At 41.0% G+C, this 72,089-nt stretch overlaps 2 protein-coding genes across 2 annotated transcripts; both read left to right on the top strand.

Moving 5' to 3' along the window:
- Nucleotides 1-19,161: 19,161 nt before the first annotated feature.
- Nucleotides 19,162-19,986, top strand: LOC125487604 (probable G-protein coupled receptor 139). Its single transcript, XM_048619452.1, has one exon. It carries the CDS (start codon nucleotides 19,162-19,164, stop codon nucleotides 19,984-19,986), a length of 825 nt encoding a protein of 274 aa, XP_048475409.1.
- A 21,412-nt stretch (nucleotides 19,987-41,398) lies between these two features.
- LOC125487605 (G-protein coupled receptor 52-like) lies at nucleotides 41,399-42,118 on the top strand. Its single transcript, XM_048619453.1, has one exon. The coding sequence runs from the start codon at nucleotides 41,399-41,401 to the stop codon at nucleotides 42,116-42,118; it is 720 nt and encodes a 239-aa protein (XP_048475410.1).
- The last annotated feature ends 29,971 nt before the right edge of the window (nucleotides 42,119-72,089 follow it).

The raw sequence follows: 72,089 nt of genomic DNA, 5'->3' as shown, positions 1-72,089 counted from the left end.
GCTCCCTCCGCTCCAATCCCAACCTCACCATAAAACCCGCGGACAAGGGAGGCACGGTTGTAGTATGGCTCACTGACCTCTACATCGCCGAGGCCAGACGCCAACTCTCCGACACCTCCTCCTACCGCCCCCTTGATCATGACCCCACCCCTGAACACCAAACCATCATCTCCCAAACCATCCACAGCCTCATCACCTCAGGTGACCTCCCACCCACGGCCTCCAACATCAACGTTCACCAACCCCGCACTGCCTGCTTCTATCTCCTTCCCAAAATCCACAAACCTGACTACCCTGGTCGACCCATTGTCTCCGCCTGCTCCTGCCCCACTGAACTGATCTCCAACTATCTGGACTCCATTTTCTCCCCCTTGGTCCAGGAACTCCCTACCTATGTCCGTGACACCATCCATGCCCTCCACCTCCTCCAGAACTTCCAATTCCCTGGTCCCCAACACCTCATTTTTACCATGGACGTCCAGTCCCTCTACACCTGCATTCCCCATGCAGATGGCCTAAAGGCCCTCCACTTCTTCCTGTCCTGCAGGCCCGACCAGTCCCCCTCCACTGACACCCTAATCCGCTTAGCCGAACTCGCCCTCACCCTCAACAACTTCTCTTTCAATTCCTCCCACTTCCTACAGACAAAGGGGTTGGCCATGGGTATCCGCATGGGCCCAAGCTACGCCTGCCTCTTTGTAGGTTACGTGGAACAATCCCTCTTCCGTAGCTACACTAGCCCTAAACCCCACCTCTTCCTCCGTTACATTGATGACTGTATCGGCGCCGCCTCGTGCTCCCACGAGGAGCTCGAACAGTTCATCCATTTCACCAACACCTTCCACCCCAACCTTAAGTTTACCTGGACCACCTCTAATACCTCTCTCCCCTTCCTGGACCTCTCTGTCTCCATATCGGGCAACCACCTAGAAACCGATATTCATTTCAAGCCCACTGACTCCCACAGCTACCTAGAATACTCCTCCTCCCACCCACCTTCCTGCAAAAATGCTATCCCCTATTCCCAATTCCTTCGCCTCCGCCGCATGTGCTCCCAGGGTGAGGCATTCCACTCCCGTGCATCTCAGTTGTCCTCGTTTTTCAAGGACTGTAACGTCCCCCCCTCAGTGGTCGAGAACGCCCTCAATCGTGTCTCCCACATCTCCCGCAACTCATCCCTCACACCCCGTCCACGCAGCAAGAACCAAAAAAGAATCCCCCTCATCCTCATGTACCACCCCACCAACGTCCGGATCCAACGCGTCATCCTCCGACACTTCCGCCATCTGCAATCCGACCCCACCACCAAAGACATCTTTCCCTCCCCATCCTTATCTGCTTTCCGGAGGGACCACTCTCTCCGTGACTCCCTTGTCTGCTCCACACTCCCCTCCAGCCCCACCACACCCGGCACTTTTCCCTGCAACTGCAGGAAGTGCTACACCTGCCCCCATACCTCCTCCCTCACCTCCATCCCAGGCCCCAAGAAGAATTTCCACATCAAGCAGATGTTCACCTGCACATCTGCCAATGTGGTATACTACATCCGCTGTACCTGGTGTGGCTTCCTCTACATCGGGGAAACCAAGCGGAGGCTCGGGGACCGCTTTGCAGGACACCTACGCTCGGTTCACAATAAACAACTGCACCTCCCAGTCGTGAACCATTTCAACTTCCCCTCCCATTCCTCAGACGACATGTCCATCCTGGGCCTCCTGCAGTGCCACAACGATGCCACCCGAAGGTTGCAGGAACAGCAACTCATATTCCGCTTGGGAACCCTGCAGCCCAATGGTATCAATGTGGATTTCACAAGCTTCAAAATCTCCCCTCCCCCTACCGCATCCCAAAACCAGTCCAGCTCGTCCCCGCCTCCCTAACCTGTTCTTCCTCCCACCTATCCCCTCCGCCCACCTCAAGCTGCACCCCCATCTCCTAATGACTAACCTCATCCCGCCCCCTTGACCTGTCCGTCCTCCCTGGACTGACCTATCTTCTCCCTAACTCCCCACCTACACTCACCTTTACTGGCTCCATCCCCGCTTCTTCGACCTGTTTGTTTCCTCTCCACCTATCCTCTCCTCTATCCCTCTTCTATCCGCCTCCCATTCTCTCCCTATTTTTTTCAGAACCCCCTTCCTCTCCCCCTTTTCTGATGAAGGGTCTAGGCCCGAAACGTCAGCCTTTCTGCTCCTATGATGCTGCTTGGCCTGCTGTGTTCATCCAGCACTGCACCTTGTTGTCTCAAACCTATGCTGTCGTGTTTTGGACTTCCGGACTCTTAGACAGAGATCTGGGCTATTCACGTTATCCATGTCCCTCATGATTTTATAAACCCCTACAAGATCACCTGTCATCCTCTGATGCTCCAGAGAAAAAAGTTCCAGCCTATCCAGCGTCTCCTCATTACTTAAAACCTCCAGTTCTGGCAACGTCTTTGTAAATGTTTTCTGCACTTTTTGTAGTTTAACAACATCATTCCTATAGCAGAGCGACCAGGATTACACACAGTATTGTAAAAGTGGCCTCACCAATGTCCTGTACAGCCACAGCATGGCGTCCCAAGTCCTATACTCAATGCTGTGACCAATGAACACAAGCATGCCAAACATCGCCTTCATCACCCCACGATGCCATTTTCAAGAAATTATGAACTTGCAGCCCTCGGCCCCTCTGTTCAACAATACTCCCCTGGGCTCTACCATTAACTGTATATATCCTGCCCTGGTTTGCTGTGCCAAAATGCTAGATGCAGAAATTAAAGAAAAGCAGTTTCTGACAGTTGTTTTTTTTTCACTCAATCAGAAACAGTAAAGAGATAGCTTGGAGCTAACATCATTACCAGAAACACCAGAGGTGCTAATTATACAATTACTTGTTAGGAATTGAAAAGCACAGTCACAAGTACTGTTGAAAACACAGTGCATTCACTTTCAGAGTGAATGCTTAAAATAGGAAGATGTGCAGCAATACAGGGAAAGAAAAGGCGAGTAAAATGAACTACATTGTTGGTGCACGTACACTATGTTAAGTTGTTTTTTTGGGGCGTTGTTACTTCCCATGATTCTATGATGCCGTGAATTTCAGTGAAAAAACAACTCGTCTGGAGTTATGTTGGTGCCATTTTAAATACATGGCAGATACATCATAATGTTGAAAAAGAAAAGCACCAAGGTTATTTGCAATTGTTGTCACTAGTTGGTCTGTCTCATCTTTAAAGGATTTAACAGTATTTAACTATGGCCCGCACCATCAGAAGAGTCAATTTAATCTTCAGTCTGTTCTATATAATCTTGTATTTCAACTTCTCATCATTGCTTTCCATTCTTCATGTCACAAACCACTTTAAAACCTGTCATAATGAAGATGACTTCCTTGTCGATTGTAAACAGAAAGTGTTCATCAGAGCATGCAGTGTCTGTGGAGTGAGAATGAAAGGTATCTTTACAGCCACATGGAAGTTCTTCGACATTAAAAAAATATATACAGAGGAGAAGTTAAGGTGCAAAGGAACAGAGGGAAAGAGTTGTGGCAACTTACTAGGCAAGGGAGATAACTTGATAACAGCATTAATGGTGCAAAGAAACATGAGTATTGTGATGAAATTGCTTTTTCTGCCTGATGGTTCCACTGGAACCAATACGGGCCAACAACAACTTACTCCTTCAACAAACTGTGATTAACATGAAACCCAATAAGTTCATATCACTGTTCATTTCTAAATGTGGAAGCCTCACCACCATTCAATAATCTTACAGTTAACTACAATGCAAGCACATTCTGCGTTGTGTGCAGCTCTTTTGAAGTTACAATATTGTGCACATTTTCTTTTTGTGACATTTCCTTTTCAGTTCCAACACAGGACTGGAAAACTGACTTTCTGAATGATCATTTCCGTACTGCCAAATGTTAAATATATATGTGGTGTCAGAACAATCCACCAGCTTATTATGTATCTCCACATAAAATATCTTTCATTTATCATATTCCAGTGGACGTTGGCATTTCTTCCAATGCAAGCATTTCTGGTTCCTCTTTAATTAGCCCAGAGAAACATGTATTTTTGAACGATTGCACTTCATGTGATGTCAGAACACAGAGGTACTGTGAGGGAAGGAGATATATTACATTGAACAAGGGAGTTGAAAAGAGCAAGAATACATTTTAAAGTTTGGCGTGTGATTGATCTGAAGCAAAATGGAATCAAGGGTGGGTGTAATCGGAAAGTTTTTGTCTTTTATGTTGAGTCTACAAGATTGTGACATACTAAAGCATAACACGAAATTCTTCAGCTTCTTTTGAAATGGATTGGTGCAGAAAAGAGGACTAGATTAGAAGTGTCAAAATGAGAATTGAGCAGATAATTACAATGGCAAATGACAAGAAGATCAGGGTCATCATTCTGAAATATGAAATTAATATGATAATAAATATTTAGAAAGGATGGCAAATTAAGCACAGTGAAAATTAATTTACCAATATGTAGTCATGAGCACCAACCTTGTTGGTATTTTTTGAGGATATTGGGTCGAGCATAGACAAAGGAAATCCAGTGCATGCAATGAATTTAGATTTTCTTAAGCCTTTTGAAATGATCTCACGCTATATTTTTTCCAAGCATAATTAGCGTGCATGTGATTGGGAAATACCTACCACTGGGAATTGATTAATAGGCAAAAGGAGGACAGAAGGGAAGAAAAAGAGATCATTCTCAGGATGCCTGATTGCTACTAGTGATGTACCACAACATTTCGTGCTTGGTCCACAAGTGTTCATGATCTATATAGATGATTTCCATGTGCTGACAAATTGTAATAATCGAAAACTTGCTGGTGACGCCTTATAAGTGGGAGATAGCTTTTAAGAGAGTGTAAGAAAGATTCAAGAAGACTTGGACACGCTAGTTCAGTGGGAAGAGCATGGTGGATAGAACATAATGTGAATAAGACCACAAAATGGTGGACACCTTGCATTGACCAAGAATGCAGAATACAGTTTGATGCATATGGCAGGGATGATTGAGGCTTTGGACAGAGAGAAAGTGGGGGGTAAAGTTACAGCTGATGATTTTCATCATTCGATTGGTAAAGTGCCCTGCAAATCAAAGAAATTATTGGTGTGATTGATGAGCAGACCTAAGTGGGTTGGGGAATCATTCACTTCTGAATATTAAAAGGTAAGAATCAGGGCTTTTGTTTGGTGATCGAATCACATTGGTAAATACAGAGGATGTTTTGTTCTTTGTGGAAAATAGTATGTGGGTAGCAGGAAGTTACACTACTATATGTGAAACTAATTCAGAGTCCAGAAAGGCAAAACTGGTGAAAGCTTATGTCTGTGAAAAAGGACAGGCAGAATAATATGCTTAATTATCAAGAGAACAGTTGCACTTGCAGATGGATAAATGTGAAGAATGGATTGAGAGGTCCTACAAGCATTGGGATGCGAGGAAGAGTAGTCCAGGTAGCCTTTGGAGTTAAGGGGCTTATGGTGAATAATGGCTGAAAACCTTGGCGTCATTCAATTATAAAAGTACTTTAAAAACAAGTGAAGGTTTAGGTCTGGGAAGGACTTGAAAAAAGAACGTCCCAACTCCCTAAAAATGAGGCATACCTGTCTCCGTGCAATACTCATGTAAATAGAATAAATCACATTAATGAAGTGGAGTTAAAGGATGAATTTTTCAATGTATGAACACTAAAATAAGGTTGAGGAGAATTGTGACGGGTGGGGGAATGGTTCAGCTTTCCTTCATGATTGAAATGGAGAGCCCTCAGACTATCCTAATTATTATCGAGATTGGATATTTATTGCAAAAATGTGCAGGATACTGGTAGCAGACTAGGAGCTCTCAAAGTGACAGAGGACATTAGAAGTAACAACTGTGGAGTTTGGAAGAAAATAAATGGGAGTGTTCACAAAACATGGAAGAGTGCTGACGAGAACTAGTCTAAAAGTGTTCCATTATCAGAAACTTCTCCTCTGTGAACTAAATATAATGTTGCTTATCCAGCCATTTGCACACTCCATGAAAACATGCTCAAACATTTCTTTACACACTAAATATGAAAGTTAGTGCATTGAATATTTGAAATATGAAAGAAAGCACCATGCCAAAAATGCCTGGAAAGGTTTTTTGTCTATTATGTCTGCAAATAGTTGCAGACACACTGAAGTACTCCCATTGTTTGTATCAGAGATAGAAGGAACCGCAGATGCTGGAGAATCTGAGATAACAAGGTGTAGAGCTGGATGAACACAACAGGCCAAGCAGCATCAGAGGAGCAGGAAGGCTGACGTTTCAGGCTGAGACCCTTCTTCAGAAATGATTTCTGAAGAAGGGTCTAGGCCCGAAATGTCAGCCTTCCTGCTCTTCTGATGCTGCTTGGCCTGCTGTGTTCATCCAGCTCTACACTTTGTTATCCCATTGTTTGTATGTTTATTTCAGTGTAATTGTAACTTCACTGAGGTTAAACTGTTTATTCTGACAGTGGGTGTTTCAGCTGAGTGCATTGTAGGTAATCATGCTGAACAGAATCATATCAACAAGGAATGTTGAAGTATATCACAGTAGACAGAATGTAACTGTGCTGAATTAAAACTCTGAAAGTGGAGTGTAACCCATATTGAACTTGGCTTGACAAAACCTAATCCAACCAAGCTGAATGAGACCATATGCACTGAGTATACTGAACTATAGGTCTTGTCAACATTCAGTGTAAATGTGTAGAACTAAGGCAACAAATTGTGTCAACCAAAAGCATAACCTGACAGCCCTCAACAATTTTGTTCTGCCTGTAAAATTGCTGAAACAGATTAGTACATTCTGGAACAAAAACAGAAGTTACTGGAAAAGCTCAGCAGGTCTGGCAGCATCTCTGAAGAAAAAACATCAGAGTTAACATTCCAGGTCTGGTGACCTTTCCTCAGAACTGTTCAATGTGTTTCTTTTGTATTATCTTGGATAGATTATCACATTGTTACAACTCAGCTTTATAATTGTTGTGTCATTGACGCTGTGGTTGAATTATCAAACTTTTGTTAGCCCATCATTTCAGTTCTACTTCAGCAAGACACTAAACCTCTTGGTGAATTTTCACATTTTTCACCAGGTAACTCAGATGTGTTGTGATATTGGCATCTACATTTACAGCACATTCCTACAAATGAACAATAGATTGGGAATATTGAAATATTGACTAATTTCCTGCAGAATTCAATTAATGAAGTTATTGGATGGTGCATATTCCTTGCAAAAGATGAGCAAATTTTATGGCAGTTTTATGAAAGATTTGCATTTTCTCTAAACACACAGAATATTGTATTTGTGTGTTCAGTCTCAAGTGGTCTCTACTTCACTACAATTCATCTCCTCCAGTTTGTTTCCTGCAAAAGGCTGTACCATGGCCATTCTTAGTCTAGTCATTTGTCTGTTCCTTGCAGCAATCCCTGATGCCAAAATATTTTCTCCACATTGAATGAGGCTACATAAGTTATGTCTTCTCTCGCAACTCAGGCACAACAATTGTACTGAAATACCCATTTTTTGACAGACACAGTTATTTATGTTTACAGTGCAGTGAATTGTTGAATTGGTAGCAGGAGTTTTCTGTGACTTAAACTGTAGCATTTTCCAAGTCAGATTGACACTGAAGCTCAAGATATTAACAGAAGATGCACCCATAGTTGTTACTGCAAAGTCACCAGTGTAGCATCCATAAAGACAGAAGAAGCTGTCATTTGTTTGCTCCTCTTTTTTCGAGGATCTCTTTGAGTAAGATGACTACCATATCTTTCACTACTGAATAATGCAAGAGTGTGTAGTCTCACACTATTGTATAATGAGAGGGGATTAATTAGCAATCTTGTGGAATGACGTCCTTTGGGGAAGAGTGACCATTATATGGTAGAATTCTTCATTAAAATGGAGAGTGGCACTGTTAAATCTGAGACTAGGATGCTGAACTTAAAGAGAGCTAACTTTGATAGTATAAAGTATTTACTGGCTAGGATAAGCTGGCCAAGGATACTTAAGGGGTTGATGGTGGATACACAATGGCAGAGCACATGGATGAAGTTCAAAAGAATTGTACATCCCTGTCTGGCATAAGAGTTAAACAGGGAAAATGGCTCAACCATGCCTAACAAAGGAAACCAGGGGTAGTGTTAAAGCCAAGGAGGAGGCATATAAATTGATCAGAAAAAAAAAATCCCAGCAAAGCTGAGTACTGGAGAAATTTAGCAGAGAGGGGTAATGATTTTAATTTGGGAGGGGAAAATAGAATACAAAATTAAGCTTGTGGAAAACATTTTAAAAAGGAGCTTCTGGAGATATGTGAAGAGAAAAAGACTATTGAAGACAAATGTAGGCCCCTTACAGTCAGAATCAAGTGAATTCATAATGGACAATGAAGAGATGGCAGACCAGTTGAACAAATACATTTGACCTGTTTTCACCAAGGAGGACACAAAGAAACCTTTGGGAAATGCTAGGGGACAGAGGGTCAAGTATGAAGGAGAAACTGAAGGAAATCCTTATGAGTCAGGAAATGGCATTGGGAAATTAATGTCATTAAAACCCAATAAGTTCCCAGGGTCTGATGCTCTGTATGCAGAATACTTAAGGAAGTGGCCCTAGAAACAGTGGATGCATTGGTGATCATTTGACAACATTCTATAGACACTAGAAAAGTCCCAATGGACTGGAGGGTAGGTAATGTGACCATGCCTTAAACAAAGCGAGGGAGAGAGAAAACGGGGAATTGTAGGCTAATTAGCCTGACATCGGTGGTGAGGTTAATGCTGGAATCAATTATTAAGGATGTAATAGCTGAGCATTTCAAAAACAATGACAGGGTTGGTCCATGTCAGCAGGGATTCACTAGAGGAAAATCATGCCTGACAAATCTTCTTGAATTATCTGAGGACGTGACAAGTAGCGTGAGCAACAGTGTATCAGTGAATGTTGTGTATATGGACTTTCAGAGGGCTTTTGGCAAGGACCTACACAAGAGACTGGTAAGCAATTTTAAAGCTCATGATATAAGAGGGAATATATTGAAGTGGATAGAGAACTGGCTGGCAGACAGGAAGCAGAGAGTTGGAATAAACGTGTCCTTTTCAGAATGGCAGGAAATAACAAGCAGGGTTCAGTGCTAGGACCTCAGCAGTTCACAACAGACATTTAAAATTTGCATGAAGGAATTAAATGCAATATCTCCAAATTTGTGGATGGCACTAGGCTGGGTGGCAATGCTTGCTGTGAGGAGGATGCTAAGACACTGCTGGGTGATGTGAACAGGCTGGCTGAATGGGCAAATACTTGGCAAATGATAAATGTGAGGTTATCCACATAGGTTTCAAAAGCAGGAAGGTGGATTACTTTTGAATGGTGGCAGTTTAGGAAATGGTGAGGTGCAACAAAAGCTGGCTGTCATGGTGGAACAGTCGCTGAAGGTTGGCACGCAGGTGCAGCAAGTGGTGAGGAAAGCTAATGACATGATGGCCCATGTATCAACAGGGGATTTGAGTGTAGGAGTAGGGATGTCGTGTTGCGGTTATACAGGGCCTTTTTGAGGCCACGTCTTGAGTATTGTGTTCAATTTTGGTCTCCCAGCATGTAGAAGGACAATCTTGCTATTGAGGGAATCCAGCAAAGGTTCACTAGGCTGATTCCCAGATCTGACATATGAAGAAAGAATGGATTGTCTAGTCTTGTGCTCACTGGAATTTAGAAGAAGGAGGTGGTTGGTGGAGGGAATCTCATAAAACATATAAAATCCCGATGGGACTGGATAGATTCAATGCGGGAAGAATGTTCCCAGTGTTGGGGAAGTCCATAACTAGGGGTCACAGTCCAAGAATAAGGGGTAAGCCATTCAGGACTGAGGTGAGGAAGAATTTCTTTACTTAGAAAGTTGTGAAGCTGTGGAATTCTGTGGAAACCACAGAAAGCTGTTGGGCCAGTTCATTAGATATATTCAAGAGCTAAACGTGGCTCTTGCAGCCAAAGGGATCAAGGGGTATAGAGAGAAAGTGGGAGGGATGTTGAAATTGCATGATCAGCCATGATCCTATTGAATGGTGGTGCAGGCTCAAAGGGCCAGCTGGCCTACTCCTTCACTTATTTTCTCTGTTTCTAAAATGGTGTTGACTCCCAATGGGATACAACCGATTTTATTGTTAGTTTTTACTGTTGCTAGTTTAATTCTTTTCTACCTGGAATATTTACTGTAATAATTTGTTGTTGTTTATTTGTTATTTATAGTATTTTACTTGCCAATGTATTTCTGCTGTCCATTTGGGTGTTACTGCAACATTCAACATTCAAATAGCATTAACTTGTACTAATTTGGATGATTTCTTGAAGCACAGAAACAAGTGCTGAAATGTCATTTGAAACACTGAATTAAAGATGTAAACAAGAGACTGTGTCAGGAGTCAGTCTACTAACAATCATCTATTGCCTCTTTCTTTAATTTGTACTCTCATTCATTTATCACACACTGTCTCAGTCCCTCGCTCTTTCCATCTCTCTTTTCCAGCTAACATGACTATGATTGTCATCTTATCACAAGGAATGTGTGGTCTATCAAAATACGTCAAATAATATTTGATACCCAAGGCTGTGACAGATATTTTACTTAATGCATTTACAGTGATATTGACTGCAGATGCTGGAATTTATTTCCCTTTAAGTTTTCTGTCCAATATACCATTGTGCATTGGATCCATTTATTCAGCCTCTCTGCTTCCTGCCTGCCAACTAGTTCTCTAACTATATCAATACATTACCTCCAATACCATGAACGTTAATTTTACTTGTTATTCCAGTGTGTAAAAAGCCTTTTGAAAGTCCAGATATGAAACATCCCTGATATATGCTGCGCTAGACTGTTCTGCCAGATTGACAGTCACTTGCAGTTTTGACAGATATGTCACCATTTGTTGTCAAAATTTAAAACGATTTATTGCACCCTCAATACTATTCCAACTGTCATTGGAACTGTTGTTATGTGGTGTTGTCTAAAAATATCTTTGTGTATTCTACTTACAAAACTTTTGGTATAATTATCAATGTAACCTGGTTCTGCAGCATTAAATTAATGTACTATACATCACCTGCATGGACTGCACATGACTCGATTCTGGTCAACGCACATGCTTTCTTTCCTATTCATTCTGATTTTACCGCTTAATGCTCCAACAGTCAGACATACCCTCATGACCTGAGCCTGCAGAAGACTGCCAACACTGAGCAATGGAGAGAATCGGGGTGATCCAGAGATGGAGGAAAGGAAAACGTCAGTCTTTGCAATTTCAGGCCGTTTAATCTTGTTATGTTTAGTATTCTTTGCAATGATCCTGTATGAACAAATTACGAATCTTAAATATTTTGCAGGTTTGGATTTCAATGATTCAATATTTAATCTGAAGCAAAAGGAATATATGTTTCAGTTTTTGAGTTCCTGCATCGACCTGTTTATTCATGCCAGGGCACAATGTAAATTCAGAGAAGAGGTCAAAAATGCGGTAAAATAGCCTCTGGTTGTAATTACTAGACAACTTAAATGATGAAAGTCTTATAAAAGAAAGTGAATTGTACATTATATTGCATCATTTACGATTCCCCATGTTACCCAGGGACTCCACTAATATGGACTTATTAGCAATAAGCAACATGGTTTTGAGCAGGGAAGGTCATGTCTCCAAAACTTGATTGAGTTTTTTTTTTGAGGAAGTGACAAAGGTGATTGATGATGGCAGGACAATGAATGTTGACTACAGAAACTTTAGCAAGGCCTTTGACAAGTTCTCTCATGACAAACTAATTATTAGTTATTTAATTTTGCTGATGTGAGAGAGAGGTTGTTCTCGGAGTACCACGTCACCAACTCCTCCATCTCCCTTCTGTATTTTGTTTCATCCTTGTTAGATATCAGTCCTACTACGGTGATGTCATCAGCAAACTTTTCGAAGACGTGAGTTCAAAATTTAGAATGGGTGTGCAGGAATTACAGTTGAGGATGTATCCTTGGTGGGCTCCAGTGTTAAGTGTTATCGTAGAGATGGTGCAGTTGTCTGTCTTCACTGATTGTGGATCAGGAAGCTGAGGATCGATTTGCAGAGGGTACAGCCGAGACAATTTTCGATGAGGCAGTGGGGAAGAATTTTATTTGTTCAAATTTGTTCTGGGAAAGGAAAATGATTGACTGCAAAATTCGGCTTCAGATCGGGGGAAGGCAGATTTTATTAATATAAGGCAGGATCTGGCCAGAGTAGACTGGGAACAGCACCTTGCGGGTAAGTCTACAGCAGAGCAATAGGGGTATTCAAACAGGAATAGGGGACAGCACAGGTACAACATGTGCCCTTTTGGAGGGAAATGTAGGAGCAATGAGTTCAGAGAACCCTGGACCTCTAGGACAATTCAGGACTGGATAAGGAAGAAGAGTAGGGGTTTTAGCAAGTCCAAGGGAACAATTCATCTGCGGCCCTAGAGGACTACAGGAAGTGCAGGAGAGAAGAAAGCAATTAGAAGAGCAAAAAGGTAACATGATAAAGGACTTGTAAACAGGATAATGAAGAATCCTAAGATACTTTATAAAGAGAAAGAGTAGGGCCTATTAGGGAACAAGGGGGGATCTGTGTATGAAGCGGAAGGATATTGGAAGTGTGTTGAATGAATACTTCTCTTTGGTTTTCACTCTGAGAAAGGACAACATAGGTATGTTCAGGTTGACATAAGAAATGCAGTGGTATTGGAGGCTCTGTTGTGCTTAAAAGCAAAGAGCAGTGTTTCTAACCTTTGTGCGTGCTTTTGTTTAAGCATTTGATATCTTCTAAATCTCATAATGTTAAAAGTATACCAGGAACAATCAAAAGGCCTACAGTAAAAGTCCAGAGTCATAAGTTCAAATTCTACCATGATAGCTGTGGAAAAAATACATCATTTACTAACGGATCTGAGTAAAAATGTTAGCATAAAGCATAGTAATCATGGACTGGAAAAAAATTTGGAGCATCTCACAGATTTCAATATTATCGTCCAGATGAGATTGTTTGTGATAACTACCTCGTCTAGCCTACCTTTTCCACATTACGAGTGTTATCTCTACACTGGCCTTAAACGTGGATAATAAGCCATCTGTTGTTTTAAAATTTCTTCAAAAAGTCAAGCATTAATTTGTCTAGCCAGACAGCAGATTTTCGAAATGGTAGTTGATCAGCACATTATTGGTGTATTCAAGTGAAGTAGATTTTGTCAGAGATGGTCACAATCCAACCAACAATGCACAAAGTGAAAACTTATGTGTATTTTGGCAATCTGAAACAAAACAGAATAGGAATGCTGGAAATACTCAGCAGGCCAGGACGAATATCCAGAGAGACAATCAGATGCAGTTTTGAATCACTGGCTTAATTAAAGATCTTCCATGAAAATACTCTCAGCAGCAGAATACATCCCCACGTATTCTAATCCAATATTTATTAAAGAACAAGTGTTCTAGTTTATGGTTTTAGCAAAGATTTGTAGCTCAGGGTGTGGGTGAGGTTGTTGAATTACTCCACAAGCTGACTTGTTTCCATTCAGACGTTTCGTCACCATATTAGGTAATATCAACAGTGAGGCCTTCGATGAAGCAATGTTGTTCTCCTCCACTTAGAATTTCTACTGTCCTGTCTGTTATGGTGTGCAGTGTCATTTCCGGTTTTATTCTGTATGGGTTTGTATATGGGGCCCAATTCTATATACTTGTTGATTGCTTTGTGTGTTGGGAACCATGCCTCTATGATTTCCCGTGCATGTGTATGTTTGGCTTGGGCTACTATGGTTACATTTTCCCAGTTAAACTGATGGCCTTCATTGTTTGTGTGTACTGGTAGTAATGAACGTTTGTCGTGTCGTTTTGCTGCTAGTTAATGTTCATGTATTCTGATGGCTAGTTTCCTTTCTGTCTGTCCAATGCAATGCTTGTGGCAGTCCGTTGCATGGTATTTTGTAAACTACGTTGTTTCTGCATGTTGTGTGAAAGTCGTCTTTAATCCTTGTGAAAAGTTGCTGTGGGCTAGTGTGCTACCATGATTCCTAGTGGTCGTAGGAGTCTCATTGTCAGATCTGATATGTTCTTGATGTAGGGCAGTGTGGCCAGTGTGTTAGGGCGTACTATGTCTTCTTGTTGTTGGCACCTGTGGATTAAGTTGTGGGATATCTGTTCATAGCGGAGATTTTGTATAGGTGCTCTTCTTCTTTTCTGTGTAGTTCTGGACTGTTGCAAAGAGTGGTGGCCTATTTAGATAATGTCTTAATACAGCTTTGTTTGTGGACATTGGGGTCGTTGCTGTGGAAGTAGAGGATTTGTCAGTGTGCGTTGCTTTTCTGTATACTGAGTTTTGGGAGACCTGTCAGTCATATCTTCAACTCTGATGTCCAGAAACAGAAGCTGATTATTGTTTTCTTCTTCAATGGTGAATTTGATGAGGTGGTGGGTCTCTTTTAGTTTGGTGAGTTTAATAATGACATTTGACAGCATTATTCACGTCAATTGACATCCCAGTAGCCAAAGAAACACTGGCCATATTACTAGAGGTAGCAGGAACGTAGACCAGCAGCTCCATCATCAATGACAATGGCACACCCAATAGGTCAACGTAACTGTAGTAGCCCAAGCCAAATATAGACATGCATGGAAATTCCTTGAGGCATGGTTCTCAACCTACAATGCAATCAACAAATGTATAGAATTGGGCCCCATATACAAATCCATACAGAACAAAACCAGAAATGGCACTACTTACCATAACAGACCAGGCATTTTAAACTCCCAGCGGAGTAAAACAATATCGCTTCATCCGAGGTTGCACTGATGATGTTACCTAGCATGGTGATGAAATGTCTGAACGAAAACAAGCCAGCTTGGCAAGTAAGTCAACAACCTCAAGTGTTCTACCTCATTACCTTCTACTGATGGTCCCACCTTTTAGAATGCAATTATTTGAAAATGGACTCGGCTAATTATCAGTATGTTAATGTTAGCATTTGAGCAAAATAAGTTTATCCTGGTAATGTATTATTGTTCATGACTTTTAAGAGGATTTTGCCAGTGTTCAGTGTGGCCATCATGAGAACTTTAATATGAGAATTTATAGGCCTCTTGGATCACCTTAAAGGCAATGTGGATTATTCTTTCTCAAACTTGAATATTTTAGAGCCCCTCAATGAATCAAATATGATTTCAAGTTGAAGTCTGGTTTTCTTCAAATTTAATACAGGATGCCACCCTACCAGTCTCTCTCTCTCTGTCTGTCTCTTTCTCTGTTTATTATGTAGCTATCTGAAGAACATTCTCTCTAAGCCAATTTCACAGTCAAACACAATCATCAAACTACAAGTATTGGAAGACAATCAAATCCATTTGAGATGAAGTGCCTTTATATGATCAACTCTTCAAAAAATTGAACTTACGGACTGTTATGTTTTTACCACCAGTGTCATAAGTGAAGTTAGAAGCTGCTGTTATGGGTTTATTATTTTGGCTTTGATGTCTATTGTAATGTCTAGTCATTGCAATGGTTGTTTCTGCCCAAAGGCGTCCTCACGATTGCAATAACAGTGCAACAGAACATTTAAGTCAAAACAATCCCGCCCCTCAAATCCATCCATCTCCACATCTATCCATCTACCTATTTGTATACACATCTACCTGTCTATCGACTGATCTGTCCATCTACCTGGACAATAATTGTGCTTATTTAAGAAAAAAAAATGCATTTACTGCCCTCTGCTTCTGAAAGACTTTCAACTTGAAGCAATATTTTTCTTTCTTCCATGGTTGTTGCTACCTGTTGAAGATTTCCAGCATATGTATTTCTGCCACAGCACCAAGGGTGCACGTCACTCACAAATAGACTCACTGACAGTGCCAGGGCATCAAATGATAATATTAAGAATGCTAGCTTTGCCGTTGCCCAAACAAAGCAGAGGGCTGCTCTCTAATTGGCAGGAGACTACAGGTGGTGGCTTAAACTGAAGGTCACCACAGCTCAAGAGAGGAGGCAGGGTAAGATGGAATGCCTTTTATGGCAAATTCAGCTGATGCAGGAATCGCACCCAAGCTGTTCGTGTTAACATAATGAACCAACTCCCTAGTAAACTGCGCTACCTGACCTCAGTTTGCTTTTACATTATCAAGACAACCCTTTTCAGCAAAGATTATCAACACAGTTCAGGCTGATGAAGGGTCTAGGCCCAAAACGTCAGCCTTCCTGCTCCTATGATGCTGCTTGGCCTGCTGTGTTCATCCAGCTCTGCACCCTGTTGTCACAGTTCAGGCTATCCTTTTTTAGATATATGTGCTATGTAGTCAAAAGTAAGTTTTTGCATCCAGTGCATCTATTGTCTCTGTATGTCTTGTTTGTGGTGATTCAATGAATAATGCATTATCAAGAAATAAAGTAAATGCAATTCTCAACGTCCAAAGTGGAGAAATTGTTGCAATATTTCATTTACAGAATCATCTGTGGTGGGGAAAAATAAGTTTATAAAGCTTTTAAGAAGAAAGTCATCACCCAATATGGCATTTGCAGAAATGACCTTTTAGTTATGTTTAGCGTAAGGCATCAATCAACCAACACGCACTCTGCTGAAACACGTTGTCACATGTGAAACAACACATCAAGCCTGGTGAAGATTTTAATATCCATATCAATGGCTACTAATAGCAAAATTTTGTAAAAAGAGCCTAAGTTTTTTTTTGTACAGTAACTGCACCTAACAGTAATGGTAACAGAAACAAATCTATTTGTTCAATGACTGTAACTAATTGTGAAGTCATCTAATTGTGACCCTGGTGTGTTATAATCAAATATAATTATGGACATTTTTAAAAATGATATAAAGAGATTGCATGTAAAATCATAAACAGACATCACTGTCTCTGAGAGAAATGCATGTACCGCCAAGAGGTCTCGCTTATGCTATTTTTTACACAGTGCTTGCAGCTATTGCGGTCCCAGGTAAAGTACTGTAGATTATATTACAGAGATTTAGAGGTTATGCTATGCTCGTACAATTTGGTGGTTAGACTCCATCTGTAAGATTTCCTTTAGCTGTAGATGCCATGTCTCAGAAAGATAAACAATAAAGATGTTCAAAATGGTTGAAAAAATGATTGCATGACTTATTGATTTCACCTGATACAGGGATATAAATGCGCGTCATTTTTAAATTGCATTTTAGAAATTCATGAATTTGAGTGCCACTCAATAGAGTCCAATTTATTACTCTTTCTAAATGGCCTTGGAGGAGGTGTTTGTGAACTGCAATATTTAGCTCTTCCTATCACTTAGATACATCCAAAGTGATGTTCAGGAGTGTCTTCCAGGAATATGGCCACACACTCGCATAGTTTCAAGTCAGGATTCTCTGTGGTTAGAGAGGGATCTTGCAGTTAATGGGTTCCCATTCACCTGGTGCATTTGCTCTCCTTGTTGACTGTATTTTCAGGTATGGAACGAGCTAAGGAGACTTAGTGAGTTGCTGCAGTGAAGCTTGTGGAGGGTAGACATTTCTAAAATTAAGCATATTTTGTAGTAAGACTGACGATTGTTTCATTGCATACTAATTAATTTGTTTGTTTTGAGAGTCCTAGATTCATTTGTTAACATCTTTCCAGAGAAACTGATCATTCAGATTTATGACTAGATCTGTCAGTGCATTTTTTTCTAATATATTGAGATCATTCCCATTGTTTCATAGCAGCACACGTTTTCAAACTTATCTTAAATTGTGTGTGGAATAATCAATGATTTACTGAATTCATTGTGAATTCATTAATTGTTTCAAATCATTTGGGATGTTTCTGCAATAAGAACAAAGAACAAAAAACAAAGAAAATTACAGCACAGGAACAGGCCCTTCAGCCCTCCAAGCCTGCGCCGATCCAGATTCTCTATCTAAACCTGTCGCCTATTTTCCAAGGATCTGTATCCCTCTGCTCCCTGCCCATTCATGTATCTGTCTAGATACATCTTAAATGACGCTATCGTCCCGCCTCTACCACTGGCAACGTGTACCAGGCAGCCACCACCCTCTGCATAAAGAACTTTCCACGCATATCTCCCTTAACCTTTTCCTCTCTCACCTTGAAATCGTGACCCCTAGTAATTGAGTCCCCCACTCTGGGAAAAAAAGCTTCTTGCTATCCACCCTGTCTATACCTCTCATGATTTTGTAGATCTCAATCACATCTCCCCTCAACCTCCGTCTTTCTAATGTAAATAATCCTAATCTACTCAACCTCTCTTCATAGCTAGCACCCTCCATACCAGGCAACATCCTGGAGAACCTACCCTGCACCCTCTCCAAAGCATCCACATTCTTTTGGTAATGTGGCGACCAGAACTGTACGCAGTTTTCCAAATGTGGTTTAACCAAGTCCTATACAACTGTAACATGACCTGCCAACTCTTGTACTCAATACCCCGTCCGATGAATGAAAGCATGCCGTATGCCTTCTTGACCACTCTATCGACCTGCGTTGTCACCTTCAGGGTACAATGGACCTGAACACCCAGGTCTCTCTGTGTATCCATTTTCCCCAGAGCTTTTCCATTTACCGTATAGTTCGCACTTGAATTGGATCTTCCAAAATGCATCACCTCGCATTTGCCTGGATTGAACTCCATCTGCCATTTCTCCGCCCAACTCTCCAATCTATCTATATTCTGCTGCATTCTCCGACAGTCCCCTTCACTATCTGCTATTCCACCAATCTTAGTGTCATCTGCAAACTTGTTAATCAGACCATCTATACCTTCTAATAAGGCGTTTTCTTGTCTGTACGGAGTTAATTTTATTTTTATTTGTCCGTAGTATTTAGTCTATTCCAATTTCAACTTAGTTATTTGTATATTTCCTAATGCTACAAGCATAAAAGCTGTGATATCGTTGTGTAAGATTAGGATTATTTTTAATGTCCAGTGAATGAGACTATTTAAAATGTCTATAAAGTTTATATAATGCAGATCACGCATAACACATCTCGAAATCTATTCTTAGCTATTTGTCTCTTTTATCTTACAGTTAATTTAGTGGCAATTGTGATCCTCTCGAGAGGAAGGTGTGGTCTCTCTAAATGTATAACACGGTACCTGGTATCTATGGCAATTACAGATCTTCTGGTCATTATCACTGCTGTGATATTAAACCGCATTCCTGGTATTTATTTTCCAGGCAGCTTTCTGTCCATTACTCCCATGTGTAGCATGAGCACAACATTGATTTATGCCTCTAGAGACAGTTCTGTGTGGCTAACAGTCGCTTTCAGTTTTGATCGGTTTGTAGCAATTTGTTGTCTTAAGCTGAAAATAAAATATTGCACTGAGAAAATATCAACTTTCGTGATAGTAATGGTGTGTGTCCTGGGTTGTTTGAAAAATATCCCATGGTATTTTCTTCATGAACCCATCTACACAATTTCCAATGTCCCATGGTATTGTAGAATAAAAGGTATACGTTACACTTCAGTTGCATGGAGAGTATTTGATTGGTGTGACCGTATTTTAACTCCATGTCTGCCGTTTCTTCTGATTCTTCTATTCAATGTTTTCACTGTCAGGCACATTCTTGCAGTCAATAGATCCCGAAAAAGACTCATGGTCCGCAAAAAGGAATGCAGTCAACATGATCCCGAAATGGAGAGCAGGAGAAAGTCCATTGTTTTACTCTTTGCCATCTCTGGCACTTTCATCTTGTTGTGGATGACATACATTATACGCTTTATATATGACCGATTTGCAACTGTCAATAAAATCAATGGTTTTCATGACCCCAAATTCATTTTTCGTGAATGTGCAAATATGCTTCAGCTTTTGAGCTGTTGTACAAACACTTTTATTTATGCCGTGACTCAGACTAAATTCAGGAAGCAATTAATTAATATGTTGCGATGTCCACTGAATCTAATGAGTAACTTTCTTAAGTAATGAAATGAAAAACATTCAACAATATCTCGCTGAGTATCCTTTTTTGGCGTTAGATGTTGGAAACCAAAGGTTTTGTTCTTTTTTTGTTTTGTTTTCAATTGATTGCTCGTGTGTGCTCGTGCAACAGAATTTATGAAATATTCTTGTACTGGAAACAATATATAAAAAGAATGTTTGCTGTCACATGAACTGCCTCTGCCTGAGAAAGAAACATTGCAATTTCCTGAAGGATGACGTTCTGTCGCAATGACCTGATTGTTACATTTTCCAACAAACTCCTGTCCCAAAAGCGGTAGCATGTGATTTACTGTCGATGAGGCAGCCAAATTTCAGTATCTAATTACGACCGTTGCAAGGGTTGGATAGAGTTGCTCTTCGACAGTCTAGAATTTTTCGAAGATCTTGATTCCAAAGTCCAACAGCTGTTTCATCCTGCGACAATTCAAGCTGTCTTTACTTTACAATTGTACAATTTGAAATAACTTGTTTGTTGATTCTGGAATAAAGATGTCTTCACACTAGAATCGGTTTAATGGGTGTTTCATGAGCAATAAACATTTGCAAGGCACTGTTCAGAATGGAAAGAAACTTCTTTTTTCTGAAAAAATGCCTTAATCCATTAACAGTAGCTCACAGTTTGGGTTTAGTCTTCAGTTCTTCATGCGACGTATTTAACATTCCATTCTTTTTATTCAGAGAAGATAACATGCCTGGCAGCTTTCATGAAAGTACGCCTGGGTCATAGAATCCTCCAGTGTGGAAGCAGGCCATTCGGCCCATTAAGGCCACACTGATCCTCCGAAGAGCATTTCACCCAGATACACTCCCACTGCCCTATCCCTAACCCTGCATTTCCCATGGGTAATCTATCTAACTTATACACAATGGACAATTTCTCATGGTCAGTCCATCTAACCTGCGCATCTTTGGAATGTGGGAGGAAACTGGAGCACCCAAAGGAAATGGACGCATACAAAAGGAGAATGTTGAAACTCCATTCAGACAGTTGCCCGATGGTGGAATTGAACCCGGGTTCCTGAAATTGTAAGATACTAGTGCTAACCACTGAGCCACTGTGCCCACCCCCACCCACCAGCAGGTCATGCATAGCACAGACAATATTGCACCATGCAATCACTAACTGATTGCTTTTCTCATGTTACACGACCATTTTCATAATCTTGATTCAGCAGCTTTGATATTTTTTATACACTATCATTAATTATGGACATAATAGGTAATTTCACGGTGTCCTATCAGACAGAAGAATAGCGAATAATGCCATTAAGGATGTTACATACAATTATCACCAGGAAACCAAAATAAAAATGCAATGAGTACCAATATTCTGAGTCAGTAGCATACATAAAGCATGGAGAATGAATTAATGGTTTAGGGACAACTTGGAAGTTCCGCTTTGTATATGCTAAGGACAGAAATCTAAAAATCATTTCCTACATTGCGGACACTATCACATCTTAGTGATTTTTGTAACCTAGGGTCAATTTTTTTAAAAATTCGGTTAACAAGAGGTAAGATTTAACAGATTAAGTATTGGGTTCTTAAAGAGCATTAGTTAAATTGTGACACTGTGTAACACAATATCATGTACCCTCACTGAAAGAGAGCCTGGTTAACATGTCATAACAAATGCAGAAGTCTGTGGAGAAAGTGGGCAGCGTGACATGGAGACCTTTGTGTACGTGCAATGGGGATAAAACTCAAAACCGTACTGAGAGATACAATCTGTCTGTTTCTTTTTGGCACCCAAATTTTGGATGTGTCCTGGGCACATAAAAATAATTAATTGCCAGTTTTAAGTAGAGTTGGGTAGTTAAGCTGCAGTATCATTTCGTATCAATCCACGTAGCAGTGGAGAGAGACAACTACCAATGAAACGAGGAGATCGAGGCCTATTACAGATCTGCTGAATCTCCTCCTTTCTTATTCAATTGGAAAAGAAAAGACATTCACAGGATTGAGGTCCCAGATTATCGAAGATCCAATGATATGACGTAAAAGAAGACTAGCTGAGATGCAGCCTGAAGAATTCCCATCCACCACTATCCTCCTCCACTTGCCCAAACTCGCCCTCACTTTTAACAACTTCTCCATTAACGCCTCTCACTTTTTTCAGCTCAAAGGGCAGCAAGGTAACTCAATGTTTAGCACTGCTACCACATAGCGCCAAGGACCCGCGTTCAATTCTACCCTCAGGAGATTGTCTGTGTGGAGTTGCACATTCTCCCGGTATCTGCATGGGTTTCCTCCGGGTGCTCCGGTTTCCTCCCACAGTCTAAAGATGCAGAGGCTAGATAGGTTGGCAGTGATTAATTGCCCATAGTGTCCAGGGATGTTTAGGTCAGGTGGGTTAGCCATAGGGGAATGAGTCAGTGTGGGATGCTCTTCGGAGCGCGGTGCGGACCTGCTGAGCCTAATGGCCTGTTTCCACACTGCAGGGATTCTATGAAAAGTATGGCCATGGGAACCAGTATAGCCTAAGTTATAGTTGACTCTTTGTAGAGTATGTAGCCTATCGCACTCCTACTCAGAACCCTCCCCACAAAGGTTTCTCAGATAAATTGAATACATCGTTCGTGCCACTTCCTTCTCTTGCCCGGAATTGGAAAGCCAATTATCAATTTTGTTTCAAATTTCCACCTGTTCTCACCTTCATCTGGTCCAACTCTGTTTTCCCTCTCCCCTTCCTTGACATCTCTATTTCAATTTCTGGGGATTGGCTGGCCACCGACAAGCACTACAGACCCACTGATTCCCACAGTTAACTGGACTATACATCCTAACACGCTGCTTCCTACAATGTCTCCATTCCATTCTACCGGTTTCTCAGCCTCGATAGCATCTATTCAATGAGGCCAGCTTCAAAAACGAGGCCTCTGAAATTTCCACCATGTTTTTCGCTATGGACTAGACCAGACCCACAGCCCCGCCCACACCTCCAAGAATAAATATACATTAAGAAGTTAGCCTAGGCCCATTTTTAAATATTTATTTAAAGACAAGTGTAAGGCGTGTTGCAGATGTAAATGGATTGAATAAAGTTACTAGATTTCAAACAAAGCAGACTTTATTCTTACAATGTGGTTAAAATACAAATGGAAAGAAGAACGGGTATAATTTTAACTTTATTGAAATACTTACCAAGATAATATATGAGTTATTCACTCATCATCAACTGTTCTAATACAGGCAATATGGTGCAAACTCATCTTGGCATTTTAAGGAAAAGCTTTATTCTCGGTTGTTGTCTTTCTCCAGTCCAGCCGAAGAAAAGACTAGAAAAAAAAGCAGACTGCCTGTTTTATTTCTAAGAGACAAAACTTCCTAAGTCTTCACTAGCAGCAGAAAGAGAGAGAGAGCTCTGTCTATTTTTTTCAGCAATTAGTTAACGCAAATCAAACTGAAAGCAAAACCCAATGTCCCTTGGTTCTCTATGAGCCAAATCATCCATAATCTGCTGCCTGTCTGTTCACTCACAAGTCCAGATCCCCTGTCACCCCTATGGTCACTGACCAACACTGGCTTCGGTCAAGCAAGTCTAAGTCAAAAGTTGTCATTCTTATTTTCAAATCATTCCCTGTCCTTGCCCGTTATCAGAGACAATTGGATCAGGAGCAATGGAGAGATTTCAAAACAAACCAGGAAGGGCTTTTTCCTGATAATCTGGCGATTACATAGTTCGATCGATTTCTCGATAACGTTCCAGCCAGATTCTCTGTCGGCAATAACAAGATATTACAATGTGGGCTCTTTCCACGGTTTACTGGTTATCACGTTTGAGTCACAGCCGTGATATACTCGGTTTAAAGTGCGCAACTGCATAGAGAAGCACATTTAAACTTAAGAGTGAGGAAATATTCAATCAGTAACTTTTGTTAAATATTAACTGAATACAGCGTCAGACAGCCGGGTGGTACTTTCTTTTCTGCTCAACAGTTCTGTCCACAATCAAACCCAAATGAATCCGCTCCAATTAGCTCTATTTCCCAGCTCTGACGGTTCAGAAAGCTAATCTCAAAGGTCACATTACGGCTAAATACTGCTAATTGGGGAATATGATTAAAGGTTCCAGTAATGTCACCTCCCTTAATGAAATAGGGAGTAAACCACGTTTCAGGCGGGGAAACAACCTTATCACTGATTCTCTCTTACCGGTCCCATGCTCATTGAGACAGGGACAAGCAGCAGGATTGTACCCCGCAACCATTAATTCCTCACTGCCAGCCGAAAACAACCACTGCAGCTCAAATCAGTAGCTTTCTGCTCACCCTGGAATGCAAGATCCTCCAACCCGGACCAGACTTCCCAGGAAAAACAAGGAAATTATATCCTGCTCAGTAAACTTCCGTGCATCTTTGATACAATCTCCAAGTGAGTGAAACTTTATCTGAGCTTCAATCGTGAATCCTCTACTAATCGGACTTGTGGAAACTTGCTCTACATGAACGTTTCTTCTCACGAGGAAGTAGGGAATATACTTTTAATGTTGGTAGCGGATGCAGCAGATTCTTTCTGTCCTTAGAAGGTTTTTAACCAAATTGTGAAAATGTGGTCAGCAAAATATCAAACAGCTAAATTTGCTGACGCACAAAACAAAGAAAGTTCTTAAAGTATTGAAGGTGACTGGACAGAGAAATGAACATATCTTTCAGTCCCGTAGCAGAAAAATGAATGAATTTATTAAGCAGATTCCCAGTATGTTCACCCTTTCGGAGAGAGTGGAATGGTCTCTTGTGGCACAATGGTAGTGTCCCTACTCCGGACTTTGAGGTCTGGGCTCACGTCCCACCTGCTCCAGAAGTGTGTAATAACATCTCTGAACATGTTGATAGCAAAGCAATAAGTCAGAGTGACTATGGATTATATGGGATACTTAAAGATGAGGATAGTAATATTAGAATATCATTTTTAAACATTAAATCCTGGAACATGTGCTGAAAATGGATTGCAATTTTCTGGAAAATTTACAGCCGAGAAGTGGAAGATGTGCATGGTATTACTGATGATTGAATCAAAGCATTGGAACATGGCGATTCAGATCCAGCTGAGTCTCATTGTACAAACTAGCATTTTCCTCATTGTAAAGTGGGCTACGAAGGCACACTTGCACGTGTCTGTTTACTCGGTTGGTAAAGCATGAAACTCTCAAACGGTGATGAGTTCAAGTCCTACGCTGAGCACATCTGCCTGTTAACAACACATTCCTTAGTGGGGACCTGCTCTGTCTTTTGCCTGGCTGTCACCGTGTTCACACTGATTCCTTGCCCTGCCTCATTTGTGAATATCCCAGCTTACTGAAAACTGCTTCCATTTCAGTACAATCGGACGAGACAAATCTCTGGGCCTAACGTACACTGTGTAATACTACGTTCAAAGGACAAGGTACTCTCAAGGCCCAGGACAAACAAAACTGCTCTGAGCGACAGAATGTGAATTGATTCTTCCTGGGAATCTAATGTGGTGTGAGCACGTTGAACACAAGCCAGACCTAATCAACTGGTTCAGAAGATTGGAGAAGATAAATTAAGGAAATTTCCCTTAATATTATCCCAGTCACAATCAATATTCCCCTTCCTCTGTGATCTGTGGGAGTTTCATCGATGAAATGTTTATTCCCTGTAGTGGACAGGTACGGTCGTGAATTTTCAGTGTAAGACAGAAGTGATCTGAATAAACCGGGAAGTAAAACATTCCAAGAGCAGAGAGAGCTGATTGCTCCAGAATGGTTTCCACATCTTCTGTTTCCTTACTTGCTCCATTCAAATCTCCTACTGTATCTCACCATCTTGTCTTTTGTTATTTAATGCTGACTCCCTTTACCAGTTTCTGGATGCTTCAAAATAGTTCCATCTTTCACTCTTTCCACTACTGATGGAAGATCATCGAACTGAACTGTTTTTTTTTCTTTCTTTTTCTCTCTCCACGGATGCTGCCTGAGCCGCTGAGTAGTTGTGGCATTTTCTGATTCTAAAGTCAGGAATCATTCTGTAACAAGTGCAATAAAGAAGGTCTGTGATAGGCTGCAAGGCAAGAGGGATTAACCAACCCAAGTAAAGTCGCTATTCAAATATATCAACCACCCACAACAATCATCTCAGGAGTCCTGGGATCTGGAAATAAGTACTACGGTGAGGACACATATAAGCCATGACTTTGTTGTAGATAAGTTGAAAATGTCAAACAGTCTCCTTCTGGTCATTGTTTTATTGTGTTTTTTATTCAGTATCATTACCATTCAAGGCAATGAGTAAAGTGAATTGGCCTGGCTAAGTGGTTTGATGCGAGTCATTACTGTTTCAGTCGCTGTGAAAATGTGGATTGAAGTCCCACTACACTAAACCTTTCAGGTTAATTGCTAACCAGGCACTCTCAACGTCATCTTTACGATTCTCAAGCAGCAGCTGCAGCTTGTGGAGTTCCCTCTTGGCAGAATGAACGAGATCACGTATTTTACATTGCAGGGTGACTGGGAAAAGATGGGTACCGACAGGACTAACCGAGATGCTGTTGTCTCTGCAGAGGCCATTCCCGGATTTAAAATAAAAATCCGAAAACACCAGTGTAAATGGAAGACTGGCGTCCATTGGAGAACACTTCCTACCTCGCAGCCCAGTTTTCCGATTCACAGGATTCTCATGGTGCAGATGGAAGACATTCGGCCCAACATGCACTCTCTCTGAGCGTATTTACTTATTGCCAGTCTCCAGCCTTTTCCTCGTAAATCTGTTTCTGTAAAAAGAATTGTCCAATGCCCTCTTGAATGCCTCAATTGTGCCTTTGTCAGATCCATAGCGTGGCTTCATGTTAAAATGTTGCATGGGAACATGAATCAGGCTGAAAGGTAAAAAGATTTTACAGGCGCAACAAGGTACAAAGAGTTTTTATTCGTTCAGTGCATGTTCTGCAAGGACAAATCATAATGATTTTGCGGTTCTTTTCCTTGTGAAACAATCCAAGACTGTTTCTCATGGGCATTATATAACACTGTGCGAAACCAAGGCACACATTCGGGAAGGTGAGGAAAATCTCGGGCAAAGAGCTGCAGGAATTGTCCGAACAGTGGAAAATAGGTACCTCTTATTCAATCTCCAGGCTGAATTTCACTTGCCACTTCTCCGCCCACACATCCAAACCATTGCTGTCTTCCTGAATTCGACAGCCCTCCTCTTCATTATCAACTGCCTAGCCAATTTTTGGGTGATTTGCAAATGTCCTAATCGTGCCTCCCATATTTTGTCTAAATTATTTACGAATTCAGTAAACAACTAGAGAGCCAAAACAGCCCTGTCAAATACCAATACATTAATTCTATGCAGTCAATCATTGGTAATCCGGAATTCAAATCACCTTGTGTTTTCCTATTTCCATTCAGCGACCGCCGTTCATTGCATTTTCATTGGCAAATGGCGAACAAACCCACAAAACAAAAACTCAAGAAGCCACGGATATGTATATGCAAAGAAAGAAATTCTCATCTTTGTACGGTGCCTTTACCACCATTGGAATTGGAAAAAAAATTAGATGATTAATACTTTTGAAGTGGATTCGCCGTTATAATTTAGCGAAATCTGCATACTCTCGTAACCAATACTGTAATAAATGCTATATCATCAGTTCCCGTGATGGAGTAGGACACGGACACTTCTTTATTCAAACAGTGACATCAATTAGCAAATTCAGCCCCTTCTAAGCCTCTTGCTCCGTGTGAGTCCCAGTCAATATTGGGCAAGTTAAAGTCACCCACTATGACAGCCCTGCTGGTATTGCATATTTCTATAATCTGCCTACGTATTTGTTCCTCAATGTCTCAATGGCTGTTGGGAGACCTCTGGTATAATCCTATCAGAGTGATTGCACCCATTGTATTTTTGAACTCGACCCATATTGCCTCAGTGAATGAAGCCTCCAGTATGGCTTCTCTGAGTGCAGATGTGACATTCTCCCTGATTAGTAATGCAACTCCTCCACATCTTTTACCTTCTTCTCTATCTCTTCTAAAACATCGAAATCCTGGAACGTTGAGCAGCCATTCCTGTCCTTGTCTCAACCACGTCTCTGTAATGGCTACAACATAATAGTCCATGATCCAGGCTCTTAGCTCATCGGCATTATCTATGATACTCCTTACGTTGAAATAAACACACTTCAGCTCATTAGTATCATTATGTTCATTTACCTGTCACTGTATTTCCTTCCTTCCTGATTTATTGGTCCGAACACCTACGTTCTCTTCAATCTCTCCACTTGCTGACCTGCTGTTCTGCCTCACTGGTACGTGGCACTGGTAGAAAGCCAGAGATTACTACCCTCGAGGTTCTGTTTTTCAGCCTCTTTCCTAACTTCCTATACTCACTCTGCAGGACCTCATCCTTGTTTCCACCTGTGTCATTGGTACCAACGTGTGCAGCAGCATCTGGCTGCTCACCCTGCCACTTTAGAATTTCATGCAACTGCTCAGAGATGTCCTTGATTCAGGCACCAAGGAGGCAACATAGCATCCTAGAGTCTTGAGCATGGCTACGGTAACACTTGTCCATTCACCCAACGAGCAAGTCTCTTACTACTATGGCTCGTTTGGATATTACCCGTTGTTTCTCTACAACAGAGGCGATTGTGTTGTCATAGGCATGGCTGCTGATGTTATATTGCCATGAGAGGCTATCCCCCAAATAGTATCCAAAATGGTATAGTCGCCCGAGAGGGAAAGAGCCACAGGAGACTCCTGCACTACCTGCCTGCCTCTCCTGGCGGTCACCCATCAACCTGACTGAACCAGTGGTATGACCACCTCCCTGTATCTAACGTCTAACACACTCTCTGTTCCCGTGTGTCTGTATGTCCAACTGCCACTTCAATCAAACGATGTGGTTTGTGAGGAGCTGCGGCTGGTGACACTTCCTGTGGACATATTTGCCAACTAGACTGCTCCTTAACTCACACATTTGGCGCGAAGGCGCCACTACCATAACCACCATCTCTGCCCCTTTACACTAAGAAAATTCAAAGAATCTTAACTTGCCTTTACCTTGCTCTCCTTACTCAGTGAAGCCCAATATTCACATAAGCCTGGACTTATACCAACTAGCAGCACTAACTGGTCGCTTAAATTACAATGCAATCTTTACAAACCTTCTTAGCTACAACAAACTTCCAAACAGCCTCTCTCAATCTCTTTTTCTCCTCTTTTTGGTTTATTTGGAGGTGGGTGGGGCAAGGGTCAGTGGAAGATGGAAACATTACAGTAATGTAATGTTTTTGCCTCACTGTTTCTTGACACTGGGTTCTTCCTCACTCCACTAATCAGTCGTGGTGACTGAGTGGACTTCTTCCAGGATGCTCCTCAGCAAAGTTTCTCTGCCACCCACTATTGGATGCTCTTCCTCCCGCTTATCACCAAGAGGGCTCTTCCTCACTCTGCTGATCAGTCGTGGTGACTGAGCCGACTTCTTACAGAACTCACCTCAGCGAAGTCTCTCTGCCACACTCAAATTAAGAAGTAAAACATGGCAATCCTGCTGTTGGGAGTGCTGTGTACACTTTAAACAGTCAGGGTGAAATAGAGAGGCAGATATATAAGCGAAAGTCAGTTGGGTAATAATTGCATGAAATTTCAGCATTTACAGTATCAAATGGGAAAGCCAAATTGTGACAGTCGCAGCAGTAGTGGAATTCCTAAAATGTTCCCAGGAGGGCTTTTTCTGAGCCAGCACATAGGAAGCTGAACAGATTTGTGCAGAGTTGGAACCAATTTTACGAAAAAATGCCAGACAATTGGTAGAAGTGACATTTGGAGAGTATGTCAGTATAGTGACCATAAATCAGTTGGATGAAGCCATGGAAAAGGACGAAAGTGGGTTTGGGTGGAACAGAAATCAAGTATCTGAATTGGTGTAAGGAAATTTTATTGAGATAAGGCAGGATCTGGCCAAAGTGGACTGGGAGCACTCACCTGCAAGAGGGTCTACACTGGAAGAGTGGGAATAATTCAAAAGGGAAATAGAGACTGCATGGGGCCAAAATATTCCTATAAAGGTGAAAAGTGGGAATAAAAAATTCAAAGATCATGACACATCGAGGAGTGTACAGGATTGGATGGGAGGCTGAAGGAAGTTTCTGGTAAATAATAGGGGCTCAAAACTCCAGAAACCCCAGAAGTTTAGAGAAAGTGCAAGATTTGCTTGGCTAAAATTAGGAAAATGAAAACGGGTCGAAAATAATAACATGAATCAGTAAATAAGGGTATATCTAAAAGGCAATTTATAAGTGTAATCGGACAATTAACCAGGGAAAGAATATGATACATTTGACATAAAGTGACAAACAGTAGATCGAGCTCAAAGACTTAGATGAAGCTTTGAATGAGTACTGTTTCGAGTCTGAACTCATGACAGGGAACAACAATGTAGGGAGCGAAAGCATGTAACAGAACTATGATATATTTTAACACATTACTAGCAGTAGACATTAGATAACATCCCTGTCCCAAAATATCAGGCAAAGGAGGAGTTTGCAGGGACTACGGCATTAATTTTCCAATCCTCTATGTAAACTGATAGGTGCCAGAGAACTAAAGGACAGTTAATGTAATACTATTAAACACAAACTGAACAAGGAAATGATTGGTCAATGAGTCTGACACCAGTGACCTGGAAATTACTGGGAAATAAAAAGACATTTTGAGAGTCAGAATTAATCTTGACTTGGACAGATATGGATTAATCAATAATCGTCAGCCTGGCCTTGTCAGGGACGATATCATGGCTGACGGGCTGATTAGGTTTTCTGGGGAAGTGATTAGTTATATGACTGAGTATATTGCAATTTATTCTCCAGATGCACTTTTCACAAAGTCTCCCATGAAAGATTCGTAAAGAAGGTGAGAGTCTATGGTATCAACAGAAATTAGGCAAATCGAGCAAAAATAGGCCAATTGTCTGAAAACAGTAATCAATGTTTGAATGTTGCTTTTGTGGGTAGAATCCTGTGACCAGTGGCGTACCAGAGGGCTTTGTTGCTGGCTGTCTTGCTATTTGTAATGTATATTAAATATAGATATGAATGTAAAAGTTTGATCAGTAAGTTTGCAGATGAGGTGAGAACTCCTGATGTAGTAATTAGTGAGGAGCTTTGCCTTAGACTACGGAATGGTTTAAATGCGTCTGTCTGTTAAGTACAACAATTGAAAGTTGAGTATTATCCTGAAACGTATGATGTGAAGCATTTTTTTGGAAAACTAGCAAGGCAAAGAAATCCATGATGAATGATTGGACGCTATAAATGCAAAGGATAAGAGAGCCGTTTGTGTTCATGTTCACGATTCTTGAAAGTAATAGGACAGGTTTATTAAATACTTAATGTGACATATGGAATGCCTACTATATTAGTCGAAGAAGTGAATCCAAGGTTAAGGATAACATGATGGTGCTGTCGTACCTATGTGCCGTTCTGGTCAACACGTTGTAGAAAGAACGTGATTGCGCTGAAGCGGGTGTAGAGGGCGCTCACGAGAATGGTTTCTGGGCCCGAATGCTTCAGCTATGAAGGGAAACTGCATAGTATGATGTTTTCCTTCGAGCACAGACGGTGGAGAAGGACCTGATTGAGTTGTATCAAAATACGAAGTCCACAGATAAGGTAGACAGTTAAAAAAAAACGACTTTTTTTCCATTTCAGAGAGATCAATGACCACGATTCGTAGAGTTACGATGAATGGTAGCAGGTTTAGGGGGGACTTCGGGACACTTTTTCTTTCCACTTGAGTATGTGGCTATATCAGGAACTCTCTACATGCAAGCGTGGAGGGGCAATAATTACCATAGCATTTAAGACATATTTCACTGATCACTTGAAACACCAAGGCTACAGGCCACGTTGTGAAAATGGGTGTAGGGTCGTTCATCAATGGACGCAATGGTCTAAAATGCCTCTTTCCATGATGTGTGATTCTTTGAATCTATGACTTTATCATCCGATGACATGTAGACCAGACAGAGTAACAACATAAGAGAACATGATCAGTTGTGATAAACAGATAATAAGAACACAAGAACGAGGGGCAGGATGTTGTCCATCTCTGTGGGACAACAGTATATACATAGCTGAAGACATGGTGGGGACACTTGGAACTCTATTAAACTTAATTAATTTATTAAGTACTTAAGTATACGATAGACAGCTTTAACTACTAGAGATATATCAAACACCACCGTTTACTACCCAGAGTTCTGTAACCAATTGCAAATGCTATTAGCCGTGATAGTTGGCATTTGGCCAAGCTGGAGCTATCCTCAGCATTGTCACTGCACGTAGGGTATTTCTTCACAGTTGTTTGTCTCAAATTTACTGCTATAATCGGATGTTTCCCACGCTGCTTTTTATAAGTTGAGACCTGCCAAGTTGGCATTCTGATTTTGCTTGTGAAACCTTTTCAATTCCAAATGATTTTACTAGACATAACCAGCAAATCTCAATTTCCTTTGGTTTCTGCAAATCATTTTCCCTTTTATGTTCTCAGTAGTAACGTAGTTCCCTGATTGGTCTTCAATGCAGTTGGAATATCATTCTATTAATTCTTCCTAACTGCAGCTGGAACTTAGATGTGGCAAACTATTTCCCTTAGAGAACAGAGTTAGTAAGAACTGCTGATGCTGGAGTCAGAGAGAACACAGTGTGGAGCTGGAGGAGCACAGCAGGCCAGGCAGCATGAGAGGGGCTGGAAAGCTGACGTTTCAGAAAATTCAGAAGAAGGATCCTGACACGAAACATCACCTTTCCTACTCCTCTGATGCTGCCTGGCCTGCTGTGCTCCTCCAGCTCCATACTGTGTTATACCTGAGAGAACAACTTCCTACAATATCTTCTGAGTGGTTTATAGCTCATCTGTTCCTGTCTACTGTAAAGTCTCATATTGGTTCTCGTATCTTCGGCCTTATCCAAAAAGGGGTAGTGAATTCAACCCCTTGAGCCTGCTCTGCTATTTGATACGATCATGGTTAACCTTGTTTCAGCCTAGACACCACTTTCCCGTCTGGTCCCCACAATACTTCAATTCAATCCTGATTCAAAATCTGCCCATATCCAAATTAAATTTATTCAATGTCCCAGCATCCACATCATTTTGGGGGTAGTGGATTCCATAGGTTCACAATCCTTTGAGAGAAGAAAGTTCTCCTCATCTCTGTTATTTTTCTTTTTTACCCCTTATTCTGAAATATTGACCTCTTATTCTATGTTGCCCCAAATGAGGAAAAATCATTTCCACATCTACTTTGTGAATCCCTTTTAGCATCTTACTTGCCTCAATTAGATCTCCTTGCATTCTTCTAAACTCTAGAGAGTATAGGGCTAACCTGCTCAACGTCTCTTCAAAAAGCTAGCGCCAATTCTCTGGAATCGATCCAGTAAACCTGCTCTGAACTGCCTCCCTCTTTATGTACATGGACAAAATTTGTCCGCATTACTCATGCGGGTGATAGTTGAATGATGTATATTGAGGCGAACTTTGAATTTCACATTCTTTACCAATTTTAAATTTCAGCATCAACTATGAAAAGATTTAAACATGTTTCACCAGCATATTTTGAATCTCTACTGGGCCGAAGACTTCAACATACGCCATAGGATCCTTCTAACAACAATAAAGATACCAACAACATAGCTCGGTGCAAGAACAAAAACGACTTAAAATGTCACATGTAGAAACGCATGAAATAATGCATTTATAATTTAAAATGCTTGTTGAGTTATATTCACATATATATGCTGAGAAAAAGAAAATTAAAACGCGACATAGTCTAAGAGCTGTCGCAAACGAGGGTGGATACTGCGCCATATGAGAAAACACAAGGTCTTGTGAAATATAAATAAAGAGATAGCATTATGATCAGCTTAAATGTCTTCAATAGCATGGCCACATGGAGTAACAGGTTCCATGAGATTTACTAAAATCAACTGTGTCTGGCCCAATTGCAAAAAAAACTGAGAAAGGACCTACTTACGGAAATATGAACCAATGCAGTAATAAATGGAAAACGCCTATTCTAATAATTGGAATGTCATTGACAGCGAGTGGCATTTAGCAAAGCAAGCTAACTGCTCGGACATTGCACTTCATGCAATCGCAAACTCAATGTGGATAAATAATTCTGGTTCTCCTGTTTTCAGACTTTTCTGTTGAGATCACTGACACTTTTCTTTCGATATGGACAAAATTATTATCCAATGTATTATTCCAAGCATGTGATATGACCATTAATACTTAATAGAAGACTTTCATCATAACTAAATCGACATATCTAAGACAGCACCTGGATGTACTGAGCTAAATATCAAAAGCTTAATAAATGTAAGATTAAAAGCCTTGTCACATTTGTGTGGCTCACTTCTGAGTCAGCAGATCTTAGATTTTATCCTCATTGCAAATATTTCAATTATTGTGCAGCGCAGCAGGTGTGTGGCAAGAGCAATGTTTCTAACCTCTGTGCGTGCTTTTGTTTAAGCATTTGATATCTTCTAAATCTCATAATGTTAAAAGTATACCAGAAACAATCGAAAGGCCTACAGTAAAAGTCCAGAGTCATAAGTTCAAATTCTACCATGATAGCTGTGGAAAAAATACATCATTTACTAACGGATCTGAGTAAAAATGTTAGCATAAAGCACAGTAATCATGGACTGGAAAAAAATTTGGAGTATCTCATAGATTTCAATATTATCGTCCAGATGAGATTGTTTGTGATAACTACCTCGTCTAGCCTACCTTTTCCACACTACGACTGTTATCTCTACACTGGCCTTAAACGTGGATAATAAGCCATCTGTTGTTTTAAAATTTCTTCAAAAAGTCAAGCATTAATTTGTCTAGCCAGACAGCAGATTTTCGAAATGGTAGTTGATCAGCACATTATTGGTGTATGCAAGTGAAATAGATTTTGTCAGAGATGGTCACAATCCAACCAACAATGCACAAAGTGAAAACTTATGTGTATTTTGGCAATCTGAAACAAAACAGAATAGGAATGCTGGAAATACTCAGCAGGCCAGGACGAATATCCAGAGAGACAATCAGATGCAGTTTTGAATCACTGGCTTAATTAAAGATCTTCCATGAAAATACTCTCAGCAGCAGAATACATCCCCACAGTATTCTAATCCAATATTTATTAAAGAACAAGTGTTCTAGTTTATGGTTTTAGCAAAGATTTCTAGCTCAGAGTGTGGGTGAGGTTGTTGAATTACTCCACAAACTGACTTGTTTCCATTCAGACGTTTCGTCACCATATTAGGTAATATCAACAGTGAGGCCTTCGATGAAGCAATGTTGTTCTACTCCACTTGGAATTTCTATTGTCCTGTCTGTTATGGTGTGCAATGTCATTTCCGGTTTTATTCTGCATGGTTTGTATATGGGGCCCAATTCTATATACTTGTTGATTGCTTTGTGTGTTGGGAACCATGCCTCTATGATTTCCCGTGCATGTGTCTGTTTGGCTTGGGCTACTATGGTTACATTTTCCCAGTTAAACTGATGGCCTTCATTGTTTGTGTGTACTGGTATTAATGAACGTTCGTCGTGTCGTTTCGCTGCTAGTTAATGTTCATGTATTCTGATGGCAAATATTTCAATTATTGTGAGTGCAGCAGGGGTACGGCAAGAGCAATGTTTCTAACCTTTGTGCGTGTTTTTGTTTATGCATTTGATATCTTCTAAACTTCATAACATTAAAAGTATACCAGGAATAATCGAAAGGCCTGTACAAAATTCTAGGGACAGAAGTTCAAATTCAACCACGATAGCTGTGCAAAACAAAAATGCATCATTAACTGACGGATCTGAGTAAAAATGCTAGCATAAAGCATAATAATCATGGACTGGAAAAAAATGGAGCATCTCACAGAGTTCAGTATTGCTCTCCAGACGAGATTGTTTGTGATTATTACGTAGTCTAGCCTACCTGTTCCACATTACGACTGTTATCTCTGCGCTGCTCTTAAACTTGGCTGATAACCCATCCGTTGTTTTAGAGCTTCTTCAAAAGTCAAGCATTAATTTGTCTAGACAGACAGCAGATTTCCAAAACGGTAGTTGATCGCCATATTATTGGGGCATGCAATTGAAACTGATTTTGTCAGAGATGGTCGCAATCCAAACAGCAATGAAGAAAGAGAAAACCTCTGTGGATTGTGACAATCTTAAACAAAACAGAATAGGAATGCTGGAAATACTCAGCAGGCCAGGACGAATATCCAGAGAGAGAATCAGATGCAGTTTTGAATCCGTGGCTGAATGGAAGATCTTCCATGAAAATATTCTCAGCAGCAGAAGACATCCCCACAATATTCTAATCCAATATTTGTTAAAGAACAAGTGTTCTACTTTAACGTTTTAGCGAAGATTTGTAGCTCGGGTTGTGGGTGAAGTTGTTGACTTGCTCACCGAGCTGGCTTGTTTTCATTCAGACGTTTCGTCACCATGCTAGGTAACATCATCAGCGAGGCCACCGAGGAAACGATGTTGTTCTCCTCCACTTGGAATTTCTACTGTCCAGTCCGTTATGGTGAGCAGTGTCATTTCCGACTTTGTTCTGCATGGGTTTGTAAATGGGGTCCAATTCTATTTGTTTATATTTTTGTTTATTGCATTATGAGTGGAGAACCATACCTCCAGGAATTCCCATGTGTGTCTATGTTTGGCTTGGGCTGCTTTGGTTACATTGTCCAAGATAAACTGATGGCCTTCATTGTCTGTATGTACTGATATTAATGAACGTTCGTCGTGTCGTTTTGCTCCTAGCTGATATTCGTGTATTCTGGTGGCTAGTTTCCTTCTTGTCTGTCCAATGTAATGCTTGTGGCAGTCCGTTCCATGGTATTTTGTAAACTACGTTGGTTCTGCATGTTGTGGGAAGGGGGACTTTAATCCTTGTGATTGTTTGTTTTAGAGTGGCTGTGGGCTTGTGTGCTATCATGATTGCTAGTCGTCGTGGGATTGTCGTTGTTAGATCTGATATATTCTTGAGGTAGGGCAGTGTGGCCAGTGTGTTAGGTCGTACTGTGTCTTCTTATTGTTCGCCCCTTTGGATGAAGTTATGGGGATATCTTTTCATAGTGAAGATTTTGTGTAGGTGCTCTTCCTCTTTCCTGCGTAGTTCTGGCATGTTGCAGTGAGTGGTGGCCCATTTAGATAATGTCCTAATACAGCTTTGTTTGTGGACGTGGGGGTGGTTGCTGTGCAAGTTGAGGATTTGGTCAGTGTGGGTTTCTTTTCTGTACACTGAGGTTTGGAACTCTCCGTCGCTCATATGTCCAACTCTGATGCCCAGCAACGGAAGCTGATTATTGTTTTCTTCTTCTCTGGTGAATTTAATCCCGGAGAATACATTGATGATGAGGTGGTGGACCTCTTTTAGTTTGTGCTTTTAATAACGACAATTGACAGCATTGTTCACGTCAATTGACATCCCAGTAGTCAAATAAACACTGGCCATATTACTAGAGGAAGCAGGAACGCAGGCCTGCAGCTCCATCATCGATGACAACATCCTCAAACTGCTAGACTTGTGCCTCACCACACACTCCGTCTTTAATGGTCAATTATACAAGCAGATCAATGGCACAACCATGGGGTCACCCACCTCAGGACTCAACGCAGAGTCAGTCATGCAAAGACGAGACACATTGCTGTCCTCCGCATTCAACCTAAACGTGGATTAAAGATCCTATTTCCCACTTCGTGCAGAACCAACGTAATTTACAGAATACCATGCAACGGACTGCCACAAGCATTACCTTGGACAGATAGGAAGGAAACAAGCCATCAGAATGCGCGAACATCAGCTAGCGGCAAAACGACACGACAAGCTTTCCTTAACATCAGCACACTGAGACCTGAAGGCCATCAGTTTAATTGGGACAACGTAACCATAGTAGCCCAAACCAAACATAGACACGCATGGGAATTCCGAGAGGTATGGTTCTCAAACTATAATGCAATCAACAAAGGTATAGAATTGGAGCCAACATACAAAGCCATACAGAACAAAACCGGAAATGTCACTGTTCACAGACCAGCGATTTTAAATTCTACGTGGAGTAGAACAACCTCGCTTCATCCGAGTCTGCACTGATGATGTAACCTAATGTGGCGAAGAAATTTCTGAACGAAAACAAGCCAGCTCGGCGACTAAGTCAACAACCTCAAGTGTTCTACTTCATTACTTTCTGCTGACGGTCCCACCTTTTATGATGCAATTGTTTGAAACTGGACAAGGCTAATTTTCACGATAGTAACGTTAGCATTTGAGCAAAATAAGTTAATCCTGGTTTTATTTTATTGTTCTTGACTTTTAAAAGGATTTTGCCCAGTGTTCAGTGTAGTCATCATGAGAACTTTAATATGAGAATTTATAAGTCTTTTTGTATCAACTTAAATGCAATGTGGATTTATTCTTTCTCAAACTTGAATATTCCAGAGCCTCTCAATGAATCAAGGTACGATTTCAAGTTGAAGTCTGGTTTTCCTCAAATTTAATACAGGGTGCTATCCCACCAGTCTCTCTCTCTCTCTCTCTCTCTGTGTGTGTATTATGTGGCTATCTGAAGAATATTCTCTACAAGGCAATTTCACAATCAAAAAGAATCAGCAAGCTACAATTCTTGGAAGACAATCAAATCCATTTGAGATGACGTGCCTTGATATGATGCAACTCTTCTATAAGTTGAAGTTATCAATTCTTAACGTTTTACCACCAGTGCCGTAAGTGAAGATAAGAGCTGCTGTTATGGGTTTATTATTTTGGCTTTGATGTCTATCGTAACGTCGAGTCATTGCAATGTTTGTTTCTGCCCAACGGTGTCCTCACAATTGCAATAACATGTAACAGAACATTAAAGTCAAAACAATTCCGTTCTTAAAATCTATCCGTCTACACATCTATCCATCTACCTATCTGTATACATATCTCCCCGTCTATCGACTGTTCTGCATCTACCCGTACAATAATTATACTTATTAAAGAAAAAAAAATGCATTTACTGTCCTCTGCTCCTGAAAGACTTTCAACTTGAAGCAATATTTTTCTTTCTTTCATGGTTGTTGCTGGACCTGTTGAATATTTCCAGCATACGTATTTCTGCCGCAGCACTAGAGGTGCACGTCGCTCACAAATGCTCTAATTTACAGTGCCAGAGCATCAAATGACAATATTAAGAATGCTAAATTTGCCTTTGCCCAAACAAAACAGAGGGCTGTTCTCTTATTGGCAGGAGACTACAGGTGGTGGCTTAAACTGAAGGTCACCGCAGCTCAAACGAGGAGAGACGATAAGGTGGAATAGCCTTCATGGCAACTTCAGCTGATGCAGGAATGGCACTCAGGCACTCATTACTTTAATGTACTAGCTATCGAGTAAACTGAGCTACCTAACCTCAGTTTGCTTTTACTTTATCAAGACAAACATTTTCGGCAAAGATTATCAACAAAGTTCAGGCAATCCCTTTTTACATATGTGTGCCATGTAGTCAAAAGTTCGTTTTTGCATCCAGTGCACCTGTTAACTTAGTATATCTTGTTTGTGGTAATTCAGTGAATAATACATTATCAGGAAATTTAAGAAATGCAATTCTCAACGTCCAAAATGAAGAAATTGTTGCAATATTTCATTTACAGAAACATCTGTTATGGGGAAAAAGGAAGTTTATGAAGCATTTAAGACGAAATTCATCACTCAATATGGCATTTTCAGAAATGACCTTTTGGTTATGAATAGCGTAAGACATCAATCAAACAACACGCACTCTGCAGAACCTCCTTGTCACACACGAAACAACACATCAAGCCTTGTGAAGATTTTAATATCCATATCAGTGGCTATTAAGAAATTTTTTTTGATCAATGGCAAAGTTATGTAAAACGTGTTTATTAATTTTTTTGTACAGTAACTGCTCCTAACAGCATTTATAACATAAACAAAACTATTTGTTCAATGACTGTAACTAATTGTGGAGTCATCTAATTGTGACTCTGGTGGGTTAGAATCAAATATAATTATGGACATTTAAAAAAAATATATAAAGAGATTACATGTAAAATCATGAACAGACATCACTGTCTCTGACAGCAATGCATGCACTGCCAAAAGGTCTCGCTTATGCTATTTTTTACACAATTCTTGCAGCGATTGCAGTCCCAGGTAAAGTACTGTAGATTATATTACAGCGATTTAGAGGTTATGCAATGTTTGTATAATTTGTTGGTGAGACTCCATCTGTGAGATTTCCTTTAGTTCCAGATGCCATGCCTCAAAAATATAAACAATCAAGATGTTTAAAATAGTTGAAAAATTTGATATCATGACATATTGATTTCGTCTAATACAGGGATATAAATGCACATTATTTTTGAGTTACATTTTCGAAAATCATGAAAGCGAGTGTCACTCGCTAGAGTACAATTTATTACTCTTTGCAAATTGCCTTAGTGGAGGTGTTTGTGAGCTGTTATCTTTAGCCCTTGGAGTTCATATCGTTCAGATGCATCCAAAGTGATGTTCAGGAATGTCTTCCAGGATCATGACCACATACATGCATAGTTTCAAGTCAGGTTTCTCTGTAGTTAGAGAGGGACCTTACAGTTAATGCGTTCCCATTCACCTGTGGCATTTGCTCTTCTCGTTGACTGTGTTTGCAGGTATAGAACGAGCTGGGGAGACTTAGTGAGTTGCTGCAGTGGAGCTTGTAGAGGGTAGACATTTTTAATATTATGCATATGTTCCAGTAAGACTGAAGAATATTACTTTGCATACTAATCGATCTGTTTACATTGACGAGTCCGAGATACATTTGTTAACATCTGTCTATAAAAACTAAATCATTTAGATTTAACACTACATCTGTCAGCACAATTCTTTTTCTAATATATTGAGGTCATTTACATTGTTTCATATCAGTACAAGTATTCATGCTGTCCTTAAATTGTGTGTGGAATAATCAATAATTTACTGAATTCATTGTGAATTCATTAATTGTTTCAAATCATTTGAAATGTTCCTGTAATAAAGCATTTTCTTGCCTGAATGGGGTTAAATATCATTTTCCTTTATCCATAGTAATTAGTCTGATCCAATTTCGACTTAATTATTTGTATATTTCCTAATGCTACAATTGTATAAGCTGTGGTATCGTAGTGTAAGATTTGGATTATTTTTAATGTCCAGTGAATGAGACTGTTTAAAATGTCTATTAAGTTTATGTAATGCAGATCACGCATAATACATCTAGAAGCCTATTCTTAGCCGTTTGTCTCTTTTATCGTACAGTTAATTTAGTGGCAATTGTGATCCTCTCAAGAGGAAGGTGCGGTCTCTCTAAATGTATCACATGGTACCTGGTGTCAATGGCAATTACAGATCTTTTGGTCATTATCACTGCTGTGATATTAAACCGGATTCCTGGTATTTATTTCGCAGGCAGCTTTCTGTCCATTACTCCCGTCTGTAGCATGAGCACAACATTGATTTATGCCTCTAGAGACAGTTCTGTGTGGCTAACAGTCGCTTTCAGTTTTGATCAGTTCATAACAATTTGTTATCATAAGCTGAAAATAGAATATTACACTGATAAAATAAGAACTTTGGTGATAGTAATGGTGTGTGTCCTGGGTTGCTTGAAAAATATCCCATGGTATTTTCTTCATGAACCCATCTACACAATTGCCAATGTCCCATGGTATTGTAGAATAAAAGGTATACATTACACTTCAGTTGCATGGAGAGTATTTGATTGGTGTGACCGTATTTTAACTCCGTGTCTCCCGTTTCTTCTGATTCTTCTATTCAATGTTTTTACTGTCAGGCACATTCTTGCAGTCAATAGATCCCGAAAAAGGCTCATGATGCACAAAAAAGAGTGTAGTCAACATGATCCCGAGATGGAGAGCAGGAGAAAGTCTATCGTTTTCCTTTTTGCCATCTCTGGGAGTTTCATCTTGCTGTGGATAACATACATTATATACTTTATATATGACCGATTTGCAACTGACAATAAAATCAATGGCTTTGCTGACCCCAAATTCATTTTTCGTGAATGTGCAAATATGCTTCAGCTTTTCAGCTGAACAAACACTTTTATTTATGCCGTGACTCAGACTAAATTCAGGAAGCAATTAATTAATATGTTGCGATTTCCATTGACTCTAATGGTAACTTTGTCAAATAATGAAATGAGAGAAATCAACGATAACTCACTTCGTATCCTTTTTCGGCTTTAGATGTTGGAAACCAAAGGTTTTTTTCTTTTTTTTTTGGTTTTCCATCGATAGTAATGCATTAATTGACCATGCAAGTATGTAGTGTGATCGTAGAACAGAATTTATGAAATATTTCTGTACTGAAAACAACACATAAAAATAATGTTTGCTGTCACATGAACTGCCTTTGCCTGAGAAAGAAACATTGCAATTCCCTGACGGTTGACGTTCTGGAGCATGACGTTATCATTACATTTTCCAATGCACTACTGTCCTCAAAGCGATAGCATGTGATTGACTATCAATTAGGCAGCCAATTTACAGTATCTAGTTATGAGCGTTGCAAGGGTTGAATTCAGTTGCTCTTCTACAGACTAGAATTTTTCCAAGATCTTGATACCAAAGTCCATCAGCTGTTTCATCCTGCCACACTTGAAGCTGTTTTTACTTTACGATTGTATATGTTCAAACAACTGCTTTTTGTTGAATCTGGAATAAAGATGTCTCTGGAATCGGTTTAATGGATCTTGCTTCAGAAATAAACATTTGCAAAGCACTGTTCAGAATGGAAAGAGCTTTTTTTTAAAAAAAAACAAAGAAAGCGCCTTAACCCATTGATAGTAACTCTTAGTTTGGGTTTTAGTCTTCAGTTCTTCATGTGACATATTTGATATCCCAAGGGTTTCCTATTATTCAGAGAGGTTAACGTGCCTGACAGTTTTCATGGAAGTACGCCTGGGTCATAGAATCCTGTGGTAGTGTGTAAGCAGGCCATTCGGCCCATTAAGTCTACACTGATCCACCGAAGAGCATTCCACCCAGATCCACACCCTCTACCCTATCCCTAATCCTGAATTTCCCATAGCTAATCTATCTAACTTACACACTGGACAATTTCTCATGGTCAGTCCATCTAACCTGCACATCTTTAGAATGTGGGAGGGAACTGGAGCACCCAAAGGAAATGGATGCACACGCGAGGCAAATATTGAAACTCCATACAGACAGTTGCCCGTTGGTGGAATTGAACCCGGGTCCCTGGTGCTGTCAGATAGCAGTGCTAACCTCTGAACCAACATGCCGTCCCCTGCAGGTCATGCATAACAAAGACAATATTGCACCATCCAATCACTAACTGATTGCTTTTCTCATGTTACATGACCATTTTCATAATCTTGATTCAGCAGCTTTGATATTTTTGTATACTATAATTAATTATGGACATAACTGGTAATTTCACGGTGCCCTATCAGATGGAAGAATAGCGAATAATGCCATTAAGGATGTTACATACAATTATCACCAGGAAACCAAAACAAAAATACAATGAGTACTAAGATTCTGAGTCAGTAGCATGCATAAACTATGGAGAATGAATTAGTGGTTTAGGGAGAACTTGGAAGTGCTGCATTGCACAGGTTAAGGACAGACACCTAAACATCATTTCCTACATTGTCGATACTATCACATCTTAGTGATTTTTGTAATCTAGCGTCATTTTTATCAAATTAGTTTAAGCAGAGGTGAGATTGCTTTTAACAGGTTAAGTAGTGATTTCTCAAAGAACATTAATTACATTGTGGCACCATGTGACACAATATCATGTTAACATGACGTAAAATGCAGAGGTCGATGGAGAAAGTGGGAAGTGTGACACGGAGACCTTTGGGTATATGCAATGGGGATAAACATCAAAACCGTAGTGAGAAAACCAATTTCTCTGTTTCTTTTTAACATTCATATTTTGGATGTGTCCTGGACACATAAAAAAATTCATTTTCTGTTCTAAGTTGAGATGTCCAGTTTAGCTGCAATATCACTTCATATCAGTCCATGTAGCAGCGGAAGAAGAACAACTACCAATGAAACGACGAAATCGAGGCCTGTTACAGTTCTGATGAATCTAAGAAAAGACATGAACAGGATTGAAGTGCCAGATTGTCAAAGATCGAACGAGATGACGTGAAAGAAGACCAGCTGAGATGCAGCCTGAACCATTCCCATCCAGCACTACTCTCCTCTACCTGGCCAAACTCGCCCTCACTTTGAACAATTTCTCCATTAACTCCTCTCACTTTTTTTCAGATCAAAAGTACGGCCATGGGAACCTGTATAGCCTAAGTTATGGTTGTCTCTTTATAGGGTATGTAACCTGTTCCAGTTCTGCTCGGATCCCTCCCCACAACACTTTCTCAGGTACATTGAAGATATCGTTGGTGCTATTTCCCTGTCTTGTCGTGAATTGGAAAACAATTTATCAATTTTGCTTCAAATTTCCATGTGCTCTCAGCTTCATCTAGTCCACCTCTGATTTCTCCCTCCCCTTCCTTGACAACTCAATTTCAATTTCTGGGGATTGGCTGGCCACCAATAAACACAACTGAACCATTGATTCTCACAGTTACGTAGACTATACATCCTCACACCCTGCATGCTACAATGTCTCCATTCCATCCTACCAGTTTCTCAGTCTCGATAGCACCTATTCAATGAGGCCAGCTTCAACAACGAGGGCTCTGAAATTTCCACCATCTTTTTCGTTATGGACTGGACTAGACGCACACCAAGACTCCCACCCCCACAACCAAAAATAAGTATACATTAAGAAGGTAGTCTTGGCTCAAATGTTTGGATATATTTAAGGACAAGTGTAAGGCGATTTCCAGGTGTAAATGAATGGAATAAAGCTGCTAGAATTTTTTTTAAAAGCAGGCTTTATTCTTACAATGCGGTTATAATAAAATAGAAAGAAGAACGGGCATAATTTTAACTTTATTGAAATAATTAAGATAACATATTATTTAACCACTAATCATCAACTATTCCAATACAGGCAATTTCGTGCAAACCCATCTTGGCAGGGCAATTCAGCAAAAGCTTTATTCTCAGTTGCTGTTTTTCTCCAGTCCAACCAAAGTAAATATTGGAAAAAAAGAAGTCTGCCTATTTTATTTCTAAGAGGTAAAACTTCCTAAGTCTTCACTAGCAGCAGAAATAGAGTGTTCTTCCTATTTATTTCAGCAGTTAGCTAACGCAAATCAAACTGAAAGCAAAACATGAAGTCCATTGGTTCTCTTTGATCCTGACTCTGCCAACCCATGATTCTTTTGTCTATATTTTCTAAAAATCAAAGCTATTCACCCTGCCTTCCTGGTAGAGACACTTCTGTGCCAGGATGACAACACACCACTGCAAGAGAAACAGGACAGGTCATATCTCTTAGAGGCACAGTCTCATCACATTCTCAACAGAGGATTCGCCACCGAGTAGTTGATGGTGTCCTAAGCCGTGTCCAACCCATCTCTTGATTTCTTGCGCAACTCCTGATCTGCTCACCAAAAACACTAAAAGTGTCTCTCTGGTTCTCAATTACCACCCACCAGCAGACACATCCAAAGGATCATTAGCCGCCATTTCCACCTCCTCCAGTGGGATGCCACCACCAGTCCTTTACTACACTCACCTCCCTTGTCAGTCTTCTGCAGGAAATTTTCCTATGGGGAAGTTTGGTCACCACACTCCACTCCGAATGCCTCCTCACATCCCCATGGTTCAGAAAAAAAGACTCAGACTGGAATCAAAACTTTAATCCCGTTTCTATCTCAGATGTTGCCAGACCTGCTGAGCTTTGCCAGCATTTTCTGTGTTTGATGCAAAGTATAGCAAGTGTTAGCCTGTGGCACTGTTCCTTTTTTTTTGCTGCCCACATTCTTCTGCGAGGACATCAATTTTGAAGTTCATACAATGGGAAGCAAGGGAAACTATATTGTCAGTAAAAGTGTGCAGAGGAAACTTGTATGAATAAATATTGGAGTAGTTTCGCTCACTTGTGACGTGGATGTTTGGAGATATTTGAATATGCTTCTTGACTGATTGCCTGAACATTGAGGATCGAAAATTCTGCACACATTTTAATTGTTTTGAAAGCAATACACTTTCTATAACAAACATCGATAAATTGGCTGCCTGCTCTCTTCTTTGATGTTTATCTCCTGCCTTTTCGTCCTGTTCTCGATGTTGGCGTTTATTGCCTTACAAATCATTATTTTATATGCAGTTCCCAGTTTGAGTCTATGCTGTTTCAGGTTTAGCGTCTGTGTTTGTCTATCTAATTGACCAGTCGTTACAGATCCTGCCCGTCCATGGTAGTACTTTCTGCCAGGTCTTGGTCAAAGTTTTCGACTTCGTATTCATGATTACGTGTTTTTCATTTGGCAACAATATCAACTTGAGAGTAATATCTTGCCACCTATCAGAGTTAATTGGCTAAACACGTCGACAGACTTTACTAGTTAAAGCTTTGCAGCCTCCCTGGCGTGACTGAGATTTGACTGACTTTCAAACACGTTTTCATAATTTGTATGTAGCCGTTCTGAACTTTACTTGATGTCAGTTGCTACGCTGTAAAGAAACTTACTGACGTCTTGATACCTTGGCTATGAAGTGAAACTGTGTCAAACACCTGGTGAAGTGGTGCCAATGACCCTGGATAATGATAATTTAACGGAAAATAGGAAGGGAATAAAGAAAATTTAGAAGAAAACAAGCCATTAAGGAAAAAGAGAAATGTTGAAGGCACGAATAACATTCCTAAATTACAATTCCTTCAAGTCTGATCTGGAAGATTGTCCAAAGCCAATTCAAAAGGTAAAATGAATTTAGTAAATGTTGCATTTACTGGATTAAAGCAGCAGACTGAATATGGCGAGTTTACCATGAGGAGAAAGTCGAGAATGAAAGTTGCAGAAGACTGATATCACGTGGCAATGCTCGCCATATCGAACAGGGATGTCAAAATCCGAGTCTGTTCTCCTCAAGTTAGACATTTGTTAGCAATCAATATAACGTAGTACAATATACGGACTGTAGTCAGCTGGAAATAGCAATTTGGGAATTCCATTTTTGTCCCTCTTTTTGATGGATTACACCTTTATGACATCTTAATTGACTAACTCATTTGTAATTGAGACCTGCAGTAGTTTTATATATATATATATTTACATCTTGTATAATCCAAATTCTGTTTCCCTTGAAACATGAAAGCTTTTGTGACTTCAGTTATTTTGCCACATACACTAGTCAATATTTTTTAGCCTCGTCTACTACTGGGGTTAGTAAGCAGTACATTGTAAACGTTTCTAGATTTTGTTGGAAGGTTGTCACAGTTCAGAATTTACTCCATTTGTGTCTCCACAGACGTTCATAGAATCAAAGGATCATAGGTTTCCTACAATGTGGAAAGACGCCATTAGGCCCATCGAATCTGCACCGACATTCTGAAGAGCAGCACGCGCAGACTCTGCCCACTATCCGATCCCCGTAACCCCACATCTACCATGGCTAATTCACTGAGCCTGCACGTCCCTGGACACTGGACAGTTTAACATGGCCAATCCACCTTAATTACACACCTTTTGACTGTGGGAGGAAACCGGGCGCAAATGCATGCGGACGTTGGGAGAACGCGCAAACTGCACGAAGAAGATCACCCAAGGCTAGAATCGAACCCGGGTTCCTGGCACGGTGAGGCATCATTGAAGTAACACGTTGTATTGTATTGTATTCCTTTGTGTTTTTTTGCTTTGACTTAGTTTCCCAGCACACAAATATTAAGTCCTTGTACTGGATAAAAATGAGACAAAATATGTCTTGTCCACACTGAATTTCATCACTATAATATGCACTTGTCCTAGGAAGGATATAACATTGCTGAAGTTGATGTTGCCACCATAAAGGTTAACGCAATGGAAAGGACTTTTGCAGCGATTCTGATCATCCTGAATATCACAAAAATGACCAGGAACAGCATATCTTGAATTTAACTTAGTTGAATTTATTGACTATAACGGTTCTGAACGTTAGACGGTCACACTAAGGAACATCATGTTTAATTAGGTAGCTCAAAACTGGATAGACAGACAGCCTTGTTAAACCACTGTGGACAAGTATGGAGGTATTGGAATCCAGGATCATGCTGTCAGAGTTTGCATAGGCCAACGTGTGAAAAGAAGATGGAATGACAGTGTTACGTTATTTTCCAGAGCATCAGAACATCGTATTCTGTTCGAGGCTATTCTGTACAGTGTTGAGAAAACCGATCCCGGAACTTTCTCAAGCATACCAATATTTCTTAATCTTTAAACTGTATGAAAGTCATAAATACTACACTGCTGTCGTCTCAATGTATTTCAATTTACAGCATTTTCGTACTTTTAAAATAATTTATTATGTCTAAATGTTGTCAGAAATTCGCGAGCAGATGTTCTGGCCGCTCTTCTTCAATTAGTATAATTAATTTAAATCATAATGCGCTTTAATTTTCTCTCTAGAGGCTAAGATCGGGTTTAAGTGCAACAATCCTTGAATGCCATCTTAAACTCAGCAAGGATTTCAGTTAGAGATGCATGGGTCAACGAAGAAATTGGCGTTTGCCATTTGCTATCCAGTCCTTGCAGCTATTGGCATTCCAGGTAATTAATTATATCAATTGCGTTTTATTTTTCTTGTTTGATCGTGTTCCAGTGCTGTTGGCAAGGCCAGAATTTGTTGCTCATTGCAGTGCTCATCCAAAGATGTCCTTGTGAAAGTCCTGGTAAGCCAATTTTTAGAAACCACTATGTATTTTGATCACATATAATGGTCTTAGTAAGAGGTTTCCAGCGTTTCAATGACGTGACAGTGAAAGAACATCGATATATTTCAAAGTCAGCATATTGTGTAGCTGGGAATGAACCTTTCACGTAATGGTGTTCCTGTGCAGCTGTAGCTTTGGTTCAAGGAAGCTGAGGTCACGGGTTTGGGAGGGACTGAGAAAGGACTCTGAGCAACTTGTCACAGTCGATATTTCAATGCGCACACTGCCCTCAACGTGCATCGGCAGTTGAGGAATTGAATGCTCATGTGCTGGATCGAGTTCATTTTTATTGCCTTCTCCAATAGTGCACAGAGACACTTGTGTGTTCTTGGAGCTGCATTTATCCAGGCAAGTGTTGAATATTGCCTTACACTAGGGAGGACAGAGGAATGAACAACTCGTTGCAGAACTCCCAGCATCAGATCTATTCTTGTCGACGCTATATTTTTTTTCTGGCTAGTTCAGTTAAGGTTATGGCCAGCTCGTTTTGTGGTTGGTGCTTAATATATCTTCAGTATTTTCAGGAATGGCTTTATGGCTCAAAGCCATCATTGTATCCAATGTCTACAACACCTTCATGATTTTCGTGAAATGAAATTAATTGACTATATGCAGATAGTTATGAGGCTGGGGATTTCAGATGGAACTCAATGTATCAGTGACTTATCACTTGCAGCTTCTTGTAGTTACTTGATTTGTATAACTTGTTTTACCATAGCGAGAATACCATCGTAAAGTAGGATGATGGTATTCGAGGTGCTTCTCCTTCCATTGCAGAAGGTGAAATTTTTAAGCGTGATCTGTGGGTCTGAGTTAGCTCTTGCTAACAAGCATATCTTCTTGCGATACACATATTAGTTAACAATATATCTTTTCCAATATCCTCTATGTCAGTTAAAAATGATAATTGTCTGCTTCCGTCCAAGAAAATTTGTATCAGTAGGTTTTTCCAATGGAAGGATCATTTTCTGGTGATTCAATCGATGAGGATGCATTTGATACCTGACATGATACAATTCAATTTACCTACATTTTTCGTTCTCAACTGTTAATTTGTGCTTTATTTGTATTCTGTTGCATTTTTAACCACCTTACAGATATGTCACTGCCTTCAAGTTTCTTCGCCATTTTTGTTTCGCCAACTACTTTAAAAAGCACATTGTTCTCAATTATTTTTTTTTAATGTTTTTCATTTTATTCGAACGTTCTGCATTGTTTCTAACGTAGATAAATATTACAAGTACAGAAATACTTGCATGTGACAATCTAATCCAACTCAGGATTACTTGTCAAAGATATAAATTTCATTCAAAGTGCTGTAAAATTCATGATTTTGCTTGGAATTTGATAAAGCAATGTTCTGCCTAATATTTCTCACATGCATGTTGCTCCAACTCTCTCTCAGATTCCCTCTCTCTTTCTTACAGCTAATTTGGTGGTAATTGCGATTCTGTCCCGAGAACAATGTGGTCTTTCCAGATGTATCACAAATTATCTAGTGTCAAAGGCGGCTACAGACTTCCTGGTCATGATCACTGCTGTGGTGTTAAACCGGATTCCTGGGATATATTTTCCTGTCAGTTTTCTGTCCATCACACCGATATGCAGTTTTCGTTCTGTCCTAATCTATGCAACCATGGACAGTTCAGTCTGGCTGACCGTTTCTTTCACTTTTGATGGTTTTACAGCAATATGTTGTCAGAAATTAAAGGCAAAATATTGCACTAAAAAAAAACTGCATTGTTGGTTGTATGTATTATATGTGCATTGAGCTGCTTAAAAGCAAGTTTCTTATATTTTATTTATGAGCCATTGTACATAATTAATAATGTAGCCTGGTTCTGCAGCGTTAAATCTATATTTTACACATCACCTGTTTGGGTTGCATATGACTGGATTCTTCGCATCTTAAGTTCTTTCCTACCAATTGCTTTGATTTTACTGCTGAATTTTCTGACTGTCAGGCATATTCTGGTAACCAGTAGAGCCCGAAAGAGACTTCGGACACACAACAATGGAGACAATCAGAGTGACCCAGGCATGGAGAAGAGGAGACAGTCCATGGTTTGTTGTTTAGTATCTCGGGAAGTTTTTTTCTTCTTATATTTGCAAGATATTGTAACATTCCTTTACTTACAAATTGCAGGTGCTACTTATTTTTCGAGTGCTAATTCCAAGGAATCAAGCTTTATTCTGGAGGAAACCGGGCTGCTCCTTCAGTTTTTGTGTTCCTGCATCAATACATTTATTTACGCTGGGACTCAGAGCAAATTGAGAATGGAGTTAATGAAAGCAGTTAACTATCACATCAGTAAATTATTAAATTGTCTTAAATGATTGAAACAGCAAAATGCAAAGTGATTTGCGCATAAGAGCAATGCCTTGTTATTGCTTTCCATGCATATGACCTCTCTTCCCAGGTATATAGTCACTTTGATATACTTAACCATTGTGTGATTTGTAAAAATAAAATGACATCCATCTATGTGTCCTGTAGCAATCATTCTCTGCTAGTTTCCCTTTCTATTCCTCATGCTTAATCAAGCCTGGTCACTTACCACATTCCAGGCGGGCCTGATTACATTCTATCCCGTTTCCTCATGGCACTGTGGATAGAATCATGCCAGCTACACCGTCGCAGTTCAGCAAATTGAACAACCACCACATTCCGAAAGATAATTTGGGATGGGTTTAAATGTGGCCGACCCAGTGACGTCACCATCACATAGGCCAGTAAGTTGGAAGCAACGTACCTTGATTGCAATCTCTTTAGTTATCATTGTGGGAGTACAGATACATCATGTTTTCAGGGAATCTTTATTATGGATTAAAAGTAGTCTTGGTAAAATATTGTTCAATCAAATGACTTAGTTCTTATAAGAATTTTGCGTGCCCTCTTTTTGATCCTAATCTGAAGAATCTGAAATAGCAATCGTCTATTTTTTTTTCAGTCACCACATTAGGATCTAAAATGTAGGAAAAGAAAACCTCTTCACTTTTTTCTGGAAATGACACTCACAAGACCAGTGTGAGGGGTACGCAAGTTTAATGGACACGGTAGATTTAACGAGGATTAGCAGGAAAATGCAATTACTTTGGAATTTGATAACAGGCGATATATGACAATCAACGCTATTTTCTCCTGTAAACTTGCTCCATTCATTGGTCATTAATTAAAGTCCAACCAGTTCCTGTCTTCAGTCATTTTGTAACTTCCTTCCATGCGCGTCCATAGTTTGAACGGTGTGCTGAACTGTACACAATTATCCCCATACAATTGCATCAATGGTTTGTAAAGTGGCAGCATTATCTCAGCATAGCGGTTGTTTGTGGATCTATTTTATTACATTCAACGTTGGTTAAGTTTATTCGTTCTAGTGACATTAATTAAGCGAAAACAGAAAGCTCGAATATATTTAGTTTCCATTCAAAGGAATTTGGTTTCCTATCAATTCTCGTTCATTCCTGGCCTTCCTGCAATCTTCCACATTTACTGCCTTCTTCGCACTGAATGCCACCAACGCATTTCAAGCTCTGCCATTTTTTAAAGAACGAAGGAATCAACATGGCTAAACATGTCATGTACGTTTTATTTTAGCATGTTATTTTTCACTGAATTACTTTTAATTTTGTGGAAAATTCCTTCATCAACGAAGTGCATTTTGTATTTGACATTGAAACTGTTGAAACAAATCGTCTAATCTCAGCAATGGGCAACCTACGGAAAGGTTTTTTTTGGATCTTGAAGCATTCCATCCGTAACGTCTGATGATTGTAAAACTAACTTTAATCCATTGTCAACCATCCATAACCTTATAGCTTAAAATAATTAAAAAATAAATCTGTCATCAAATTGATACAATATGCAGTTACGTTTCATTTGTCTTCACAGCGATGCAGAAAGCTCCTCATTTGATATGATCTAAGTTGGCATAAAACAATTGGATTGGATAAGAATACATTAACAGAATAGCAATATTCAAAATCGAAATGTCAACTCATGAAATGGATGGGCCCCGAATGCATCGAGCAGAATAATGGTGGTACACGATGTAACAGCTGTCTAAATATTTTGAAACCCCCTGAATACAATGGAGTGGATATTAGCTTATGGATTTAGTTAGGTCAAGGCAGTGTTCGAAGATGGAGAAGATATTAAATCCGTTAAAACGTCGAGTCAGTCAGTCTAACAATGGTAGACAGAAAAAGTATCACAGCGAATTGCAACACAAAAACATGAAGAAATTTACTTTACAATTAAAGTTCACTTCGGAGCTGCACAGGGAAAATTGCAACTGGCAAACATAATTAAGTATTTTGAGGAAGGATTGGGAATGGACGGTGAAGGGAACTTTCATAAGATGTTTGATGAGGTATAATGTTATAGGTTTGTTTACAAGATGAAAGCAGTGGGAGGAAAGAAGCAGTTGGCAGTACTAATTAGAACATAGAACATAGAACATGACAGCGCAGTACAGGCCCTTCGGCCCGCGATGTTGCACCGATCTCTGAAACCAATCTGAAGCCCATCTAACCTAAACTATTCCATTATCATCCATATGTTTATCCAATGACCATTTAAATGCCCTTAAAGTTGGCAAGTCTACTACTGTTGCAGGCAGGGCATTCCACACCCTTGCTACTCTGAGTAAAGAACCTACCTCTGACATGTGTCCTATATCTATCACTCCTCAATTTAAAACTATGTCCCCTCGTGCTAGCCATCACCATCCGAGGAAAAAGGCTCTCACTGGCAACCCTATCTAATCCTCTGATCATCTTGTATGTCTCTATTAAGTCAACTCTTAACCTTCTTCTCTCTAACAAAAACAGCCTCAAGTCCCTCAGCCTTTCCTCATAAGGCCTTCCCTCCACGTCAGGCAACATCCTGGTAAATCTCCTCTGCACCCGTTGTTTTGTACAGCTGCAACATGACCTCATGGCTCCGAAACTCAATCCCTCTACCAATAAAACCTAACACACCCTACATCTTCTTAACAACCCTATCAACCTGGGTGGCAACTTTCAATGATCTATGCACATGGACACCGAGATCTCTCTGCTCATCCACACTACCAAGAATCTTACCATTAGCCCAGTACTCTGTATTCCTGTTACTCCTTCCAAAGTGAATCACCTCACACTTTTCCGCATTAAACTCCATTTGCCACCTCTCAGCCCAGCTCTGCAGCTTATCTATGTCCCTCTGTAACCTGCAACATCCTTCCGCACTATCCACAACTCCACCGACTTTAGTGTCATCCGCAAATTTACTAACCCATCCTTCTACGCCCTCATCCAGGTCATTTATAAAAATGACAAACAGGAGTGGCCCCAAAACAGATCCTTGCGGTACACCACTAGTAACTCAATTCCAGGATGAACATTTCCCATCAACCAGCACCCTCTGTCTTCGTACAGTTAGCCAATTTCTGATCCAAACCGCTAAATCACCCTCAATCCCATGCTTCCGTATTTTCTGCAATAGCCTACCATGGGGAAACTTATCAAACGCTTTACTGAAATCCATATACACCACATCAACCGCTTTACCCTCATCCACCTGTTTGGTCACCTTCTCAAAGAACTCAATAAGGTTTGTGAGGCACGACTTACCCTTCACAAAACCGTGTTGACTATCCCTAATCAAATGATTCCTTTCCAGATGATTATAAATCCTATCTCTTATAATCCTTTCCAACACTTTACACACAACCGAAGTAAGGCTCACTGGTCTATAATTACCAGGGTTGTCTCTACTCCCCTTCTTGAACAAGGGGACATTTGCTATCTTCCAGTCTTCTGGCACTATTCCTGTAGATAATGACGACATAAAGATCAAAGCCAAAGGCTCTGCAATCTCCTCCCCAGCGTCCCAGAGAATCCTAGGATAAATCCCATCCGGCCCAGGGGACTTATCTATTTTCACACTTTCCAGAATTGCTAACACCTCCTCCTTATGAACCTCAATCCCGTCTAGTCTAATAGACTGTATCTCAGTATTCTCGTCGACAACATTGTCTTTTTCCTGTGTGAATACTGAAGAAAAATATTCATTTAGCGCCTTTCCTATCTCTTCAGACTCCACGCACAACTTCCCACTACTGTCCTTGACTGGCCCTAATCTTACTCTACTCATTCTTTTATTCCTGACATACCTGTAGAAAGCTTTAGGGTTTTCCTTGATCCTACCTGCTAAAGACTTCTCATGTCCCCTCCTGGCTCTTCTTAGCTCTCTCTTTAGCTCCTTCCTGGCTAACTTGTGACTCTCAAGTGCCCTAAGTGAGCCTTCACGCCTCATCTCTACATAAGTCTCCTTCTTCCTCTTCACAAGAGATTCAACTTCTTTAGTAAACCATGGTTCCCTCGCTTGACCACTTTCTCCCTGCCTGACAGGTACATACTTATCAAGGACACGCAGTAGCTGTTCCTTGAACAAGCTCCACATTTCAATTGTGCCCAGCCCCTGCAGTTTCCTTCTCCATCGTATGCATCCCAAATCTTGCCTAATCGCCTCATAATTGCTTTCTCCCAGCTATAACTCTTGCCCTGCGGTATATACCTATCCCTTTCCATCGCTAAAATAAACGTAACCGAATTGTGGTCACTATCACCAAAGTGCTCACCTATCTCCAAATCTAACACCTGGCCTGGTTCATTACCCAGTACCAAATCCAATGCGTCCTCGCCTCTTGTTGGCCTATCTACATACTGTGTCAGGATACCCTCCTGCACACATTGGACAAAAACTGACCCATCTAAACTACTCAAACTATAGATTTTCCAGTCATTATTTGGAAAGTTAAAGTAACCCTGTTACTTTCGCTCCTACCCAGAATCATCTTTGCAATCCTTTCCTCTACATCTCTGGAACTTTTCGGAGGCCTATAGAAAACTCTCTTTTCCTGTTTCTAACCTCAGCCCATACTACCTCAGTAGACGAGCCATCATCAAACGTCCTTTCTGCCACCGTAATACTGTCCTTGACTAACAATGCCACACCTCCCCCCTCTTTTACCACCTTCCCTGATCTTATTGAAACATCTAAACCCCGGAACCTGCAACAACCATTCCTGTCCCTGCTCTATCCATGTCTCCGAAAAGGCCACGACTTCGAAGTCCCAGGTACCAATCCATGCTGCAGGTTCTCCCACCTTATTCCGGATGCTCCTGGTGTTGAAGTAGATGCACTTCAAACCACCTTCCTGCCTGCCGGTATACTCCTGCGACCTTGAAACCTTGTTCATGACCTCACTACTCTCAACCTCCTGTACACTGGAGCTACAATTCAAGTTCCCATCCCCCTGCTGAATTAGTTTAAATCCTCCCGAAGAGCATTAGCAAATATCCCCCCCAGGATATTGGTACCCCTCTGGTTCAGGTGTAGACCATCCCGTTTGTAGAGGTCCCACCTACCCCAGAACGAGCCCCAATTATTCAGGTATCTGAATCCCTCCCTCCTGCACCATCCCTGTAGCCACGTGTTCAACTGCTCTCTCTCCCTATTCCTCGCCTCGCAAGCACGTGGCACGGGTAACAAACCAGAGATAACAATTCTGTTTGTTCTAGGTCTAAGCTTCCACCCTAGCTCCTTGAATTTCTGCCTTACATCCCCATCCCTTTCCTACCTATGTCATTGGTGCCTATGTGGACCACGACTTGGGTCTGCTTCCCCTCCCCCTTAAGTATCCCGAAAACATGATCCGAGACATCACAGACCCTGGCACCTGGGAGGGAACACATCAACCGCGAGTCTCTCTCGTTCCCACAGAATCTCCTATCTGTCCCCCTAACTGTGGAGTCCTCAATGACTAATGCTTTCCTCCTCTCCCCCCTTGCCTTCTGAGTGACAGGGACAGACTCTGTTCCAGAGACCTGTCCCCCATGGCTTACCCCTGGTAAGTCATCCCCCCCAACATTATCCAAAACGGTATACTTGTTATTGAGGGGAACTGCCACAGGGGATCCCTGCACTGTCTGCCTGTTCCCTTTCCATCCCCTGACTGTAACCCACCTACCTTTTTCCCGTACCTGAGGTGTGACTACCTCCCTGTAACTCCTCTCAATTACCCCCTCAGCCTCCCGAATGATCCGAAGTTCATCCAGCTCCAGCTCCAGTTCCCTAACGCGGTTTCCAAGGAGCTGGAGTTGGGTGCACTTCCCGCAGATGAAGTCAGTGGGGACACTAGTGGTGACCCTTACCTCCCACATTCTACAGGAGGAGCATGCAACTGCCCTAACATCCATTCCCACTGTTTTGAATTCCCAAATAGAGTATTGAAAAAAAAATTGTAACCTTACCAAATCGGCGCTCAGAACCGTTTTTTTTTGGTTAGAGGAGGAGGATGGGTGGGAGACACTACCTCGGTAGTGTTTCGGGTAAAGCAACCGCCCAAATATATTACCTCACTTACTCACGCCAAAAATGGAGTCACGCGAGGTAAGACTGTTCTAATCGAAAAGCTTACCTTCCCAGGGTGCCCTCGCGCTTCCTCCCGGACTCCAGCCGCTGAAACAACTGAAAAGCCGCAGTCACGCGAGGTAAGACTTTTATAATCGAAAATTATAATAATAGTAAAAAAATTTGTCGGAGAAGTCACAAACAGATATGTCTCACAAACGCCCAGGTGCTTACAGTTGTCTTCCCAAGGTTTGGGGATTGCATCAACAGCAGCATCGATAAGACAAGTTGTAATAGGTCAGGCCTCCTTCCTTGGTGGTCCAAGAGTTAGAATTTGGTGTTTTCACCTTTGCGGCCCAGGCTTGAGTCTGGGTCAGCGAATTATATTTCTGTTATAGTTTTTAAAAATGCTAAAATATCTATGTCCAAAGGTAATCAAGGGTTTTGATTATTTACAGAAAATGTCAGACAGGCTTTATTCTTCAGTCAATGTTAACAATTCTTATTTTGATTGTCCTTACTTTAGCAGCAAATAGCAAATTCTAGAAATACAACTTATAACTATGAATTGTACGTGCGGAGGACGGGACTGGCACAATTCACAGTAGGCAGGATGACAATACTACCAATTATATCCAGTCGCAGTTCTGGAGCCTTTCCTCTACAGCTCAAGTTCATTTTCAGTTGAAAACAACATATCACCCCATTCAGCCCTCGGGCTTTAGACCAAGTATTTGAGAAAACAGATGTTCAACACGTTCAAATATCTCTTGTGTACACCAGGTGTTCATGAATATCAAAATTACATCCTCAATTACCCTATTTATTACTTAATCTTTATTTGCCTGACTAGATTTGTGATCAACATATGTGTCCATGCAGTGACAGGCTAACACAATTAAAGATATAGATGCATAAACATACAATAGTAAATAACGAGTAGAAATGTCAATTCATATCGTTTTGTTGCTACATGCTTAGAAGCTCTAGATTCCAGGCACTGAACACATCTTTGCACCAGTTTCCTTTTGGAGTCACTCACAAAACACCTCATGAAAAGCATTCACTCGAAACACCCTGATGTACATTCAATGCCAAGTAAGCAGATGTTTCACTAGGGGCTTGATATGATTGTGGTAATGAACTTGAACTGTGTGGTATCTAGACCTCTATCTCACCACACACGTCGTCTTTAATGGTCAAATATACAAACAGATCAACGGTACACCCATTTCAGGACTCATCGCAGAAGCAGTCATGCAAAGACTAGAACACACCACCCTCCGCCATATTCAACCTAAACTGTGGAATATGTACGTAGACGCCACATTTGTCATTATTAAACGCATCAAATTAGAAGAGACCCACCACCTCATCAACAGCGTATTCACAAGGATTAAATTCACAAGGGAAGAAGAAAACAAGAATCAAATTCCGTTTTTGAATGTTAAAGTAGAACGATTGACAAAGGGGGAGTTCCAAACCTCAGAATACAGAAAAGCAACCCATACAGATCACATCCTCAACTTCCACAGCAACCACCCACGAACAAAGCTGCATTAGAACGCTATTTGAACAGGCCAGGACACACTGCAACACTCCAGAGCTACGCAGGAAAGAGGAAGAACACTTATACAAGATCCTCGCTTTAGACGGCTATCCCCGCAACTTCATCCACAGATGCCTACAAAACAGATAACAACAGGAGGACACAATTTACCTAACACACTGACCACTCTGCCCTACATCAAGAATATATCAGAGCTGACAACAAGACTCCTAAGACCACTAGGAATCATGGTGGTCCACAAGCCCACAGCCACTCTACTCAAACACTTACAAGGATTAAGGACCCCATTCCCACAACATGCAGAACGAACGTGGTTTACAATATACCATGCAACGCCTACCACAAACATTACAACGGACAGACAGGAAGGAAATTAGCTGTCAGAATACACAAACATCAGCTAGCAGCAAAATGGCATGACGAACTCTCTTTAATATCGGTGCATTCAGACAACGAAGGCCATCCGTTTAACTGGGACAAAGTAACCACAGTAAACTAAGCCAAACATAGACACGCACGGGAATTCCTAGAGGCATGGTTCTCCACCCGTAATTCAATCAACAAACATATAGAATGTTACTGCAGAAGAACATAAGAGAGTCAGTTTTCCGGTTGTAGCCAGCCATTTGAAACCCCAGGCGCACAACTAAGCATGGTCATATGACACCCAGACTGTGAGATACCCGACGTGGAAGTAACAGCAGACGCAACTCTGCCAGATTGCTGATTATGGCGTTGCCAGTGCTTCAGCATACGTAAGAAATCATTGAAGCCACTGTTGGGCTTGGAAGAAATGAAAGGCTCCCACCTCTGGGGATGCGTGACCAATTCGAGATGCAAAAGTAATGAATGAATCAGTACTCAAGCTTTGGAAACTCCGATGCTCTTAGCCGTCTTCATACGCACATGGACACTATCGTGCTGTAGTAAGGATGAAGGCTAGTTGAATGCTGGACTCAAAGTCATAGAATCAAGCAGCATGGATACAGACCATTCGGTCCAACTCGACCACGGCAACAAATTTCTCACGAGTTAATTGAGCAGCTTTCTTAAATTACATCCAAGTGAATGAAATCCCACAATTTATTGGCCCTAAAAGGGTGCTTTATCTGGTGACATTAGATGGGATATTACCAATAGCAATGACAGGACTTTAATTATCTGGCGTGGCTATAGGTCGTATATGGGAGTATGATGCACTTGAGCTGATTAGTTACGGTTTGAGAAGTATGGGCTGATGCGCGTGTTTGCACGGGTGGGTGTACGATTTTGGACTTGGACAGTAAAATGTACTTGATGAGGCATGTCTACTGTCATAGCAGTCAGAATTTTCTTCATTGGGGGGCAAAGTATGACATGGATAGAGAATAGGCTGACTGGCAGAATGCAGAGCGTACGGATAAAGGGGACTTTTTCAGGATGGCAGCCGGTTACAAGTAGAGATCCGCAGGTGTCAGTGTCGGGAGCATAACAATTCTCATTTTATGTTAATAATATGGATGAAGAAAATGAGGGCATCGTCGCAATGTTTGAAGATGACGCACAAACAGATTAAGGGACAATCTGTGTTGAAGAGGCAAGGAGGCTGCAGGACGACTTGGACAAGCAAAGAAGTGGAAGATGGAATACAATATGGGAAAGTGTGACGTCACGCACTTTGGTGGTAAGAATGGACTATTTTCTAACTTGGGAAAGGCTTCAGGATTCTGAAGCATAAAAGGACTCAGGAGTCCTAGTTCAGGATTATCTTAAGGTTAACATGCAGATTCAGGTGGCAGTCAGGAAGGCAAATGCAGACAAATAGAATGCAAGAAACAAGGTTCACTGCTGAGGCTATATAGGTTCTGGCCAGACCGCATTTGGAATGTTGTAAACAGTTTTGTCACGGTATGGAAGGAAACACGTGCTAGCGTTGGAGGGGGTCCAGAGCAGGTTTGCAAGAATGATCCTGGGGATGAAAGGGTTATCATATGAGAAGCGGCTGAGGACTCTGGGGCTACATGGTGAGGGCTGTTTGGCTAAACGGGAGTGTTTTGGAGTTTGGTGAAACCGAGGAGTTTCAAGGGGAAATTTGCAAGAGCTAAGTGGTAATTAAATTTAATTTCATGGCTAATTTTAAAACTAAATTAGGTTTTTAGTAACTGAAAGCTGCTCTGTTTGATTGTATGCCGTTTTAGTCAACTGAGACACTTGTGAATCTGGTTAACTGAACAATGAGTTTGATTCAATTCAGAAGCATTGTTTTTGGGCCTGTAAAAAGGTTATCTTAATGCTGCTTGGCTACATGAACGTGCGTTATAGGTAGGAGAAAACAGGTGAGACAAGGAATAGGTGAACCTGAAAAACTGTGTGCGATGCTCAGTCTGAGTCCGGACTGTTCAGAAAGTGACACGGTCCCAAAGGAAATAATTAAATGATAAGCCATACCTTCACAGAAGTTTCCTACAGATTTTTTTTTAAAAACATGATGATGTTAACTTAGAGACTTTAATTACAGTAGTTTTGTTTTAAAAGAAAACGAAAGAAGGTTACTAACTTAATTAAATTCCCTTCAAGGAAGAAACTGGCTTAATCGAGAGAGAAATCATGACAGGATACCTCAGAACCGTAGTGTCCTCCTCTTAATGTGGGAAATAAGGAAACCTTCCAGTGTCCCGGCCGACTATATGTGCAAAAAGTGTCCAGCTTCAGCTACTGGTTAACTGCTTTTCGGAGCTGGAGCTGCGGGTCAGCTCGCGGTTTGGAGCATCTGCAATGCTGAGAATGTCGGGGATTGCACATTTAGCGAGGTGTTCACACGTTTGGAGAGGATTACACAGGCGGAAAGGGAAGGGTGAACATTAGCCAAAGTAAAAGGCTCAGGAAGGAAGTGCAGGAGCACTGGTCATACCCTCTCAAAAAAATATACCTCTTTGGATACTGTTGGGGGGTGGCTTGTCAAGGGAAAACATCAGCCAAAGTCAGGGCAGCATGGGTGGCTCTGCTGCATAGAAGTGGAGGAAAATGAGTGGCAGGGTTACAGTTATAGGGGATTCAATAGTAAGGGGTACAGACAGGCGCTTCTGAGGCTTCAAATGTGAATCGAAAATGGCATGTTGCCTCCCTGATGTCAGTATCAGTGATGTCACGTAGGAGCAACCAGACATTGCGGAGGAGGGTAAGTAGTCAGTGTTCGTAGTACATGTAGGTACCAACGGCATAGGTAAGAAAGGGATTGAGGGCCTGAAAGCTAAATATAGGAAGTTAGGAGATAAAATGCAGAACCGCAAATGAGCAACCTCAGGATCTGTCATAGTGCCACGTGCTAGCAGCAACAGGAAGAAGAAAATAGATCAGACGATTGCATTGCCTGGATAAATGGTGCACCAAAGAGATGTTACGATGCTTGAAGCATTGGGACCATTTATGGGGAAGGTGGGACCTGTATAAGCTTGACAGTTGCACCTGGAATGAGCTGGGACAAATTTTAAATATGGGAAATTGTGAGGTCACGCTCTTTGGTGGTAAGAATGGACTATTTTCTAACTTTTCTAACAGGGCTTTTCTTAGTTCCGTGGGTGACGTTTTAAGCTGGTATAGCAGGGGGGTGGGAAACAAAGTGTCGCCTTAGATGGATCAGAATAGTTAGTGATATAGTCAGAAAGTTTCTGAGTTACAGAGACAAAAGGATCGAGAATTTAAAATCGTCCAGCAAAAGAAGTTGACAGAATTGAGCTATTTATACTGCAATGCAATGAGTATTACAAACAAGGCAGATGAATTAAGGGCATAGATATACACTTAGCAGCATGGTGTTATTGCGATAACAGAAACCTGGCTGAAGGAGTGGCAAAATTGGCAGCTCAATGTCCCTGAATAAGGAGTTTTCAGGCAGGATAGAATGAGTGATAAAAAAGGAGGGAGTAGCAGTATTGTTGAAAGAATCAATTACATTCTGAAAGGGAATGATATACTAAATGGGTTAACATAATGAGACTTTATGGGTTGAATTTAGGAATAAAAAAGGCGCAGTCATACTGCTAGCAATATGCTCCAGACCCCTAAAATAGTGAGAAGGAGATAGAAGAACAAACATGAAGACAAAATGCTGTCCGTAGGAGTAAGATGGCAATAATAGTTGGAGACTTTAACTATGCCAACATTAACTGGGATTCAAACAATATAAGGGGTATTGAGAGTGAAAACTTCACGTAGTGTGTCCAGGATTTTTTAAGCAGCATGCGACTAGCTCAACGAGAAGAGACACAATTCTGGACTTAGTTTCGGACAATGAAAATGGCCAAGTGGCTGAAGTGATAGCAACCGACATGTTAGATATAGTTACAACAATTCGGCTAGATTTGGTATTATGGAAAATGACACAGGTAAATCAGGAGGGAAAGTTTTTTCTTTAACTGGGGGAAGGCAAGTTTTGCAAAACAGAAGTGATTTGGCTGAGTTGCAATGGACAGGACTGCTAAAGGATAAATCAGTGGTAAACCGGTGGGAGGCACTAAAAAGTGAAATTCGTAGGACATGATGCAGGCACGTTCCCTCCAAGAACAAGAGTGTTACCGCCGAATCTAGACTTCCATGGTTCTCTAGAAAATACAGGGAAAGATTAAACACAAAAAGAAAGCTTACAACAGTCAGAAAAAAAAATCACTCAACACAACAGATAGACAAGAGGAGCATAGAAAGTATAGCAATCAAGTAAGAAAAGAAATAAGGAAATCAAAGAGAGGGCATGAAAAAAGCATTAACAAGCAAAACAAAGGAAAACCCAAAGATGTTTTACCAATAAATAACAAGCGAAGATGCAGAGGATACGAGAAGTATTTTAAATTTTTTTTTTCTTCCATATTCACAAACGAGAGGGAAGATGTGGTTATAATAATCCAGGAGGAGCAGTGTGAAATATTGGAAAAAAAATTCGAAACAAGCGAGAAACTAGAAGGTGGATACGTTACCAGGGCTGGATGCAGTGTGGAAACAGGCCCTGCGGCCCAACAAATCCACATGGCACCCCACCCAGACACCCCCCGCTAATCGACACATGCAGAACACTATAGCAAATTTAGCATAGCCAATCCACCTCGCCTGCACATCTTTGGACTGTGGGAGGAAAACGGAGCAGCCGAAAGAAACCCACGCAGACACGTGGCCAATGTGCAAACGCTACACACAGTCGCGCAGAGGGCGGAATCGAACCCGGGTCTGTGGCTTTGTGAGGTAGCAGTGCTAACCACCGAGCTACCATGCCATACCTATCACCACTAGACACAGGTGTTGGGCCAGCTGACTGGATGAATGCAAATGTGGCTCCATTGTATTGACTTCTGAACGATTCGTCAGAGAGTACCAAATATGAGTATTCCTTAATGTTCCTAGTTGCTTGCAGTGCCATGCAGGAAATTATCAAGAGCAGGTACATGCTGAATCTACCGAAAATTCCTTCACACATGAGGAGGTGAAATAGATCTCCGAACGCGCATGCCACTTAATTTTCCCAATTTAAAAAAGATATCCCAGTTCAGATCCATTGACATCGGTGGGTGGTGATCTGACTCGGGCAAAGTGTTGCAATTTAGAAAAGACAGCTTAGGTAAATTGAAATAATTGACAGTGACAACAGTGCCCTTTCAAACGGGGAAAAAATTGAAGGCCAGTTAATGCTCGATTTCATGTTTTAGACCTGAACTGGAGTTATCACCAAGCCAGCAAATACGAGAAGTATTTTGCAACCAGAATACTGCAACCAGAATTGTGTGAACATATGGCACAGCATCAACAGAAACTGATGCACACTCAAGGATGATGACAGTGAATTTTATGGTAATGTGTGCAGCAAGGACTGCAGGTCAAGAAGCTAACTTATAGATGGTAAATGAGAGCTATCTTTGTCAGTAATACTGATATCTCTTAAAAGAATAATAAGAATAAAACTGATCACTGCCACAAGTCTGACTCATCACTTACTGATTCCAAATGGACACTGGCCACATATTGTACGTAAAATGATAGAAATTTCGCTAAGCTGAGCAAGTGGTTTGTTTTGTATAGAATATTGTCCAAGATTTAAATTTAAAAAAAACTTTCTAGATACTCGTTCTGAGTTGTCGAGTGATTGAATGCCCTTGATGAAAAAGAGAGTCATGACGAGTTAACTGAAGCATGCCAATTTGGCAAAGGGCATAAGAGTAGCCAGGGTTAGAGATGGGAAGATGATGAATGGTTGTTTTAAAGGTGAATGCAAGCCCCGTGAAGAAGGAGGATAAAAACTTCGCAAGGAAAACGCTTGAAACTTGAAGCACGGTGGCTCAGTGGTCAGTACTGCTGCCTCCCAAAATCAGCACTCGGGTTCGATTCCAGCCTCGGGCGACTGTCTGTGTGGAGTTTGCACATTCTCCCCGTGTCTGCGTGGGTTTCCTCGCACATTCCAAAGATATGCATGGTCGGTGGATTGGCCATGCTAAATTGCCCATAGTGCCCAGGGATGTTTAGGTTAGGTGGGTTAGACATGGGAAATGCAGGGTTAGGAGTAGGAGAATGGGTCTGGGTGGATGCTCTTCGGAGGGGCGGTGTGGACTTATTAGGCCGCATGGCTTGTTTCCACACTGTATCATTAGTGCCCCACCAGCCTACTTTAGATCATCAGCAAATTATCATCAAAAGTACTACTAAATAGCACATAGGAAAGCTATGTAGTGATATTTAGCACATTGGAGGTCAATCATCTCAGCTCCAGAAGATTTCTGCAAGAGCTCCTCAGGATAGTTTCACAGGCCCAACCATCTTCAACCTCTTCACCTTTGTTCCATCCTAATGTCAGTAATGGGGATGTTTGTCGATGATTGCACAACGTTCAGAACCATTCATGACTCCTCAGACACAAGCAGTCAATGTTCAAATGCAACAATATCCAGGCTTGTGCTGAAAATTAGCCGGTAACATTCACACCACAGAAATGGCAGTCAATGACCATCTCCAACAGGAGACAATCGAACCACCACTACTTCACATGCTGTGGCATTACCATCTCTGAATCCCCCACTACCAATATCCTGGTACTACCATTGACCAGAAATGGGGCTCGCCATATAAATACAATGATCACAAGAGCAAGTTAGAGAGTAGGAATACTGCACTGAATAATTCAGTTGGTGACTCCCTGAAGCCTGCCCTCAATCTACAAGGCGCAAGTAGGAGACTGAAGGAATACTTCCCACTTGCCTGGATGGATGCATCTCCCACAACATCAATAAGCTTGATACCATCCCAAAGTGGCCCACTTGACTGGCAACACATTCACTGGCATCCATTCCGTTCACCACTGACTTTCAGTAGCAGCAACTAAGCGATTTACATAACGCACTGCTGAAATTCGCCAAAAATCGTTAGACAGCACTTTTCAATCGCACGATCTCTTCCATCTAGAAGGATAAGGGCAGCAGATACATGGGAATGCAAAAGTGGAAGATCCCCTCCAACCATTCACCCCCCTGACTTGGAAATATTTCTCTGTTCCTGTTTTCACAGCTCAGGAATTCACTCCTTAATTGTGTTGTGGGTCTAACTACAGCACAGGGACTGCCGTTTTTCACGAAGACACTTCGCCATCAACTGAGGAAGGTCACCGGACCCGAAAAGTTAACTTTGTTTTTTCCTTCACTGATGCTGCCGGATCTGCTGAGCTTTTCCAGCAACTTTGTTTTTGTTCCTGATTTACAGCATCCGCAGTTCTTTCGATTTGTATCCAATGGAAACAAATCCAGTTGTCCAAAGTATTCTATGAGACAATGCATTAATTTCAGGTGTCAATGTATGAAATGTTATTTCCCGCAATCTCTATGATATGCAAAAAGTGATTTCACCTCATCTTTGCTAAAACTGGAGTTTGAATTGCTAGGTTGATGAACAGGAAGACTGTAAGTTTGCAAGACCTTCTATTTTAGGAGTGCGTCCTGGTCTATGTGATCAGGGGCAGAGTGCACTCCGGATGGGTGATTGCAATGTCCACCAATAAAGACAAGCGTACCAAATGTCTTCTTCACTAACCTATCTACCTGCGATTCCACTTTCCACTACGCATCGGCACTCCAAGGTCTCAAGCAAGGACGGGTAAAGCCAACGAAGCCCAAATCCCAAGAGGGAACAGGAAAAGTTCAGGATTTCCCATGCTGACGAGCACCATGGAGTCTGAGCGTATTCTCGGTCCTGATTTCCCGCAAATTATCAACTCCCAGGCTTTGCGAGCTCAATACAGAAACGTGTGGCTATTCAACAGAGTAAATTGCATAAAAACCAAAAGTGCAGATGCTGTAAATCAGGAACAAAAACAGAGTTGCTGGAAAAGCTCAGTAGGTCTGGCAGCATCTGTGAAGGAGAAAACAGAGTTAACGTTTCAGGTCCGGTGACCCTTCCTCAGAGTAAATGGGCATGTTTGGTATCTGAAAATCTTCGAAATCTCATCATAACACCAATATACTTCAACTACATTTAAAAAAAATCAACTGCAGTGGTTTAAGAACGCAGTCCATCAATATCTTCGCAATTGCAGCTAAAAGTGGCAATAACTGCTTTCCATGAATGAATAAAAGAAAAAAAAACGAACTGGAGAATCTCCAGCACGGGTGTTATTATCCAACAGATACGAGACAGGTACCTATTAACCGTAAAGCGATCTTGAACGCATTTGTTACAAACCATTGCACCTTTTGGTAAGAGACAATCCAAGAAAGAAAAAAAAACCGAAGATGCAGTTCAAGATGAAACTCTATTGACAAAGGGACTGGAAAAGAAATTACGCAATAAACAACAAAGTTGCCCCTTATTACTCTCTACGGCGCCAGTGTAATGTCCATTTGAATTTGCACTGTGATCTGCCGTGTAAACGAGCGTGTAAGTTATTATTACAAACAGCATGAAAAGGACTGCTCCACTTCTGTTAGGTAATATCCTCGGTTCCAACGGAAATAAAAAGCATTTCCTTCAGTTTATAATTATAACTATGACTCTCGCCTTTACGGCATTGTGTGGTATGTCTCCTTTGCACCTGCTCTTCTGAGGGCAGTTAAATGGACTTACTGTTTGATATGGCTCAGCTGTCATTGAGACTTGCGGCGTACATATCTAGCATCACATTAGTATTGAACATCTACGCCACATTAATCATTTATGGCTAGAAGAACAACTTCTTGGCTTGACAGAAGCATATTATTAAACGTTGATGAAAAAGACTAACGTAGAAGCATTTTTTTTTGTCTTGTTCTCCCCAGTAAAGATTATGAGTGAAGAAGTCAACCCGTGTGTTTAGTCCAAAGCAACAGCATGAAACTGTTATCTTGTTCAAATATTTGAGATACCATCCACTTACTGGGTAATTTCCAGTGGGCGGTAAGTTGATCGTGCTCATGCATACTTGCAAAATTCAAACAATAATATGAAGGACTAGGTATGATTGACCATTAGACAACATATGTTGAGAAATCCGAACTATGCTAAATAATACATATTAAAGTAATGTAAGTTTATTAATCGGGATCGCAATGCATTTGATTTGCGTGTGGTGGAAACTACATATGTTGATACACAGAATCCAATGTTTTGTAAGCAAATTGAGATTGGACGTGTGCTGCATTTTTTTTCCTTCAGAATTGGTAAGGAGACTGGTAATCCCCGTTGTGCTTCATATCACAACGGCCAGTTTCACTTAACAAGCTTACTAATTGAACATTAACGGATCCGACATGTCAGATGTTGTTTAATTGACCAGCACACTCATCTCATCCTGTGCCACTTGGTGTTCTCTTTCAAATTTTAATTGTTCTATCCTAGTACTGGGAGAGCAAGACAAAGAAAAAATGCTTCTACATTAGCCTTTTTTCAGCAATGTTTAAGGTAAAAATAATGTATGCGCGTCATCATGATCAGGAATGTATCAGACAACTCAATGCTTCACAGATATTCTTCAGTTATTGAGCAAAGTGTGCATAATTGCCGAAAGCGGATGTTAGGGTTACAGTAATGTGTTTGATCTTTAACCGTTCTTCATCAGTCTAGGAAACCATTCAATTTCTCAATTAATTTTAGGAGGAAAACTAAGCAGAGAAGATGTTACTACAACACATACTTTGTCTAATGCTTCCTGATCGTCTCTTTCGATTTATCCACGTAGGATCTCGCCACTTAACGTCTTTCACGTTAGATTGTGCCATGTCTTCGAAAACTATCATAATCATAAAATACAATGATCCAAAGTGCCCATTTTGACGATGAAATGACTTTCCGTGCGAGAACTACAGTTTACTTCCTCGATCGTGCGGCGATACAAATCAAGAAGATTCTCTTGAATACCTTTCAGAGTTTCTTCATCCACACCTCACTTAGCACTATTATTGCACAATTCTCCGCATTTGGTTTGTTCTCCAATAAATATGATTCTAAAGCTAAATCATCTCAGTAATTTAATTGAAAATGGCAGAAGGAAACAAAATGTCAGAAGGAATCAGAGGGCGGCTGAGAGTCACACAGCAATTCTAGAAGACATCGCTACAGTCATCACGACTGTACAATGGGTCAGAGAGAAACTGTTGTCAGGGTGTAGTTAAAGCTGAAACACTACATTGGTGTTTCCCACCCTCCTTTCTCCTCTGACTAAGGATGAGGAGGGTGACTGGCAAGATAAGGGTGTAAAAGGGAGCAGCCATTGAGAGAGTGGGCCAACGTTAGAGCGTAAGTGCTGAGGCCTTTGCTTCACAGGTTTTGGTGTGAGAAGGCTGAGCTGGGGTACATTTAAGGGCTCCTTAACTCTACCTTCTTTCTGTCCAGCTTGAAGGCAGTGTGGGTGGTAGTTAGGGCAGTGGCATACTCCCCTTGCAGTGTATGGGAGATCGGGGAAACTTACAGTGTTCCTGGTGGATACAGCCGTGCGAAGTGCGCTTAGCTGCAGCTCCTGACAGACTGCGTTACGGAACCGGAGTTGGATGCGCACAGGATCATCTGGGGTGAAGAGAACATGATTGATAAGAGCTATAGTGAAGTGGTCACCCCTCAAGTTGAGCCTGCAGGTAGCTGTCTCAGCACAAGAAGAGGTAAGGGGGAAGGCAGATAATGCAGGATTCCCTTGTGGCCATTCCCTTTAATAACAGGAATACCGCTTTGGATACTGTTGGGGGGATGACCTTTCAAGGGGCTAGCTGCAGCTGTCAGGTCAGTGGCACTGTGGCAGTCTCTAAGGCTCAGAGGGAAAGGATGCAGTCATACAGAGTGATACTGATAGGAGACTCAGTTGTGAAGGGGACAGACTGGAGAAGCTGTGGCCCCTGAAGAGACACCAGGATGCTGTGTTGCCTCCCGGGTGCCAGGGTCAAGGATATCTCTGAGCTGCTGCAAACATTCTGAAGGGGGAGGGTAAACAGCCAGAGGTCATTGTGCACATCAGTACAAATGACATAGGTAGCAAAGGGATGGGGTCCTGCAAAATGAGTATAGGGAGTTAGGTAAGACGTTTAAAAGCAGAACCTTAAGGGTAGTGATCTCCAGATTACTCCCAGTGCCACGTGCCAGTGAGGATACAAATAAAAAGATAGGCCAGATGAATGCGTGGTTGAGGAGCTAGTGTAAGGGACAGGGTTTTCAGATCTTGGATCATTGGGATTTCTTCTGGGGTAGAGTTCACTTGGACAAGAGCATCGGATTGCACTTCAACCAGACGAGGTCCAATATCCTCACAGAGAGATTTGCTAGTGCGACTCGGGAGGGTTTAAAATAGTTTGACGGTGAGGGGTGGGATTCTGAATAATGGAGGGGCCATTAAGAAGTCAAGAGAAAATACATTACCCATCGAGAGCAAGTTTACTATTCAGGATAGCCAGCGGCACAGTAAAGGGAGGGAAAATACTTCAGGTTTAAAGTGCATTTAGTTTGATGCACAAAGCCTGACTAGTAAGGCAGATGAGCTCAAAGTATGGATTGGCTTTGGGCTCTGGGATATTATAGCTATAACAGAAACATAGATGAGAGAAAGGTAAGACTGGCAACTCAACGTTTCAGGGTACAGAAGTTACACGCGTGACAAAAGTACAAGTAAATGAGGACAGGGAGTTGCCCTTTTGATAAGGGAGGACATAACAACAGTGCTTAGAGAGTATATGCTTAAGGGGTCATCAAATGAGGCCATAAGATTAGAACTTAGAAACACCAAGGATATGGTTGCTCTGTTGGGACTGTATTATAGACCTCCAAACAGCCAGCAGGTACTAGGGGAGCAGATGTGTAGAGAGATTGCAGATACCTGTAGGAATAATAGAGTAGTATTGGTTGGAAATTTTAATTTCCCCTGTATTGATTGGACCACCCAGAGAGTTAAAAGGCCAGGGCAGGTTTTTGACAAATTTGCTAAATGTGTCCAAGAAAGTTTCCTAAATCAATATGTAGAGGGCACATTCCCCTGTCAAGAGTGTGCAACGCTGGACCTCCTCTTAGGAAATGAGATTGGGCAAGTGACTGAATTGTCCATTGGAGACCACTTTGGGTTGAGTGATCATAACTCTCTCAGTTTTTACACAGTTATGAAAAATGATCGGACAGGTCCACAGATTAAGGTGCTGAACTGAGCAGGGCCAATTTTGGAGCCATTAGACAGGAGCTAGCAGAGATCAATTGGGTGAGTCTGTTTGAAGGAAAAGGAATGACTGGCAAATGGAAGGCTTTTAAAGTGTGATATCAAGAGTCCAGGGACAACATATTCCTGTTAGAGTGAAGGGAAAAGATGACAGGTTTAGGAATCCCTGGCTGACAAGGGATATTGAGGCTCTGCTCAGGAAAAAAAAAGGATACAAACATTGGTTTTAAGCTATCGGGCTCAAGTGAATCCCCAGATCACTATAAAAAGTGTTGCAGCACACTTAAGAGAGAAATCAGGAGGAAAAAAAGGGTGTGAGATGGATCTGGCAGATAAGGTTAAAGAAAATTCCAAGAGGGTCAACAACTATATTAAGAACAAAAGGGTGGCTCGGCAGAGAATAGGTCCCCTTAAAGATCAGCTTGGCCATCTATGTCTGGAGCCACAGGAGATGGGGGAGATTTTTAATGAATATTTCTCCTCAATGTTTACTGAGGAAAGAATCATGAATGCTAAGGAAATAAGGGAAACAAGTGGGGATGTTTTAGACCGCATATATATTAACAAAGAGGAGGTGTTTTCAGCCTCAAAGCACATTATGGTGGATAAATCCCCTGGGCCTGATCGAGT

This window comes from Rhincodon typus, chromosome 42, assembly GCF_021869965.1.
Source record: "Rhincodon typus isolate 14 chromosome 42, sRhiTyp1.1, whole genome shotgun sequence".
In the NCBI taxonomy this organism is placed as follows: Eukaryota; Metazoa; Chordata; class Chondrichthyes; order Orectolobiformes; family Rhincodontidae; genus Rhincodon; species Rhincodon typus.
The sequence above is the reverse complement of the archived record's forward strand: the minus strand, read 5'-3'. Positions and strand labels throughout refer to the sequence as shown.

Bases quoted from the DNA above. Each gene is read 5' to 3' on its own strand.
- LOC125487604 (XM_048619452.1), top strand. From the start codon at position 19,162: ATGGCAATTACAGATCTTCTGGTCATTATCACTGCTGTGATATTAAAC.
- LOC125487605 (XM_048619453.1), top strand. From the start codon at position 41,399: ATGGCAATTACAGATCTTTTGGTCATTATCACTGCTGTGATATTAAAC.